Consider the following 68,134-nt stretch of genomic DNA (forward strand, 5'->3'; position numbering starts at 1 on the left):
TGTGAGTGTGGGTCAGTGTATGTGTGTGTGTGTGTGTGTGTAGTGAGTGTGGGTCAGCGAGTGTGGGTCAGTGTATGTGTGTGTGAGTGTGGGTCAGTGTATGTGTATGTGTGTGTGAGTGTGGGTCAGTGTATGTGTGTGTGTGTAGTGAGTGTGGGTCAGTGTGTGTGTGTGTGAGTGTGGGTCAGTGTATGTGTATGTGTGTGTGAGTGTGGGTCAGTGTATGTGTGTGTGTGTAGTGAGTGTGGGTCAGTGTGTGTGTGTGTGAGTGTGGGTCAGTGTATGTGTGTGTGTAGTGAGTGTGGGTCAGTGTGTGTGTGTAGTGAGTGTGGGTCAGTGTATGTGAGTGTGGGTCAGTGTGTGTGTGTGTGTGTGTGTGTGTGTGTAGTGAGTGTGGGTCAGTGTGTGTGTGTGAGTGTGGGTCAGTGTATGTGTGTGTGTGTGTGTGTGTGTGTGTAGTGAGTGTGGGTCACTGTATGTGAGAAATGAAATTCTGAAAAAAACAACAACTGTGGTACGCCTGAGGCAATTATTCTCTCTCTCTCTGTTTCGCTGTCTCTCTCTCTGTCTGTCTCCCTCTCTCTCCCTGTCTAGCTTATAATAATTCTCAGCAGGTGCTGAATAATGATGCATGTACTCCGGATAAGTATTATTTTCAGGAGGACAGCGGGAATGTGCGTAATAACCCCAAAAGGGCGTGTCAGTTTAACCGCACCATGCTTGAGGATTGTTCTGGACTTGTTGACCGAACCTACGGTTACAGCGATGGAAAACCCTGTGTGCTCATCAAATTGAACAGGGTAATGACCAATCACAGCACAGACATCACCAATGGCCAATCACAGCACAGACATCACCAATGGCCAATCACAACACAGACATCAACAATGGCCAATCACAGCACAGACATCACCAATGACCAATCACAGCACAGATACCACTAATGATCAGTCACAGCACAGACATCAACAATGACCAATCACAGCACAGATACCACTAATGACTAATCACAGCACAGACATCACCAATGACCAATCACAGCTCACACGCAGTCTGCTCTGAAAGTATTGGAACACAAGGCCGGTTCTCTTGTTTGTGCTGAACACTGAAGACATTTGGGTTTGAGATCAAAAGATGAATGAGATGATAGATCAGAATTTCAGCCTCATTTCCTGATATTTACATCTAGATTTATTAAACTATTTAGAACATGGCATCTTTTATTTGAACGCACCCATTTTTCAAGTGATCAAAAATATTGGAACCTGTGACTGACAGGTGTTTCTTGTTGCCCAGGTGTATCCTGTTAGCTTAAAATGAATAGTTCTGAATGTCTACTCTTGGTCTGAGCCCTGGGTTTCACCTGAAGGTGAAGAGTGTATTTGTTATTATCAAAAACAAAAAGAATTGTCCTTGCCGTTCCAATACTTTAAGAGGGGAAATGTGTGATTAATTATTGGTCGTTGACCAGTTAATGAGCAATGATATTAATCACAACAGAGACATTACTAATGACCAATCACAGCTCATATATATCCCACAAACTCTCTCTCTCTCTCTCACACACACATACACACACACACACACACACACACACACACACTAATAATGGTTAATTACTTTTTGAGTTATTGTTTTGACCTTTTTTAGGTTATTGGAATGTTGCCAGGGAAAGATGGCCAGTCTCCATATATCACCTGTGGAACAAAGGCAAGACACACACGCACACACACGTGACTCACATAGTTATTATATTCATAAACTCCTGTGTTTGTTAGAGCGAGCGAGAGAGAGTCTGTGTGTGTGGTTAATACAAACACATGTTCTACATTATAAACTACACAACACACATTCATCACAACCTCTGTCTCTATCTCTTTGTAGAAGGAGGTGAACAATGATTTTGTTGATGTCACTTATTTTCCTCCTAATGGGACATTTAATTTGATGTATTATCCGTACTATGGCCTACGCGCCCAGGTGAGTGTGTGTGTGTGTGTGTGTGTATGTATGTGTGCATTTCCAAATTTAATTGTTTAATGTCATTTGTTTGTGAACCTTCTGCCATCATTTACACATTTGAATGGCCATGTAATACGAAGCATGATAAGATGTATTATGGACGTGTGTGTGTGTGTGTGTGTGTGTGTGTCTCCAGGTGAACTACACTCAGCCTCTGGTAGCGGTGAAGTTTGTGAACGTAACTCTGGACACTGATGTGAACATTGAATGTAAAATCAACTCCAACACAATCACAGAATTCAGCGAGCGTGACAAGTTCGCTGGCCGAGTTTCCTTTAAACTGCGCATCAACAGTATCTAGACACACACACACACATACACACACACTCTTTCACACTTCACACACACATACACACACTCACTCACTCACTCTCACACACACGCTCACTCTCACACACACACACACTCTCTCACACACACACAGACACTCAAGTCAAAAAGTTGCTTTATTGGCATGAAAACTATTAACATTTTTATTGCTAAAGCTTAGGTACAGACAAATTAGAAAATCTCTCTCACACACACTCTCTCTCGCTCGCTCACTCTCTCTCTCTCTCTCTCACACACACACACACACACGTGCACACAGAGTTTTCAGTTAGTCAGTGAGTCCCTAACAGATGACATGATGTTTACTTCTTGTTTGAGGATATGATGGATTTGCAGTCTGACTTTGTCAGTAACGGGGAACATTTTTTGTGTATGTGTGTGTGTGTGTGTCTATGGGTTTGTGTGTGTCAGTAATTGTGTATGTTGTTTAAATCATTCCATAATTGAAAGAAAAATATACAGATAATCAGATCAGATTGAGGCTTTAAGGCTGGGCATAAAGAGTTTTGCTTTTGTGGGAGGAGCTACTGCTGTTGAGTGGGTGTGGCCTAAATTGTGTGAACAACATTTATTTATTTGCTGTTATTTATTTTATTTATTTATATAATAAACATATTAACACGCTGATGCTGCACATATCAATCACCAATCACTAATCACCAATCAGTTTAAACCTGAATATCAGCAAATACGCTTCAGAGAAGAGATGTGTGTGTGTGTGCGCGTGTGTATGTGTGTGTAAGTCACATTAATTTTATTGATTTTGTTTTTACTTCAGTTTGTTCTTTAACTTCTTCGCCCCTGCTGATGTTTATTGTGTTAGTGCTAATGCTAATCACGACACATCACAGTAATATTAATACAGTTTACAGCCGATAATAAGAAGCTCTATCACTCTCTCTGTCCTGATTCTCTAATCATAATCACTATTTGTCTGTGTCTGTCTGTCTCTGTCTGTCTGTCTCTCCTGTGCTGTGTTTAAAAATAACGATCACGTATTTGCCATTATTAATTGTTTTTATTTGTTTGTTGATCTTTGCTGTTTTTAGTGTTGATGTTTAGTATTTAATATTAAGTGACACACACACACACACACTCAGCAACAGATCATTCCGACTGAATAGCTAATCAGCTTCATGCTATAGAATTCACCATCTTTCAGTGCACTAGATAGCGTACACATCAGAGAGAAGGGGTCAGATGCACACACTACATGTCCACTAAGCAATAGTGTGTGTGTGTGTGTGTGTGTGTGTGTGTGTGTGTGTGTGTGTGTGAGTGTGTGAATTTGCCAATACTGATTGAAATACATTAATGAAAGAATATTTCTCCTGCTGTTTATCTTGTTAGCGTCTGTTGAAACACTAATTATTTTAATATTAGCATTTTAAATGTAAGTATAGAAAGCTATCAAAATTTTCTTAAGATCACTGATTATCATTCTGTTGTGCAAATTAGCATTTAGATGTTGAAGCACAGAAGCACTTGCTGTTTGGGACAGTTAGCGCACAGAAGGTTAGCATGTAACATTTATTAGCATAAGCTTAGTTACAATAGAACTTACTACATTTGCATTTACAGCATTTAGTATTTTGTCCTTACTGTATGTACTTATTTAGCACTGTTAGCATAGCAATATTAGCAGGTGAAGCTGCAGGTGGTCTGTTTGTGTCACCAAAGTCTGTTTCTCGTCTACTTTTTTTTCTACATTTGACCTTTATATCATGAGTGCTGTATGCTAATTTATTTATTTATTTGTTTGTTTGTTTGTTTTTAAGTTGTTGTTGAGCTAATACACGCAACTCACTGCTCACATTGTCCATCTTTCATGCAATCTCGAAATTTTGTGTGTTTGTGTGTGTGTGTGTGTGTGTGTGTGTGCGCGCGACTGAACTGTTGGTCATTGTAAGAATGTGCTTGTGTAAAGTCACTGCTGTTCCTGCTGGTGATCTGCAAATATCACATTTGTTTGTTTATTTATTTATTTATTTATTTATTTATTTGTTTATTTGTTTGTTTGTTGTCTAAGCTGAAACAGTGTATAAATTAATATTATAATGAAACATGAAATGTATGAAATAAATTTGTGTTTGAAAAAATAGCTTTTTTCAAAAAGTTTTCTATTGCACACACACACACACACACACACACACACACACACACACACACAAGGTTGTTAGAAGGTTATGTGTTGGAGGTTGGAGATGAGCACCACTCATAGGTGTTTCTGACAATTTTGCATTTATTTCCAGTCAGTAATACAGCATGTGAGTGATGATGAAGATGAGGATGATGTTATAAAGCTGCAGACGTGACGTGTTTAGCCTAAACTGAAAGCTCTTTGCTGTCATGTGCAGAGAAGTCCAATAAAGCTCTTACTTGCATTTCATTTAAGACCACAGTCTTAGATCTGAGCTTTGGAGTGTGATAGGAATATAAAACCTACACGTCTGTCTACGTCTCAATCTCAATAACCAATGGCGTGAATATGAAGACCAGAGAAAGTTCCATTTTCATTCAGAGTTAGAGTTAGCCTTTGTGTTTTTTAGGTGAAACTATTGACTTTCTCAGTTTTTCCCCAAAGTTCGCACTGTAGATGAGGACAGTCAAGAGTAAGATGAGCACATGATTAGACGTTCCTAGTTTAAGTCCATATAAGTAAAATGATTTTTAAAAATTGTCCACCTTTATTTAAAATAATTTCCAATATAATAAACATTAGGACTGAGCGATTTTTAGATGAAAGTTATCATGCTAACTATTTGAGAGATTAGGACTAAATGTGTTCTTTGTTAGCTTGGTTAATATTCCTCATGTTCCTTGGTTCATTGGTCCTTTGTTGAAAAGGAAACATCATCCCCAGTGGGATATTGGGGCATCACCTGGAGGAAATATAAAGAAAATCTATCGTGGAAAAGTTAGTTTTTTCTGTAATTTAATTTAAAAACTTTAATATATTCTAGATTCGTTACACATGAAGTGAAATATTTCATGCCTTGTTTTGTTTTAATCTCAATGATTATGGCTTACAGCTCACGGAAATCAAAAATCCAGTATCTCAAAATATAAGAATAAAGAGTTTATAATACAGTAATGTCGACCTTGTGAAAAGTGTGTTAATTTATGCGCTCAATACACGGTCGGGGCTTTAATCCTTTTGCAGGAATTACTGCATCAATGTGGCGTGGCATGGAGGCAATCAGCCTGTGGCACTGCTGAGGTGTTCTGGAAGCCCAGGTTATTTTGATAGCGTCCTTCAGCTTGTCTGTATTGTTTGGTCTGGTGTCTCTCATAGATTCTCTATCGGGTTCAGGTCAGGCAAGTTGGCTGTCCAATCAAACACAGTAATACCATGTTCAGAAACCAGTTACTAGTAGTTTTGGCACTGTGGGCAGGTGCCAAGTCCTGCTAGAAAAGGAAATCAGCATCTCCATTAAGCTTGTCAGCAGATGGAAGCATGAAGTGCTCTAAAATTTCCTGGTAGACGCTGCATTGACTCTCGACTTGTGAAAACACAGTGGACCAACACCAGCAGATGACATGGCACCCCAAATCATCACTGACTGTGGAAACTTCACACTGGACTTCAAGCAGCTTGGATTCTGTGCCTCTCCACTCTTCCTCCAGACTCTGGGACCTTGATTTCCAAATGAAATGCAACATTTACTTTCATCTTCCCCGTGATTGTAGTTGTGTACTGAACCAGACTGAGAGATTTAAGGCTCAGGAAACCTTTGCAGGTGTTTTGAGTTAATTATCTGATTAGAATCTTCTCAGGTCAACATTTCTATATTATAAACTCTATATTCTCATATTTTGAGATACTGTAGTGTTGAGTGTTTGAGATTAAAACAAAAAAAAGGCTTGAAATATTTCACTTTATGGAAGAAAAAAAAAAGACTTTTCCACGATTTTCTTATTTTTTGATATGCACCTGTATAATGGTCACTTAGAAAAAAAATAATTTGATCAACAACTGAATATCAGAAATTAATCAATGTAGCATCATTCACATTTCACACTGATGGCTACCTGCCGTCTTTGGACACATGTTCCTTTAAGGTAAGTCCAGCATGTTTCTTTTCTCCAGCTCATTGTGGGTTCTACGGCGCACCTCGCTGATCGCAGTGACAATGGTGCGAATGATTGGTTCTGCCTCCTCGTGTGTGTTCACACACACCATCCTGAGCAGTACAGTGTGTTCAGGCATGGCCTTAAAGGCGAGTCGTGCCACCCTCTGTAGCAGCCACGGGTGATGTGGTGCTAACGCCTCACTGTATGCTTCTTCACACACCTCACCCAGGCTTCGCCTCACGTGCCCAGGCTCCAGCCACAGCTTCATCAGCAACAGCTGCAACCACAGCAGCGATCGATGGAGGCGAAGCAAAGTACGACTTCCCGATGGCGTTTGTCTGTCGAAGCTGACCACACCCAACTGAAGCTCTGTATCCAACATGGAGCGCACAGAATGGTAGGTGTGGCTGAGGGGATTGTGGGTTAGAAGTGGGGAGTTGGTGGGGAGCAGAGTCAGTAATCTGTGTTTCCCAGAATCCTCCTCAGCCAGCTGGCGAATTAGAGTGATCTTCTCCTGAACTTTGTAGGTGAAAAAACTAACCAGAGGACCGAGAGCCTCCATAAACCTGCAAAAGAAAACCCCAGTGTGTGTGTGTTTCATTAAAGATTTACTCAATTAAACTGGTCATGCTCATTGTGCCCAATGGAATTAGGCAAATAAGGAAGGAATAAATGACACTAAATAGCTCTTACTTAATTAGCTCTTCCCAGCAGAGCAGGTAAGGATCCAAGAGCACATCCGAGGTAGGGCTGAGGGCGGAGTTTAAATACAGCAGGAGTTGAGACACCTGGAAATGCTGCCCAGGACATTCAGATATGATGACAGGTTTAGGGTTAATGCTGTCGCTCCTAATAGTGATGTTATCAGTGTGGGTCCCAACATCACTTTCTGCAACCCCTACTGGATGTACCTGTGAGTGTGTGTGTAAGGTGGGGGGGATGCCACACCTATTATAAAAATAACATACAACAACATACACACACTAGTATTTTTATATTACTATGTGCATGTGTATTCCTACCATGCGGTTTGGATCACTGAGACACGGGAGCCACGATGATTCACAATCCTGTACTGTTCCTTGAGCTGTGCAAGGAAACACACACACACACACACACACACACACACACACACACACACACACACACACACAGATAGAAGTTCGTGTTCAGAAAGGGATGTGTGTGTGTGTGTGTGTGTGTGTGTGTGTGAATAAGTTAGTGTGTGCGAGAGAGTGTGTGAGTGAGTGTGTGAGTGAGTGTGTGAGTGTGTTTGTGAGTGAGTGTGTGTGTGTGTGTGTGTTTGTTAGTGTGTATGTGAGTGTGAGTGTGTGTGTGTGTACTCACGCAGCCACAATGAGGTGAGGAATAGAAGCAGAGTCAACATGGCTGCCACCAGGAAGTACTGATGCAACAGTGATCTCATCTTCACACACACACACACACACACACACACACACACATTCACACTCTCACACACTCTCTCTCTCTCTCTCTCTCTCACACACACACACACACACACACAAACACTCTCTCTCTCTTACACTGTACTGTTCACTCTCCGTTTTCCTGAACTGTTTCTCTCCCTTTACATTCCCATGTTTGAAGACTATCGCACTAATCTCAATGCCCTTTGTACTACAGTGCAATGTATCAATCAATCTCTCTCTCTCTCTCGCTCTCTCTCGCTCTCTCTCTCACACACACACACTCATTCACACACTCACACACACTCACACACACAGTAAATGGACTCCTTTACACTCTATGTAGTTTATGAGATTTTATTTTAACAATAACAGCAGAACATGTATTCATCTATGCACATTAGTGTGACAACATTAGACACAAACACACACGTTATCTTGCTAAGGGAAAACAATGTACATAACACACTTACATAGCTGTTACTTCATTACAGTGAGAACATGATCACACACACTACAGGTGTGTTATTCTGATAGAGGTCTGCAGAAGGTAGTGCTCAGTGATGTCACCAATTATACTCAAGAAGACATGCGGGGCAGAACAATGACAGCCTCTTAATTCTGTGTGCCACTGGACAGACAGTGCCCCTTTGCTATTTGCTGATTGGTGGAAGCAGATGGAGGCAAAGTCTGTGATTGGCTGGCTGGTGCAGCATTCTACAGAGAAAAACACAAGGCAGCAGTTACTGTACACTATGTGTGTGTGTGTGTGTGAGAGAGAGAGAGAGAGAGAGAAACTCACAATTCGTCCACGGCCACAGAACACTTTGGTGAGTCCAGTGTGTGTGTGAACTGGTTTCAGAGTGTGTGGCTGCTTCAACTCCTTCAGTAACTCAGGACTTCCCAAACCCACTGCAGGACAGAAGGGGAGCCATGTGATTAACACACACACACACACACACACACACACACACACACACACACACACACACACATACACACACACACACACTTACTGGCATGGCTGGGAGATTCTGGAGCTTTGGAAGTTGGAGTTGTGGGTGAAGACTGAGGAGGAGCAGACTGAGAGAGAAAATATAAATATCTTTAGTCATCCCCCTAAAGTCAGCCACGCCTTGAACTCAACCATGCTTTAAACTCAGCCACGCCTTAAACTCAACTACACCTCAAGTTTAGCCATGCCTTAGAATTAACCACACCCTAAAGTCAACTACTGATGTACTAAGCATTTATATCGCTTGTTTCCAGACATGCGAGGTCAGATTTTCACTAGACTTTGTCACCAAAAGAAACTTTTATGTTAAGAAAATGATTACAATAATTATAAATGTATACAAATTTAATAAACAAATCTAATAAGTAAGGAATTACACATGACAGACCATGCAGTTATACATGAAATAATCCACACCGAAATGGAGTATAACATCACACTCTGGAGTGAGTTATTCCCTTATTCTATCTTATGCATTTTAATGGTTTATATTTAATTTTTTTTTGAGAGAGAACTAAAACTATGGTTTATAGTTGGATTTAATTTTATGGAATTGTCTGAGAGACAAATTAATTCCTATGATGACTTATTTTATAGCAGTGATAAACAGTCATTCCCTCACCAACCTCTCTCTCTCTCTTTAAAAAAATGCAGCCTGTCTTTTTACAGAGAAACTGGAAAGTGTAAAATCCTCCTGGTGCTGACTTGCCTGCTAGATAGACTTTGGCCACCAGAGGAAGACACAAACAGTCTGTCAGCTAATTACTCTAAATCAGGCTCACCTGAGCCAGGCTATATTTAAGGGAAGCTTGCCAATCATGCAGAGCTCAGTTTTGAGTTTGCTTTGTGAGGGCAAGATTAAGCAGGCATGGGTAATTTTGAAGCCTGGAGCTGTACTCTAGCCTTTTTTTTGTGTGCCAGGTTGGCCTCACCTTGTCAACCTACCACTCTCTTGAGTTTCGAATTCCTTCCCTTGAGAGGAAAAAAAATCTTTCCACTTTTGAGTCCATTCATTTCATTCAGTGGAGAGAAGGTGTTTGTTTTTTTTCCAGGGTGGTTGTGTCTCAGGTGGAAGAGCAGGCTGTCAACTAATAGTTGGGTTGGAGGTTTGATTCCTGGCCCACGTGACTCCACATGCCGAAGTGTCCTTGGGCAAGACACTGAATAATAATAATAATAATAATAATAATAATAATTCCTTAGATTTAGAGGACTTAGATTTAGATTTTCAGGACACTCAAAGTACTTTACATTATGGGGGGGGGTCTCTTCAACCCCCATTAGTGTGTAGCATCCAACTGAATGATGTGACCATAATGAACTTTCCTTTACTTTTACACTATCCGGTGTTACCCAGATGAGGATGGGTTCCCTTCTGAGTCTGGTTTCTCTCAAGGTTTCTTCCTCTTAACATCTTAGGGACTTTTTCCTTGCCACTGGCTTACTCAATTGGGATAAATTCATGCATTTAAAATCTGTATCCAGTGCTTATGTGTTTCTGTAAAGCTGCTTTGAGACAATGTCCACTGTAAAAAGTGCTATACAAATAAAATTGAATTGTGACTGCAGACATATTGCTCCAGAATTCCCACCACACACCAGCTATTAGTGGAGAGGAGAGAGAGTGATGAAGCCAATTTAGAGATGGAGATTATTAAGGGGTGATAGAGAAGGGCCAATGGGGGAATTTCACCTAGACTCCGAGATTATACCCCAACTCTTTACCGGATGTGTCCTGGGATTTTTAATGACCATAGAGAGTCAGGACCTCAGATGTTGTTTTATACATTATAGTGTTCTGGGGCATAAGGCTGGACACAGACCACATGGTTAGCACCCCCTGCTGGCCTCACTAATACCTCTTCCAGCAGCAACCTTAGTTTTCCCCAGGAGTTCTCCCATACAGGTACTGGCCAGGCTCAATCCTGCTTAGTGTCAGTGGGAAACCAAGTGAGAACTGCAGGGAGATATGGCTCTGGCAAATAAACCCTAAGTTGCTCCCCATGGCAGGCTAGCACCTTGCACGGTAGCTGTGCTGCCACTGGGGTGTGTGTGTGTGTGTGTGTGTGTGTGTGTGTGTGTGTGTGTGTGTGTGTGTGTGTGTGTGTGTGTGTGTGAGAGAGAGAGAGAATGGCTGAATGAGAAACAGTGTAAAGCACTTTGTAGAACTTCTAAGGTGCTATATAAGTGTGCTATATTAAAAGGTGCTATATAAGTGTAGACCATTTACCATTCTTTTTTCAGTTTCAGTAAGTGCTCTGTCCACTGTGCCACCTGCACTTGGGCCCATTATCTCATCTCTCCTGCATTCCCATTACATAAATAAACTTTTCCTAACAAAAATGTAATCACATCAATGTTTTTGTTTTACTTTGTTAAACAAGTTTTAAAAATCTGTTTATTATTAGTCTTAGATTATGTGGTGCATATGCTGTAAAAGTCCCTGTGTGCATTAATTAAAACCTATTGCTCATATTGCAGTCTGTGCTGTTGTACAAAAATAATGCACATCTTCTGAGTCATCACGTTCGAGAGTTCAGCCTTACTGTGGTATCAGTTATAAATAATATGATATATAATGATTATATTAGATTATTATTTGCCTTACCTTTATTTCTTCCATCACATTCATACAGTGACTGAGAGAGAGAGAGAGAGAGAGAGACTTTAAGATGCCTTTAATGCATCATTCTGACAAATTTACATTTTTACATATTTACAAACCACATTATTCAATCCTACACCCTAAAATTCTGAGCTCAGTCTGTTCTCATTTACAAGTCCACACTCAGAATTTCCATGCAATTAGAAAGTCCAGAAATCACTGCTGATCCAGTCTCATGTCTCCATTTTGTACAACCCCTGGCAAAAATGATGGAAACACTTAGAGGATGCTCACTCTGCTTTTTACCTCCTAGCAAATAAACAAATGACAGATATGACACAAAACAATTTTTATCTAATAGATAAACATTCTGCGGTTGGCAGATCAGCTTTGCAGGATGGACCCTTGTCATGGACTAATTTTTTAAATTTACACCATAAATTACAATGGGATTGAGACTGTTTGCTGGCCATGTCATCGAGTTGATCTGCCTTTCCTGAAGAAAGCTTTAACACTGTTCTGTGGTGAGATGTATTATCATCGAGAACAATGACTTCATCACTAAACCTATTTTATAACCTATCGATGGAATGAGAAACGTGTCCAAAATGTCAGTGTACACCTGTGCATTGAATGGTGAGGTCTCTCCTGGTCCTTTACCTGACATGAAACCCCAGAGCATACCTGAATGGGGAAATGTGAATGTTTTCTTCAGGCTCTTCATCTTTATATGTTTCATTAGAACTGCACCAGACAGAAGTTCCAGAATCATCTCCTTGGCCAACGCAGATTCCTGATTCATCACTGAACATCACAGTCATCCGATCCTCCACATTCCATGATCTTCTCTTTAGCCCAGTGTAACCCTGTTTTCTTCTGTTCAGGTGTTAGTGCTGGTTTTCCTTTGGCTTTTCTATACATAACTCATTTCATTCACCTGATTTCTTACAGTTCTGTCACTAACACTGACTCCTGTTTCCTCCTATTTGTTTTTCACTGGTTTTGTTGTGTATTTTCTATTTTCAAGGCGTATTGCTTTTGTTTTCTATCCTGACGCTTTGACATCTTCCTTGGTCTTCCTGAATGTTTTTCTTTTATAACCTTCCATTTTGTTTATACTTGCACCAACTTTTAGACACAGCTGACTGAGAACAACCAACATCTTCTACCACACTGTGTGTTGGATTTCCTTCTTGACGGAGTTTTTTAATCCTTTCCATTGTTTCAATTGACATCTCTCTTGTTGGGGCTATGGTTCATTTCAAAAAGTCAGAGGTTAATGTACGTAAGCGCTCTCTTTTAACTGCAGACTCATTTGCATTTTTAGACTTGTGCTGGTATTTGTTTTAGAAATGCAAATTACAAGGTGATTCCATAATTTTTTCCTCTACTTGATCTGGAAATAAATATGCCATTAATTAAAATCATTTCATTTAACTTGTTTGAGGTCTGTTTCACAAAGCCAGAATGAACATGCTCTAAGTGTGGTGATTCCACAATTCTTGCCAGTTGAGTAGAATCACTCCCATGGAGCCTGAGAACTTCTCATAGTGAGCCACCTCTTTCATTATCACCTCGTTTTTAAAAACAGAGGTATGTTCAAGATTTCTTCTCATAAAAGGGAGACTGGTACCATAAGTCCATTCACCCATATTTCACTTTCAATCAGTCTGTTTACTAAGCTTTCCTTTTTCATGTTCTCACACCCAACCTGTTCTCCCACCACTAACAACACCTCCTCCACTACCACTCTACTCTCCCACACACACCTGACACCATACCAGAGAGACAGCTTCTCTCCAGCAGCCTCAGAGGCCATGACATCCTGCGGACTCTCACAGACTTTACAACAGTTTACAACTAGTATGTCTTAACTGTAAAACCCAATAGAAGTAAGAAAGGCTGGGAAAACATTCTCTGCACAGAGCTCACTGAGACCTAGAAAGACACAAAGAGAGAGAGAGAGCGTGAGAGAGAGACATGCACACTGACAGATACAGAGAGAGGAACAGAGACTCATTACTCTATAGACAAGACAGAAGTTCTTGTACTAGGACCACATACAGCTAGAAGTAATCTTTCTGATCACACAGTAACTCTGGATGGACTTTCTGTTTCATTATGTGCAGCAGTAAAAGACCTTGGAGTGATTATTAACTCCAGTCTTTCATCTAAAACTCATGTAGGTAATATTACTACGATAACCTTCTTTCATCTCAGAAATATTTCTAAGATAAGAAATATATTGTCACTACATGATGCAGAAATTTTAGTTCATGCTTTCGTCACCTCTAGACTAGATTACTATAATGCCTTACTGTCTGGATGTTCCAGTAGGAGCATAAACAAACTCCATTGTTCTTCATTGGATAGTTTAAAGATTGCATTTGCTAAAAATAGTTTATGCTGAAGTGTCATTCATTACACAGCGGATAACGTCAGGTGAATATTATAGACTTAAAGCTAAAATTCTAATGAAATAAAAAAAAAATGACCCTGCTGCTCATACTGAAGATCCTTTCCACACACACAGTAGTGTGTGACTCTCTGTAGTATACAGTTGCAGAAGAGAAAGGATTTATAATCCCACTATAAAGTGTCACCCAGAAGAGGATGAGTTCCCTTTTTCCTCACTGTTCCTCATGTCACCTCTGACTTGCTCATTAAGGACCTAAATCTATATCTGGATTTCTGTAAAGCTTCCTTGTGACAATGTACATTGTTAAAAGTGCTATACAAATAAAACTGAATTGAACTGAAACCCCCCCCTGAAATAACCCTCCCCCTCACCCCCCCACCACACACTTGCCCCCCCCAAACACTCTATATTCACCACACACTCTAACCAAACCCTTCACACTCCAAACTCATCCCATACACTGCAAACATACCCTTCACACTCCAAATGAACTCCACACACTCAAACAGCCTGCACATGAACCCACACACTCCAAACAGATCTTCACCCCAAATAACAAATAGTTCAGAGTTATCCAGGATAAAAGTGCTAACATACCTGCTGATTCTTGATCACTGATCAATACCAACTGACCATCCTGCTCAACTCTCAGGAATCACACACACACACACAAAGGGATAATTCTGCTGACTGACACAGCACATTAATTATTCACCTGTTTATGGCTCCAAAGTCCAGAAGTACAGAGCAGAAAGATCTCCAACCATAAACAAATAAAACCTCTAATTGTACACTAGACATGTACATTACACACACTATACTACACACTATACACACTGTATCCACTCACTATACACTCCTCACTCTCACAATACACCTCACACACTGCATTTACATTTATATTTACAGAGTCTGGCAGATGTTAAGCTGGGCATTGGTGTATAAGTAAACATCTTGCTCAGAGCAAAGAACTGTTCATAAAGCTCAGACTGGAGCTCATGAGAATCCGTTTAATTAATGACATGGCGTTAACATCATGTCAGAGGGAACAGTGAGACTAAACACCCACTCACTTCACCAACACGGATGCCTTCAACTGTCGATGCTCTGCTAGAGATTTTTTAAACACACCTGGCTATGACATCATCACAGTGAGACGTTAACTTGGCACATTAACTAAGCTGCTTTCGAGGCAAGGATGTGTGTTTCTCTTTGTTAAAATAAAGACGGAAAACTCACTTTACTCAGCTTTTATTTATCATGTACATAATCAAATAATTTAAAGCAGTTTATACAAAGCTGATAGGAAAATGTTTTACAAAAAAAACTATTCAAAAGTTTAAAAACTTTATTTGGCTTTATATAAAATAAAACAAAAAGGCCACCAGAGGTAAAATTGTTGCATTAAAATAAAAATTTTGAACTCACTATAAGGTTTTATAAAAATTATTGCCACTGAGTTTTCAAGGCAAACACAAACACAGCCTCAATATACCAGAACAGACACTTCTGACTTAATAATAGAGTGTTTAATCACAGTGAACACACACACACACACACACACACACACACACACACACACACAGTGTTAGGGGTCTACAAACGACACCATGATGTATCGAGTGCCCTTGGTTGTAGGCAGACCCTCGTGGTAGTGTGTTAAACGTCCCGGGTGCATTAAAGACCAGCCTTTTCTCGGTGCTTCAATTCTGCAGTCATAACGCAGGAACCTGCAGCCCCCTCCCTGAAACACACACAGACACACACCAAAATAAGTATTATCATAACTGCATACTGTACCTATGGAGTGTGTGTTGGTATGTGTGTGTGTGTGTGTGTGTGTGTGTGTGTGTGTGTACTTCGTAGTCTTTCCCCTTGCTGTTCAGAGCAATGTTGATGGTGAAAGTTGATGAGTCGTGATGTGGGCGGAGTGAAGGTTGTTCATCAGGACGATAACGAACCACAAAGTTCATCACAGCTTTAGCCTGAAACACACACACACACACACACACACAAATTTAGCTTGGTAGTATCATAATACTGGACTAAAGGTTCAGTGTTGCATGCTAATTAGATAAACAGGCTAACAGTGCAGTTATTCATTACACACTGATTATCTATAATACATGCTCTTCACTTACACAGTGCAGACAACACACAACTCACACGACTCATTTATCAACCTGAATACAAATGGACTTATTCATGAATTGTTCATACAAACATTTACACAAGAAATGTGGTTTTCATGAAAAGCCCATAAATTCGTGCTCCTGAGTGTGTGTAAATTTGAACATAAGAAGACTAAATAATGCAGACCTCGACTGGATCGACTTCAGATCATATAATCTTCATGGATTACTGCACTTTTATATCTGGAACATACTATGGAGATTAAACTGTTTATGTTTATTACGTTTACAGTGTTTAGCCGACGCCCTTATAGAAGAGCTTTAGAGTCTCGATCAGAAACTCGTCCTCGTGCTGGTTCACTCGCTCAGGGACTCGGAGCTCCATCCAGAACATTCCGTCAAAACCAGTCAATTCATTTTATTGGCTTTAATTAAAGAATATCAAAAATAAAGAAAACGAGCCAACACACACACACACATTATTAATATTATATATTATTAAATATTTTTATTGGCATAGAAGTGAGTCAAATAGCTTCCACTTCTATTTTTCAGTGTGTGTGTGTGTGTGTGTGTGTGTGTGTGTGTGTGTGTGTGTACCTTTGCATAATATCCTGGGTAAAGTTTCTCAGTTACAGGAGCGATGTAATCCATCAGGAATTTGAGCCACTCTTTCTCAAACTGAATCTGATTCATGTGAATATCGACAGTGGGAACATTTTCATATCCACCTGATAACCGCTCATCCTGAAACACACATAAATACGGTCAGTTAACTCATAGTTTACATTAACTCATAATGAGGACATGCACAACGACACGCACATTATGTTTGCCCCCGGACCACTGGCCGAAGTGCTCCATGGTCTCCACCAGATCGTCACACATTTTGTCTGAAAATGCAGGAAACCAGTAAACATCTGGACACGGCTGTTCCACCACATCCACGCCATCCTCAAAGATCTGAGAGTAATCCTTATGGACATACTTCTCCCTCCAATCCTACACACACACACATACACACACAGAGTGACCCAGAACCCTAATCTGAGCAATGTAAATTCAAATCAATCATATTTTTATGGGAACATTTATTCTTTAATAAAACGTGAATAAATGTCTATGGCCATTTTGTGCTACTGTGTGTGTGTATGTGTGTGTGTGTGTTTACCATGGGGTTGTCAAATATCTGCCACATGTCTGGATGCAGCCTGCTGACGTTGTAGTTGTTGGTTGAGATCAGTCGGCCGAACTCATCCCTATTGGACAGGAACATAAACACACCCTGCACACACACACACACACACACACACACACAATTAATAAATAAACCCTCTGCACCAGATAGTGCATCGTACGAGAAACAGACAGGCTGTTACAGCACACACACACACACACACACACACACACACACACCTGGTCCCGAACTGCTCTGCAGAACACCATATCTGGGTCCAAACCATCCTCCTGGTAGAGAGATACGTGGAAAAGACGAGTACGGAGAACTTCACCACGTATCAAATAAACCTGAGTTATATACGGAACATTCCACACTCCACTGAGAGAGAGACAGGGAGAGAGACAGTGAGAGCGAGACAGGGAGAGAGACAGAGACCGACACTGTCGTTTAGTACAGAAAATATATGTAAAATATAACACCAACACACACACACACACACACAGCAGCAGCGGATGAGCTCACACTCTTTTTCCCTGTACGATATCGATGTAATCTTCAGAGCGAGAATAAAAACCTTCAGGACTCAGAGCTCCCCAAAAATTAGACCAGAGTTTACCGTGACGAGACAGCATCGGGGCAATAACAGGCCTGAGAGCGAGAGACAGAGAGAGAGACAGAGAGAGAGACTGCAGTGATTCTTTCAATCCCATTCAGTCAAAAAAGTGTGTGTGTGTGTGTGCACGTGTGAGTGTGCACGTACATGTGTGTGTGTGTGTGTATTCTGTTTGTCATACTTGTTCTCTTCGATGAGGATGCGCAGAATGTCTGGGTTGATCAAAGCCACATCACTGTCAATGCTGAAGTAGTAATCACAGGCAGGATCGCTCTTGCACACCTCCCTAACACACACACAGGCACAGGATAAACCTGTTATAAATAAATACTGATAAAAAATGAATAAATACAAATCTGTAACTGCAGCCAAAATGACAAACAACAATCCGCCTTAAATCAGAGAGAAAAGTGTGCGTGTGTGTCTTACACTGCCATGGTTCTGGCCTGGTCGTGTTTTAGGTTCTCTTCAGGCCCAACAATACGAGCATTAGGGAACAGAGAACGATGCCGATTCCAGAACCGCTGCACATGCTGCTCATGATACACCACCTACACACACACACACATACACACACCAGCATTTTTGTGTGTGTGCGCACGCATGTCCATTTCAGTGTGTGTGGTGTTGTAGAGCTGCTGTAGACATGTTGTAGACATGCGCACGCATGTCCATTCCAGTGTGTGTGTTGTTGTAGAGGAACAGTTTGTGTGATGTTGTAGAGGAACAGTGTGTGTGATGTTGTAGAGGAACAGTGTGTGTGGTGTTGTAGAGGAACAGTGTGTGTGATGTTGTAGAGGAACAGTGTGTGTGATGTTGTAGAGGAACAGTGTGTGTGATGTTGTAGAGGAGCAGTGTGTGTGGTGTTGTGGAGGAACAGTGTGTGTGGTGTTGTGGAGGAACAGTGTGTGTGGTGTTGTGTGGTGTTGTAGAGGAACAGTGTGCGTGGTGTTGTGTGGTGTTGTAGAGGAACAGTGTGCGTGGTGTTGTGTGGTGTTGTAGAGGAACAGTGTGTGTGGTGTTGTGTGGTGTTGTAGAGGAACAGGTTGTGTGGTGTAGAATAACAGTGTGTGTGGTGTTATAGAGGAACAGTGTGTGTGGTGTTGTAGAGGAACAGTGTGTGTGGTGTTGTAGAGGAACAGTACGTACATTGTTGTGCAGGAACAGTCTCAGGCGTGTGTGTGGGTAGTTTATTGTTGTCAGTCGCTCCAGAAATTCCTCAATAAATGGTGTTGGCTGTTCGATAAACACAGCAATGAGAACCTGTGGCATCTCTTCATCCTGTAAACAAAAACAAATGAACATATTTAAATGATTCCAGCTAATTAATTTAATAAAAGGAAATAAAGTGTTCGGTTGTGCGTCCGTCCTGATGATGGACTGATGGGTGGTGAAAGGAGATAAATCTACTGACTGGACAATAAAATGTTCAACATGAGCATTAATTTTATTTTTATGCACAAACAGAATAAAATTCACATCAGAAGCAAATTCAAGCCTTCAGACAAAAATTATTTTATTATTATTATTGTTTTATTTTAATAAACACAAACATGATGAATAATAATGAACACTGACGGGTACGTCATTGAAGTACAGAAGGTCGTCATCACACACACCACATCCTCGCTCATACGTCCACGCTGTCGGCACGTAATTACCCAGATAGTTCAACTGCAGCTGCAACACACACACACACACACACACAAACTAAAAGTATGAGAACAGTGGTTATAAGACTGCAATTCCAAGAGCAAGTTGGAGACACAAGAATGAATGTATGTGTGTGTGTGTGTGTGTTTACAGATGAAGTGTTTTAATGTTGTAGGGATTGTTTACCTTAGTTGGGCCGTTGCCATGGATAACAACAGGAAGGGTGTCGTAAGCGACATTTCGAGCTCTAACTCGAGATTTCTCAAACTTCAAAACAACTTCCTCTGAAACACACACACACACACACACACACACAAACACACACACACAGCTGAATGTATATAGAAACTGTGTGTGTGTGTATATATGTATGTGTGTGTGTGTGTGTGTGTGTGTGTTTTCTCACCAATGGCACCATTAAGATTCTGGAATATCCGTGATTTATGATCCAACGTTATGTTAAACTTCGTCTGAGAGAAACAGAGGGAAATTACTGAATTGTTTCCATTTCCATCGTACACTTTACACAAATTTAACTTCATCCCCAACATACACACACACCAACTCCAAACATCCACACATGCCTGTATCATCGCTGCAATGACCAACCCCTATATCCCCCACCAACCCCTAACGTGCACACACACACACACACACACACACACACACACCCTCTGCTCCTTGTCCAGGTAGATGCGTGTGTAGTAGAGCTGGTCATCATCGTTATCTTTGTGTTTCCACTGCTGAACTATAGCGTACATCTCTGGAGCATATCCAATAAAACCTTCACACACACACACACACACACACATACACACGATATTCAACACTTTGCAATATCATAATGAACACCTGAAATCCATCAGGTAGAAAAAAACTCCCACCCCAATTAGTAAGCAGCGTAACACCTTTTAATTATTGTTATTATCTACAGCTTGTTATCATTAACACTACAGAGTTTGTAAAATACAAAATAAAGTAAGGTATTAGCACTAAGACACACACACACACACACCTCCGGAGTTCAGGTAGCGTTTGCCGGTGTGTACTGCAGGATATTTGGAAGCAAGGCGCTGATCGGGCCAGCAGAATCCCTCAGCAGAGAAAACAACACGATGGTTAAAGCGAGAAAACTTCATCAGCAGCTCGTCAGGACCAGTCGCCAGGATGACATCATAACTGTGGAAGGAGACAAACTTCATCAGCTTCAGCTACTCAGAGCGCCATCTACAGGTCAATACGCCAATTTACTGAGGAATTTACTGGTGACCTTAATGTCTTATTTTGCGAGCATCTCATACAACTCTGTATTTCGATTTATTCAACCAGAGGAAGCGCTTTATCCTGCTGAAGGTCGCAGTGAATCCAAAGCCAACACGAGGAACACTGGGCTCAAAGCACGACACATCCACACACACTTTCACACCTGGGGGCAATTTAGGGTAGTCAGTCCTCATAATGACATGTTATTGGACTGTGGGAGGCAGCCAGAACTCAACTCAAGTAAAAACGTGATTTAAAAACTAAACAAGAGAGTTACAACAATAAAACAACAAGAACAACAAACTGAGCTTGGCCAGCAGGCAGACATTAGTGCCAATGTGAATGATTCAGTAACTATAGTGAGGAGTGCGTAGCGACAAGGGTGAAGGCATAGCGACAAGAACAAGGGCATAGCGACAAGGGCAGGGTGTAGCAACAAGGCGTAGCGATGAGGGCATAACGACGATTGCAGACTTGAGTCACGTTTGATTGTAAAACTGATAAAAAAAAATCATATCTTAGTAATTTATTCAGGACCTGCTTTAAAATAAACATTCACTTCATAAACACACACACACTGTTCCCACCTGTCCACGAAGAGGATGACCATGTCCTGTTTATCTTTATATTTCTGCATTTCCTTCTTCAGCCAGCGAACCTTCTGTCCTCCTCCAACAGTTTTAGCAACATCACCTCCTCTCCATTCTTCACCCAGACCCAGCACCTACACACACACACACACACAGTGATAGAGGAGTGATGATGGAGTGCTAGAGGAGTGATGATGGAGTGGTAGAGGAGTGATGATGGTGTGATAGAGGAGTGATGATGGAGTGATGATGGAGTGGTAGAGGACTGATGATGGAGTGATAGAGGACTGATGATGGAGTGGTAGAGGACTGATGATGTAGTGGTAGAGGAGTGATGATGGAGTGATAGAGGACTGATGATGGAGTGGTAGAGGAGTGATGATGGTGTGATAGAGGAGTGATGATGGAGTGATGATGGAGTGGTAGAGGACTGACGATGGAGTGATAGAGGACTGATGATGGAGTGGTAGAGGACAGACGATGGAGTGATAGAGGACTGATGATGGAGTGGTAGAGGAGTGATGATGGACTAATAGAGGAGTGATGATTGAGTGATAGAGGAGTGATGATGAAGTGGTAGAGGAGTGATGTTGGAGTGATAGAGGAGTGATGATGGAGTGATAAAGGAGTGATGATGGAGTGATAGTGTGGTAGAGTGATGATGGAGTGATAAAGGAGTGATGATGGAGTGATGATGGAGTGGTAGAGGAGTGATGATACAGTGATAGAGGAGTGATGATGGAGTGATAGAGAAGTGATGATACAATGATAGAGGAGTGATGATACAGTGATAGAGGAGTGATGATGGAGTGGTAGAGGAGTGATGATACAGTGATAGAGGAGTGATGATGGAGTGATAAAGGAGTGATGATGGAGTGGTAGAGGAGTGATGATACAGTGATAGAGGAGTGATGATGGAGTGGTAGAGGAGTGATGATGAGTGATAGGAGTGATGATGGCGTGATAAAGGAGTGATGATGGAGTGGTCGCGGAGTGATGATGGAGTGGTAGCGGAGTGATGATACAATGATAGAGGAGTGATGATACAGTGATAGAGGAGTGACGATGGAGTGGTAGAGGAGTGATGATGGAGTGATAGAGGAGTGATGATAGAGTGGTAGAGGAGTGATGATACAGTGATAGTGGAGTGATGATGGAGTGATAAAGGAGTGATGATGGAGTGGTAGAGGAGTGATGATGGAGTGATAGAGGAGTGATGATACAGTGATAGAGGAGTGATGATGGAGTGGTAGAGGAGTGATGATGAGTGATAGAGGAGTGATGATGAGTGATAGAGGAGTGATGATCAATAATCAATCTGCGATTGATTAGCGACCGACGTTTAGTAGTTCCCACTCAGCGTGGCGCAAGGTCCCTTTCCAGAACCTTCACACTAACTGTTCCTCAGTGGTGGAATGAACTTCCAACCTCAATTCAGACCGCAGAATCTCTCACATCTTCAAAAAACAGCTAAAGACCCACCTCTTCCGTGAACACCTAACGAACTCATTAAAAAAAAAATCACTTACACCTCTACTCTGTGCACTTTGCTTCTTCTGGAACTCAATTAAGGGATCTTGTATGGTAGCACTACTTGTATTGTTCTCTGCTTGATATATCGCTTTGTTTGTATGTTTCTCATTTGTAAGTCGCTTTGGATAAAAGCGTCTGCTAAATGAATAAATGTAAATGTATAAATGATTATGGAGTGATAGAGGAGTGATGATGAGTGATAGAGGAGTGATGATGAGTGATAGAGGAGTGATGATCAATAATCAATCTGCGATTGATTAGCGACCGACGTTTAGTAGTTCCCACTCAGCGGGGCGCAAGGTCCCTTTCCAGAACCTTCACACTAACTGTTCCTCAGTGGTGGAATGAACTTCCAACCTCAATTCAGACCGCAGAATCTCTCACCATCTTCAAAAAACAGCTAAAGACCCACCTCTTCCGTGAACACCTAACCAACTCATTAAAATAAATAAATAAATAAATTCACTTACACCTCTACTCTGTGCACTTTGCTTCTTCTGGAACTCAATTAAGGGATCTTGTATGGTAGCACTACTTGTATTGTTCTCTGCTTGATATATCGCTTTGTTTGTATTTTTCTCATTTGTAAGTCGCTTTGGATAAAAGCGTCTGCTAAATGAATAAATGTAAATGCATAAATGATGATGGAGTGATAGAGGAGTGATGATGGAGTGGTAGAGGAGTGTTGATGGAGTGATAGAGGAGTGATGATGGAGTGATAGAGGAGTGATGATGAGTGAGAGAGGAGTGATGATGGAGTGATAGAGGCGTGATGATGGAGTGATAGAGGAGTGATGATGGAGTGATAGGGGACTGATGATGGAGTGATAGAGGAGTGATGATGGAGTGATAGAGGAGTGATGATGGAGTGATAGAGGAGTGATGATAGAGTGATAGAGAAGTGATGATGGAGTGATAGAGGACGAACCTTCACAGTGTAGTTGAATTCTCGTGCCGTTCTCATGAATCTCCTAAAGCCATCTGTTTCATCAGTGGCAGCGGTGATCACCAACAGATCATCTGCGCGTGCACACACACACACACACATACACAGGTTATCCTGAAGTTCTAGACCAATTCTGGAGTTTATGATGATGATGATGATGATGATGAGGTGTTGGACTCATCATCATAATCTCTGATTGGCCAATATCAATGTGTGTGTGTGTGTGTGTGTGTGTGAATGAGTGTGCGTGTGTCTCTCTCCTCCTCACACAGTCTGACCTTCATGACTAGTGCTCCATTCGACTAGAGTTTATAACTCATCATTCCTGGTCTCCGACAGGGGAAAATTAAATTCCTACTCGGGTAATTGGGGCGGTTTCCACAACCCCAAGTTCAGCAAGTGACTCAAATCAACGTAAGCTGCTCACAGCATCAGCAGTAACCCATCAACCTATAGACATATTCGCTTATTAAGCCTATAACAGTGACACAGTTCACTGATTTGGGGAGTAAAATACAGACTGAATGATATAAAGCATTGAATGTGTGTGTATACAGGGTTACAGTAAGAAGCGGCTGTGTTTACTGCTGATGCTGTGAATGGATGTGTCGATTTGACGTCACTCTCTGAACTCGGGTTTGAGGAGACGTTATGATTAGCAATTCCGAGTTAAGGAGTGTGTTCTTGTTTTTGCCTAGAAAATTGAAAAGTACGAGTGCGAGCTTTAGTTGAATACAACATAATATTACATATTATTAAATGGTAATAACGTATATTATATACCATATAACCTGGTATATAATGGCCTGGTATATGATGTAGCTCAGTGGCAAATGCTATGCTGGACACAGATAATTTAAGTGTAAAAGGTTCTCAGTGTAAAGGGTTCTCAGTGTAAAGAGTTCTCATAGTATGTAGTGCACAGTCAGAATCATTTTTATCAGAATGAAACGCTATTACTGTGTTGCCCAACAAGACGCTCCTGGTGGGACTCCTGACTGGAGTAAAACAAGTTAAATATTCAGTGAAACAATGTGACTCTTTATTCACTTTACCGTTTTATTAAAAACACTTTCAACTAATTCCTCTCTCTCTCTCTCTCCCTCTCTCTCTCTCTCTCACACACACACACACACTATTGTGACGTTTCCTTTTACAGATAATAAATACATTATTGTAATGGGGATATTCTCAGAGTTGAATGTCTGCAGTTAAAATGTTACCTGTTTTAGCTCGAGCTCCTTCCGTTACCGACTGCAGCAGCACAAAAATGAACACCGGGAGGAACCGGACCTCCATCTTCACAAACACTAAGGCTTCACAGTCGGACTCGCGCGGTCCAGTTCGGTTCCGTTCTGTTCCGGCAGTGACCCGTTCTCTCTGTTCCGTAAAGGGAAAGATAAAACTCCGACTGCAGTATTGGAGTAAAGTACAGAGAGAAAGAGCGCAAAAGGACACGCCCTACTTCCGGGTTTAAAACCAATCACAGCACAGAGACGTGAGATTGTCGAAAGCTCAGCCAATCAGAGTCGGACAGATGGGGTTGACTTTATCCTCCCAAAAATTCCATGTCCTCGAGCTACAGAAAGTTCGAGAGAGCCGACAGAGCCCCGGTGTGCCACGTGTTACCGCCGGCAGAGCGCGAGCGTGTGTGGGGCCACGTCCGGAATCTCACGAGCTCTCTCACACCCCTGATATTTTTAACCGGGAAGGTGGTGTGTGTGTGTGTGTGTGTGTGTGTAATAGGTGTTAGAGGAAAAAGACTTTTAGCGGATTTTACCAAAGAAAAAAGATACAAATTCTTAATAATACCAGTGATGTAATTATTTAGCTCCGCCCACATCAATATTAAACATTCTACAATAACAATGATGATGTAATAATGATTCAGTAGCTCCGCCCAGTATAATTTTAAATGTTATATTTCCCCCTTGTTTTCTGCGGCTTTATAACATGAACTTTAGGAGGTGAGATGCAAGTGTGTGTGTAGGGGGGTGGGGTTGTGAGTGCGTGTGTTTGTATGTGTGGGTTTGTGCGTGTGTTTGTATGTGTGTGTGGGTTTGTGTGTGTGTGTGTGAGTGAAGGTGGGGTAAAGTGTGTGATGTGTAACTGTGTGGGGTGAGAGAGACGGACAGATCACTAATAATGTCACCATTACACACTTAGACACAGGACAAATTAAAGGAAAATGCTAATCCTAACCCATGAGGAAGGGAGAAAATCCTGATCATCATTTTACATCAACATGACAAGAGGAAATGATGTAAATGACTGAAAGAGATTTCATGTGATGCAGGAGGTTTAGATATAAATCTACTCAGCCAGCTGTGTTTCAGTAAGAACACTAACTGCATTAGAGTAACTGTGGGAAAGACAGTAAATATGGTGGATATTGTGGTGTGAAGCACACATTCAGTCAGTGTATGCTCATGTGTTAGTGTGATATGTGCATACACACAGAAAAGCAGATGTTCTTCAGCTGAGAAGGTCAGGATGAGATCAGAGCATGAGAAAGAACACACTCCACAGAGAGGGATGTTACAGGAGTGCAGTGTGTAAACCCTTCAAAGACAAAGTAATGTAATGTAAACATCACACACACACAGATCTACATTTCTCTACACGTTGACAATAAATCACTTTTCACAGCAAATAATAACAAACACTGTGTTCTCTGTAAGATCTGGCTGAGACATGGAGAGACACTGAGATGCTGAGACACAGTGAGGCACTGAGATGCTGAGACACATGCTGAGTTTGTTGTACCGCTCCGTGGGACATTGTGGGCAGTGATTTGATTGGTTGGCATTGTGTGTTGAGCAGAAGCATGTGATAGCCTTTGCCCTCCCGGGTTGGTTGTTGTATGAAGGGGAGAGCTTGCAGTGGATGAGAACAGGCCAAGACTAAATTAGGGGTATATGTAAATAAATAAAACAATTCTGAAAATTCAAAGAGTCCAAAATTCGTATTGAGCAGTTCAGAGAAAACATCTGGAATATGAAATCAAATGAGCCAAGTCAAAATGTAAAATTTAAAAGATTTGAAATTAATTGGGTGAGCTAGATTAGGGCATCTATCAGGCCAGTCCCAGCCCGCGGGCCTGTATGTGTGAAACAGAGCTCTAGTTAGGGATCAGACAGGCAGCAGTTGTTCCGGGAAGCCTCTGATGGATACCATAAACCTCCATATACAGTATACACTGACAAAAAAATAAATCTGCTAGAAATCAATCATCATACCTTTTGCAGTCTCCTTTCTACAAAATCAAATTAATTATTACTGTTAACAATATAATTATAGCCATCATTACGAAAGATTTTTCAGGTGAATCCAGCAGTGTTTTTGCCTGTGACCTCTGCAGAAACCTGTCTACACATACACACGAGGATTTATGGTAACCACCAGAACATGAACCTCCAACAGCTTGAATTGTCATGTATCAGAGAAGGAACTCTGATCTACAGTTCCCAGCAGCCACTGCATCATAGTCACATGACCACCTGCACCTGAATCACGTTTCTGTTAACGAGCACTCATGTATATAGCCACTGTTTGCACTGCATTCCTTGTCTTACGTTTGTCTTTCTTTGCCTTTGTCTCTGTACCGTGTTTTGTTCTTTGGTTTATGTTTAGTCTTTGCCACAGTGTTTTGCCCCAAAGTCATAGTGTATTTTTTTGTATTTTGTTTAGTTCTATATTAAACGTTTATATTCTGCACTTGCATCCATCTCAACCTCCATTACGTGACATGAATATTATAACATTGATTTTTATTACCTGAATTTTTCTTACACACAATTTTTTTTAAAAACATCATATCAACAGGGTTTCTTTTTAAAACATTCAGGCTCAGGTTCTGGTGATTCTGATTTAATTCCACAGATCTTTAACTGTTTGACTGTTTTAACAAAATAAATATGCTGTGTGCAAACACACAAACGCACACACACACAAAAAGCTCAAAGTACAGAGACAAGTAAAGATACACACACACTGCTGCAGATGATCTGATTCTCCTTTAGAGGTAAGAGAAGGTGTTCAATGTTGCAGTGTATAAGTGGGAATTTTTAGGGATTCATGTTTTAGAGATTCTTGTGTTTAATTTATGTTTCATTTATTATTATTATTATTATTATTATTATTATTAGTAGTAGTAGTAGTAGTAGTAGACACACATTACTGTAAAGTCTCACACTCAGCTGCTGCTATTTAACAAAATTTTAAATTAGGAGATTGTGTTTATTTATAGAATTAAAATGTTTAGCTGGACTTTTGCATGTGTGTGTATTTTTGTGTGTCTAGCTGTTATAATGAGAGATACTTCAGCAACACATGATGATGAGCATGATGACTTTGATGACTTTGACACTAGAGACAACACTGCTTTCTGGAGGAAAGGTGTGTGTGTTTGTGTGTGTGTGAATGTCAAGTCAAATGTATTTATAAATTTAAAGACAACTGCAGTTGATCCACAGTGCTGTACAAAACATTAAAGTTCATCACATTAAATAACATTATAACACAAAGAATAAAAATAAGTTTTAAGAGAAGATTTAAAAGTAGCTAAAGACGGAGCGGACCTCACGTGAAAAGGAAGACTGTAACAAAAGTTTGGGACCAACCACAGAAAAGGATCGATCACTCTTTGTCTTAGTACGACAACGGGGATAGATAAAAGAAGTTGATCACATGATCTCAGTGCTCTAGTAGGAGAGTGAAGGTGAAGAAGGTCAGTGATGTTCTGTGGAGCAGAGCTTTGTATACATATATTACAATTTTAAAATCAATTCTAAACTTGACAGGAAGCCAGTGAAGAGATGCCAGAATAGGGGAAATATGACCCCTCTTTTTGGTCACTGTTAATACAGTATCTGGCATTACAATGTGTGTGTGTGTGTGTGTGTGTGTGTGTGTGTGTGTGTGTGTTCGTCAGCGGGCTCCCTCAGTGTAACTGCAGCTTCCCTTGGTCGCTCTCGATGGTGTGTGTGTGTGTTCACTGTTTTGGCAGTTCTGTTGCTGGCAATCATCATCTCCATTTCTCTAACCAGTAAGTGACACACACACACACACACACACACACACACACACAGGCAGGGTTTGGAGGGTTACTTAAAAAATGTATTTCTTTACAGTTACAATTTACTTCATAAAAAATGTCATCAGTAACATAATCCAAGTCTCACAATATGAAAATAATGTAATCTGATTATTTTTGGATTTCTGTGGATCTGTAAATAAAGTCAAGAGAAAAGCATGTTCAATGTTTGGATTTTGTTTTAATAAAATAAATAAATTTGTTGCTCATGTGAGTCACGACTGGCGAGAGAGAACCAGAACTATAATCAAGCAGCTGTTTATATTGTGTTCTGTCAAAAGATTCATTTCTTTGGTTTTAAATGAAAAAAAGTTTTTACTATAATCCTGATAGTATTCACATTTTTACTAAATGTACCTGTAATTTGATTATTTTGTTTTTTGTATCCTGATTACGTACTGCCGTTACCTGTATTCCATTACTCCACAAGCCTACCTACAGGCCACCATCTGCTCACACTGTGTACGTGTGTGTGTGTGCGTGTGTATGTGTGTGTGTAGGGATGCAAGTGGATAGGAGGTTCTCAGCTGTAGAAAGTGACATGAAGAATTTGAGTCAGTCTTTAGTGTCACTCATGAACAAAATACAGCATCTGGAGAACCACGGTAAGACACATACACACACATATATGTAGTCATGTTACATAGGTCAGCAGTATAGTGTGTGTGTGTGTGTGTGTGTGTGTGTGTGTGTGTGTGTGTGTGTGTGTGTGTGTGTTTTAGGTGCCGAGGTTGTTCGGGGTGTTAATGGACTGAGACTCAGTTTGAACAGTCTGCAAACCCAGGCTCAAGACTGTAAGCAATTTACAACCAGTCTATTAATACAATAATAAGATAATTTCTCATTATTGTGTGTGTGTGTGTGTGTGTGTGTGTGTGCATGTGTTAGTCTTCACTGAGGTAGACAACATACAGGAAGCTGTGACTCAGCTGAAATGTCGTTTCAACGCTCTCCAAAATAACAGTGAGTGAAAACGCAGATCATTAAATCTGAACATTGAAATCTTAAGCACTTACACAAAGCCTTTATTTACCCTATATACCATACACTATAGATTGTACTATACCCTAAAGACTCTACCCAATACCCTATACACTCCAAAATATACCATACACTTCAAACCCTATACTTTACATACTATGCACTATAATTTATGCACTATACACTATACCCTATAATCTATGCACTATACCCTATACCTCATACGCTATACCCTATACCCCATACACCAGAGGTCCCCCCCCCAATATTGGAGGAGACCAGTTATAATGCTTATCTATTCTATATAAAATCTATCTATATATTAGAGATGCACCAATGTATCAGCCAGTAATCGGTATTGGTTGAAAAAGGCTGTTTTTCCTTCTATCGGCCGATAGTATAAAAACATCCGATGATCAGGGCCAATTAAATCATGTCAATCAAAAGAGGGCAGGAATACACATCAATTTCGTGCTGTGTGTAAAGATGTGCTTGTGTGGAATGGCGACAAAACTGCAGTTGGTAAACTCTGTAAACTTGATAAACACTGATAAAATTTCACACTGAACGCTGCAGCGGTGAAGCGGCATCGAGTCAAGGTTTGTCCAAAAAGCCAAAACCCTCCTAAACCCTAAAAACCTCCAAAACTCTAAAACACTCCGAAACCACTCATCACACTCAACACTACACACGTACTAGTTTCATTATAGTTACTGAATCATTCAGTGATTGCTGAGTAATCTGCCTTAAGATGAAGAACTGTCCATTTGTGTGTGTTTTTATAGACACCCAGCATCAGTGTTGTCCATCAGATTGGCAGCTTTTCTTTTCACACTGTTATTATTTTTCTGATAATGGAAAGTCATGGAATGAAGCTCGAGATACGTGTGTGAACATGAAAGCAGAACTACTGATCCTGAAGAACAAAGAGGAGAAGGTCAGTGTTTGTCAAAATGTTATGCTAATATGCCAATATTACATTATAACATTTAGCTAAAATAATTGTCAATCTGATACTATGAGATCTCCTTCAGTGTGAGTTACAGTGACGTAACAACAGCAACCATAATAAGTAAAACATAATGGTGAAAAATAATGAAGGAAAACTCTTCACAATGTAACTGTGAGCTGTTATTACTCTCTCTCTCTCTCTCTCTCTCTCTCTGTGTGTGTGTGTGTGTGTGTGTGTGTGTGTGTGTGTGTGTGTGTAGGAGTTTGTAATAAAGAACACCAGGCCTTTTTATTACTGGTTTGGTCTGAGTGATGAGAGAACGGGACAGTGGGAGTGGCTGGATGGAACACTGTACGAGATGGACGAAAGGTGAGTGTGTGTTTGTGTGTTAGTTATGGGAATAAAAGCATTAGTCAGTATGAGTGTGTTGTTGATCAGAATTCTGAAATTCTTACGCAGAAGGTAAATTCTTACTCGGTTAACTGGGTCAATGTGTGTTAGTGTTCGGAATTCCAGCTCAGTTCATTTGGCTCAGCAGTCTGTAAGATGAGTCAGTTACACTTGGCACCCAAATGTCCTTTTTTTGGAAACAAAATTCTGAGTGTTAATTTTCTTCTTTTGGCTGATTTTTTTTTCATGAAATCTTACTTTAATCTAATAACATTACTTAGATTTTTATATTATAAACTTTTATTATTTAAATAACTATTATAAACTATTATTTAAATAATTGTAATTAATTGCCTCCCCTAATGCACTGACTACACACACTTCCTCAAAAACAGACCCTGCCTCATATACACATTGCCTCACATACACACTAACCAACAGCTCAGATGTTTAAAAGATGTTTCCAGTGCAATAACATTTATACATCTGTGAAAAATATATAAACTATATTATTATAGTAAAAATATGCTTCATATGCAAAATGGCTCTTAAAGTTCATCTAAGAAAGCCAAATCGTTCATGAATAACACATCAGATGTGTGTGTGTGTGTGTGTGTGTGTGTGTGTGTACAGTGAATGGATGCCAGGTCAGCCTGATAATTGGCAATTACATGGTCTGGGTGGAGGAGAAGACTGTGCTCACTTCCACAGTGATGGACGATATAACGATGATCACTGCTCCCGAAATTACCGTTTTGTCTGTAAATCACATGCATACACAGTGTGAATAATAAACGCAACACACTCATTCACTGTGAATGTGAATTAGTGAGAACTAAGAGCTAATAAACCACTCATTTAGTGACCACAAAGAAGCACAAGTTCACTCATATTTTCAATATAATATATGCATATATGATAATATATTAATTGATTATTTAATTATTATTGATTTATTGAAATATTGACTACTGAATCAGTTGTAGTTTGTATTTCATTGGCATTTGTGTTAATGTTTTTAAGATTAACATTGTCTTAAAATGTAATTATTTATCTTATCATCATTCTGTTTAATTTGAACAAATTGTGTAAATGATTTATCTTAAGTTTGGATTAAATCACAAAAGGCATTAGATCAGGTTATCTGAGACATTCCTTAATCTTCAGCTTGGTGTCTGTAAGACTCCTGAATGAGCTCCACTCTGGAGAGAGTCACGTCTCACTGTCTTCAGCAACATGAACCACACAATAATTTCACATGCTCAGTGAGACAGGATGTTAAAACCCTACTAAAGTCCTCATGAATCTTGCTGGATGAATACTGACGAAGGAATTGTGTTTGAGTGTGAATGAATATCTGTTAAATGCTTCAGCTTAATAAACAAACCTGTTGAATATGTCCAAAATTGCTCAATATTTATTAATCTTGCTGAACGAAACAATTCAAAACTCTCACTGTACTCATTACCACACACACACACACACACACACACTGTCTTCAATTTTTAGTTCCAGAAAAAAACATGTTGAATTTATTTAGTTCACTTAGCTAAATTTTGATTTTGTTTAATTCAAATTAATCAACTTTTAATCTTGTCTACCTCCAGGCCGGACGTACAGGTTTGACCTTAAAGTCTTTTATATGACCACGAGGAAGTGGCAGATCAGTACTTCCTTTTCTACTGGGCATGCTCAGTTGGCTCGGCCTGTGGGGTACTCTGTGATTTGGTGAAGACGCTTTTGGAGTATTTGACACATCCTTCTTGCTGAGAGGGGTGTTACCGGTGGTGACAGCACTGCGAGTGCTGGAAGCCACAGTGCTGCAAACAAAGTGGGGTGTGGTTTTGTGGGAATTGGTGTGACTTTCCTGAGGAGGCATGGCAAGTGTGCGCAATGTAGATCTACATATTTTCTCTTTGGGTGCAGATTTCTGACGAATCACCTGCTTCCTCACCAAAGACTTCTGAGCAGATGAGACCTTGGGGGTGGGGCTCATGTTCACTGATGTAGCTGTGCATGAAGAGGAATATGTAGTTGGGGGCAGGACTTTAATATTCTGAGTGTGTGTGATGGGGTGGGGCTTAGTGCTGCTAACAGAAATAACCTTCCTCATGCTTTGTTTCTCAGTGTGAGTAAGTGTTCGTACAGGATGAAGTGAACGGAATTTCAGTGATGATGAAGAGTGGGAGGGCTCAGGAGAAACTAGAGATTTTTTCAGTGGCATTTTTCTGAAAGAGTTTGCACTTTTACTTGCAGTGTTATTTGATATGGTGTTTTCTGAATTTACTGACTGAATACTCTTTTTCTCTCCTTTGGATGCTAAAAAATTATGGGTATATTTGCAGTCTAATTCCTGATTGGTGGACTCAGTTGAATTCCTGGTGGTTTTCAATTGTGATGGGTTGCTAAGGGAAGCAGTAGGTGAGGTTTCAGCAACAGGAGAGATGATGAGGTTGTGTTTAAGACTCATGTTTCTGTTTCCATCCTCATTTTGTATTTCATAGTGTATGTTCATCAGATCTAGAGTTCTACCCGCTGACTCCACCCGCATATCTGACTCTGCCCCCAGTCCCACTTCGGAGTTTGCTCCCAATGCCGCCTCAACCCCCAATCCTACATCTGGCTCCACCCTTAAAACCAACTCTGTGTCAACCTCTACCCTTGACTGTGCAGGGTCTGCAGTCATTCCCATGTATCTGTTCTTGTCTAGTTGTTTGATGTCAGAGTCTTGGTGTGGAAACTCTTCATCGATTGTTACATTGCTGCTGGATATCACAGTAGGGCCATCACCATTGTGACCATGAAATAAAGTTTTAAAGGGACTGTTTTGCAGTTCAGGAATCAGCTTGTGGGTTTCCACATGAACAGCCATGCATGCTGAGTGAGAGTGTGTGTCTGATGGTGAGTGTGTGTCTGTTATATTTATGTTGTTGCCACTGAGCCGTTGCCGTGGGCGATGGAGGCCAAATCCCCCCAGAGAATTGTGGGAGCTGGGGGGTTGGGCATTAAGGAGTTCTATAAGCCCCTCCCACTTCACTGCTGCCCGAACATCAATTTCACTGCTGCACCTGGACCTCAAGACTCCGCCCACCCAATGTTGTCCCACCCAGGAAGGCCGTTTCAGCTGAGACTCTGCCCTCATTGCGCGTTCCACATTCTCCTACACAGAGAAAAATAAATAATGTTTGTACCTATGTGCATGAGTGTTTGTATGAATTAATTAGTGTGTGTATGTTTCAGTGTGAGTGTCTGTGTGTGTGTGTGAGTAAATGTGTGTAAGAGAGTGTGTACCTGTACTGCGTTAGAGAATTTGGAGCAGAAATGATAGAAAATGTAGAAACACTCGTCCAATTTGAAAGTCTCTCTGTCTTCACAAAAGAAATCAATCATTTCATCTCCTTCAGTCTTCAACAGAGAACGACAGACACTGACTTCCTTCAGAGAAACAGCTGCACACTGTAACACGCGCACACACACACACACACACACACACATTCTTTAACACAGGATGACAATTACTGACTTCCTTCGGACAAAAAGATACACTCTGCAAAACACACACACACACCTGTAGGAAGTTATGTAGTTGCTGCAGTAGTTGTGTATCACACTGGATGTTCTGCTGTAAGTTTTTTATTCTCCTGTTCAGATTCTCCAAATCAACATCCAAACTGTCCACACTCACCCTAGATGCAGAGGGGCAGAAAGGCACTGGTGAGGATGTGTGCTGGAACCTTTGGCACTAGAGAAGTGTAACTGTTTTTTTCCAAATCAGTTTCTGTTCTCCTACCATCAATTACAGCTGAGTGTTTTTGAGTACATGCTCAAGGGCATCAGCACAGTTCATTACTGATTGGTAATGTGCTTCACACAACATACAGACCATCAGAGACTCACTAAAAGGTGACTTTTGACCATCTCTCTGAGTTAGTAATTACAGTTTTTTGGATTAGTAATAATTGGGGTTTAAGGACTAATAGTAATTAGCATTTAAATTTTATTAGTAAGGGTTTATATTTATAAAGTTTAGTAATTAGGGTTTAAGGTTTTGTAGTAATTAGGATTCAGTGATCAGGCTACGAGGTTAGGTTTGCAGTGTTGGGGAGAAGCTAACTAAAAGTAGTAATGTTCCTAACTTATCTTTAATTTTCATTAGGGTGACAGTAGCTCTGCTACTTTAAAAATAGTGTCCCTTTTCCAGTAATGAGTTACTTTTTCAAATGAGTAGTGATGTAGTGCGACCAATCGCTACAGATTTTGTCCAGTTATAACGGTCCTCTTCATTGCATATATGCTGTGCCCGCTTGCTTCACAGGAATTAAGAGCCTCATTGTAGCTCACATGGACAGGAAGTGACCGTCTGATGGACACATGAAGCAACCAACCACAGTTTGTTATGTGATGTAAATGATAATACCATAATAAATTAACACTGGAGTTTATTCCCTGATACAGTGAATATTCCTGTTGCTTTGTTGTTAACACAACACAATGTTTACATTTACCTACAAATAAAATATAATAAAATAATGCAATAAGTTTATCAGTGCATGCAGAGGGATTTATTTTATGTTCTGAATACAACAGTCTGATTGTATGCTTTAACTTTTTTATTTCCATAATTAATTAATCAGTGGTAAAAAATAAAGAAACAGTAGTAGTAGTAGTAGTAGTAGTAGTAATGATAATAATAATAATAATAATAATCATTTATCGTTGCATATATTATTATTATTATTGGCCTCTTAGAAGTATGAATTATTCAGGTTTGACACACTCATCCTTATTATCCATGATGGAGTAGGAGATGGCAACTGATTTGGATAATGAGAAAACCAATTACCCGTGCCCTTATTTGTCCATGTTCCTGTGCCTTAAGGAATCTTAATCTTTAATCTTTGCAAAGATTAAAATCCCAAAGATTAAAATACTTTGTTATATTGTTACTGGGTTAAAATGCTTTCAGCTCTGTGATTGGTCCTGCTATAAAATTACAGCGGGCCAATCAATACTAATTCAATGAGAGACTAATTTCAAATGACAGGAAAATTGAGCAGTCAAATCCTCCCTCTAGATGGGCGGGGTTCGTTATCACTAACTTCATGAAAAGTTCTGCCAGCTGTGGGGAACACGAGTCACAAACGGCCTCAGACAATTCTGTGTGAAACTACAGCGGAAAACGCAGATAAAAGCTAGCCTGTTCAACACTATGGAAGCTGCAAGTAATACCGCTAGGGAGGAGAACATCGTTACTAATTTATTATCCACACCGTTTTAGATTAACTTTAATGAGAAATTGGAGTTAATCTCCAACAGCAGACCTACACCAGAGCTTAATATGTTGCAGAAAACAAATGGTTTTCAGAAGATTTTCAACCCCAGCAATTACAAACAATACCCCTGGATGACAGCTAGATTACAGCTAGGGGGTTATCCATATTTTCCTAAGATTTAAAAAATAATGATAATAATTCATGTTTGCTGCAGTGATGTCCTCACCGTGCTGCGCTCTCGACATACTGAAGCTTCTCAGGGAATTTGAGCAGCTGGTCATCTTTCTTCTGGGCCTCCTGCAGATAGAAGTACACAGTGACATGGTACAGATAAAGACACACACACACACACACATACACACACACACAGGTTTTGACCCACCAGAGCAACAAAGTGCAGCAGGTTCATTCCTGGTTTATTGGATTTGGTTTCAGCCAGAGAGAGAAGAGAGGAGAGTTTAAAACCCACAGCATTTCCACCATAACCACCCTGAGAGCAACACAGAAAAAAGGCAACAACTCTGTATTAACAAATAGAAAAGGGGTTTTTAAAAAATAGATACATTAAATTACAGTGATAACTTTAGGGATCTTACAGTGTTTATGATATTTCCTGCATCCAGAACCAGGTGAAGGACTGAGTGAAGCTCCACACAACTCAACAATTCTATAAAATGAAATAATAGAAATCAAAACACAACATAAATCAATACACAGTATCAAACACAACTTAGAATTAGGGCTATGACAGTTTTCTTTGTTTTTTTATTATTTTATTATTTTATTTTTTTATTTTTTACACCACCGCTGTGGTTAATGACCAAAGGTCAATGTTACTGATGATGGAAGTTAAATTTATATCACTATATAATAATAATAATAATAATAATAATAATAATAATAATATAGGCTTAAATTAAATAAAAACCTAAATATAAAAAAAATTTGAGGCTATATTTTAGCACTTCCGTCAGTGAAACAACTCAAATACAGCCTTGTTGTGTGGTGGTGTTGCAGAGAGAAACCGCCTGAGGGCGCTGTGGGATACGGTATTGTGATTGCACTCAAGAGGAGAAGTGGATAATGAAGAGATTGAGTTAAACACGATCGTGCAGTTCTCTGATGAATACTTTATTTCTTTAACAAGTGTAGTATACCACAAGCCTATAAAACTTTGATAGAAATACCAGTAGGACGGTATCCTAAATAATATGTTAAAAATCTAAATATTAAAGAAATGTATAAAAGCGGTTGGGTGACATGGCTTTTCCCCCCTACAAAGCCGACATATGGCTTCATCCAAATTTATTGGTTCACCTCTCTCGTTAGGCACGAATCCGAACTGTTCCCAGATCGCCGATGTAACATTTGGTTTCCCAACAAGAGCCATCGCAGCGGCAGAACCCGAAGTGAAATAGCAGAATTCGCCTGACTGGATTTTACCAAACAAACCCGCGCCAAACTAACAACAGACAACACCATATAAGGCGTTTGATTATGATTACGCAATTTATGCATTAATATAAAATCTCCCTCTATATGGTAGACTATAAATACAAATTAATATAGCAGCTATTATTATTATTATTATTATTATTATTATTATTATTATTATTACACTTGTATACAAAACATTGTACTTTGTACTTGTCATAGTGCCCACTCAAGCAGAAACGTGTGATGTGACACCACTGCAGGGAGCACTCCACTGTTCTGGCAAACTACCACCACGGTGGTGCGGTTGTCAGATGGGACTTTAATAACTAGTATTTCTTTCTTTCTTTCTTTCTTTCTTTCTGTTAATAGATAGTGAATTTATATTACTTGAATATTAGAAAAATAAATGGGGTATTTGATAAATCAGAGAATTAAATGGAGCGAAAAAATAAAACCATGACTGAGAAGCACCTCTGATGGCAGTGCGAATAATGAACACATCTTGTTTCAGTGATGAGCATAAAGCAGAAAACTCCTCTTTGAACAGCATGGCTTCTACACGGAGATCAAACCTATACACACACACACACACACGCGCAATAAGATGAGATGGCGCTTTGAACAATGGCAGTTCAAAGTGTTAAGCACAATGTTATTAATAAATATGTAAAACCTGTTGCTAAATTGTATTCGTAAAATTTGTACAGTAATGTGAAAAAAATAAGTACACCTCATGAAACTGTTTTATTTATTTATTTATTTATTTTTACATATTTGGATGAGCAATCATTTGATCCACTTTGAAACAGTGCCTATTAATTATGGCTGTGCAAAAATATCGATACAGCTAACTATCGCAATATTTTCTTTCATTATGATGTATCGATACATTTTTTAAAATCATGTTTTAAACGGATTTAAAATGACATTAAAATTTCATCAAATCCCTCTGTGTGTGTCAAATGACCTCCTCCTCTGCTCCTGTAGATGTTGCAAAGCTAACAGTTGCCCGTCATATACATATGGCCAATGTCTCAGAATAAGTGGGAGTGAGCATAGCGGAAAATATAAGAGTGCCAACAGCTTTCAGAGCCAACATGTGGGTGCACTTTAGTTTTAAAGATAAGTCCGGGAGTAATGAATTAGATAAAACAAATGCCATTTGTAAGCTTTTCCAGGATACAGTAAAATATTCAAGAAAAACAACGAACTTGCGTTATCAATTAACAAGACACCATGCAGATGCAACGATGGCACTGTGACCTCAGCCGACACCTGTTGACTCAAGGCAAACTACACTGGATAATACCACCAACAAGCTTCCGTCTACCTCAGCTCATTCAAAGGAGATAACATGGTGCATTTCATTTGTAAAGATTTGTGACCGTATAGTGTGGGTGAAAACTCCAGCTTCAGGCATATGGTGAACACTATGGAGCCACGTTATGTGATCCTGACTCACAGACACATAAAAGACGTAGCCGTGACCAGATTTTGTCTGTTCCTGAACAAAAATCTAAAGACAAAGTAGGCCTGCTATTGTATCTTTGTTGTGGAGAGTTTGTTCAGTGTTCACTTCAGAAGGGCCTAAAGTTACTCAGGACCAGTAAAGTTACTCACATTGGATACTTAAAATGTAATCATTTATGAGTTATCAAAATATAGTAGACACTTGAAAACAACTTTTGAGTTGACTACAGTATGTCATTGTTTAAAGCATAGTAGAGCATACTGATTATTTCTGTTTTATGAACATTTACTTAATGCACTAAATTTCTTATTTACAACATGCTGACTATTTCAGTTTTATAAATTTTGTTTAGTTAATGCACTTTATTTTTATATGCTTTTTTGTGGCATCTACATTTTTGGTTAAAAGTGTTCACTTACACAATATGCACTTCATACATTTCAGTGTGTTCACTGTTCAGTGACACTGTGCAATGCAAACAAAAATATCACAATATATCGTGATATATCGTATTGTGACCCATGTATAGTGATATGTATCGTATCGTGAGGCCCTTGGCAATACACAGCCCTACTATTAATAAAGGTGATGCACTCTATCAAACGATCCATAAAATTGACATTTTGTAGTATTTTTCACAATGTAAATGTACAAAAAACAGATCAGTCACATGGAAAAGGTAAGTACATCTCTACAACTATCACACCTTCAAATCTATAAAATTAGAATCAGTTGTTCAAGATGCCAGTGATTCAAATCTGCTAAGGAAGTGCAGGTGGAACCGGTCTTATTTATACCCCTCTCATATCTAGTGTCTGGTGTTCCCTTTGTTATTGAGGTGTTTGGTGTCATTATGCCAAGATCTAAAGAGTTCTGTAAGGCCTTCAGAAAAAAGGTTGTGGATGCCTATGAGTCTGGCAAGGGATTTAAAAAGCTTTCCAAATTATTTGAAATCCATCATTACACTGTAAGGAAAATCATCTACAAATGGCGTGGATTTCAAATGACTGCCAGTTAGTCCAGGACTTGCTGTCCCAGCAAATTCAGCCTAAGAGCAGACTGTCTGATGAAAAAAGAAGTCTCCAAGAATCCCAAAATTTCATCACAGGACCTTCTAGTAAGACTTGCAGCTGTTGGTGTCAAAGTGCATGCTTCTATAATCAGAAAGAGATTGCACAGATTTGACCTGCATGGGAGGCATGTCAGGAAAAAGCCTTTGCAAGACTACAGTTTGCCAATGAGCATATAGGCAAAGACCAGGCCTTTTGGAATAATGTGCTCTGGACAGATTTATCAAAGATAGAGTTGTTTGGCCACAGTAACAGCAGACATGTTTGGCGCAGACCAAAGACAGCTTTTCAGGAGAAGCACCTCATACCAACTGTGAAGCACGGTGGTGGAAATGTTATGGGTTGGGGTTGCTTCACTGCCTCAGGGACTGGACAGCTTGCATTCATTGAATTATGAATTCTGCATAATATCAAAGAGAGCTTGAAGATAATGTGGCCATCTGTCTGAAAGTTGAAGTTGAACTGAAAGTGGACCTTTCTACAGGATAATGATCCTAAGCACACGAGCAACTCCACCAAGGAATGGCTCAAAAAGAGGAAATGGAGGGTTATGGAATGGCTGAGTCAAAGCCCGGATTTTGAATCCTGTTAAAATGTTGTGGGGGATTTGAAATGGACAGAACATGCAAGAAAACCCTCAAACATCTTGCAGCTGAAAGAATATTGCATGGAAGAGTGGTCAAATATTCCAGCAAACCTGGTGGACAATTATGCAAAACACGTACAAGAAGTTATTTCTGCTAAAGGGGGCAATACTAGCTTCTGAGGCCAAGGGTGTACTTACTTTTTCCATAAAAGAATATCACATCTATTGATATTTCAGTTGAATAAATTATTGAAAACCCAAATTTTTCTTGTGGTTTTGTTCAAGTATATCAACTTCAATAACGGCACTGTTTCAAAGATGATCAAATGTTTGGTCAAATCCAAATATGTCAAAGGAACAAGTCACACTTCACTTCTGCTAACAGTCATACTCAGGCTACATATTAAATTTCCTGATTTAATGATTTTTACACTACACTATTAACGATGAAGGTAAATAAATCAGTGAATTAAATGTGCAAAATAATAAAATAGTATATCACGTTACTCTATGGACATACCAGTTGTTAAACTGCACTTGTGTAGTTGTAGTGGTGTGTGGATGAGTTGGCGACTCAGCAGAAATTGCGGATTAAATGAAAGAAGCATGGTGTGTAAACTCCTTATAGTTTAATGATACAGTAGCTGGATGATTCAGTGGCTGTGTGTGTTTCTGTGTGTCTGTGTGTGTGTGTACCTGGGTAAGAGTGCAAGTTGATACATAAAGGAGTCCACATTGTTTAGGTGTGTTTTATCTCCTTTATATGAATGCAGCTTCTCCACCTGTAATACAGATTTACACACACACACACACACACACACACACACACACACACACACACTCTTTACAATTCAGCTATGTTATTCATACTGCTCTAAACTCACTACTTCTTTAGTGTTCAGTACATCCGGAAAGTATTCACAGCACTTCACTTTTTCCACATTTTGTTATGTTGCAGCCTTATTCCAAAATGGATTAAATTCATTATTTTCCTCAAAATTTTACAAACAATAACCCATAATGACAACGTGAAAGAAGTTTGTTTGAAATCTTGCCAAATTTATTAAAAATAAAAAAACAAAAAAAGCACATGTACATAAGTATTCACAGCTTTTGCCATGACACTCAAAATTGAGCTCAGGTGCATCCTTTTTCCACTGATCATCCTTGAGATGTTTCTACAACTTGATTGGAGTCCAGCTGTGGTAAATTCAGTTGATTGGACATGATTTGGAAAGGCACACATCTGTCTATATAAGGTCCCACAGTTAACAATGCAGGTCAGAGCACAAACCAAGCCATGAAGTCCAAGGAATTATCTGTAGACCTCCGAGACAGGATTGTATCGAGGCACAGATCTGGGGAAGGATACAGAAACATTTCTGCAGCATTGAAGGTCCCAATGAGCATAGTGGCCTCCATCATCCGTAAATGGAAGATGTTTGGAACCAGCAGGACTCTTCCTAGAGCTGGCCGCCCTGCCAAACTGATCGATCGGGGGAGAAGGGCCTTACTCAGGGAGGTGACCAAAAACCCAATGGTCACTCTGACAGAGCTCCAGCGTGTCTCTGTGGAGAGAGGAGAACCTTCCAGAAGAACAACCATCTCTGCAGCACTCCACCAATCAGGCCTGTATGGTAGAGTGGCCAGATGGAAGCCACTCCTCAGTAAAAGGCACATGGTGCTCTGGACCTCAGACTGGGGGAAAGGTTTATCTTCCAACAGGACAACGACCCTAAGCACATAGCCAAGATAACAAAGGAGTGGCTACAGGACAACTCTGTGAATGTCCTTGAGTGACCCAGCCAGAGTCCAGACTTGAACCCGATTGAACATCTCTGTTGTTGTGAAAGATGTGAAAATGGCTATGCACCGACGCTCCCCATCCAACCTGATGGAGCTTAAGAGGTCCTGCAAAGAAGAATGGGAGAAACTGCCCAAAAATAGGTGTGCCAAGCTTGTAGCATCATACTCAAAAAGACTTGAGGCTGTAATTGGTGTCAAATTTGCTTCAACAAAGTATTGCGCAAAGGCTGTGAATACTTATGTACATGTGCTTTTTTTGTTTTTTTTTTAAATAAATTTGGCAAGATTTCAAACAAACTTCTTTCACGTTGTCATTATGGGGTATTGTTTGTAAAATTTTGAGGAAAATAATGAATTTAATCCATTTTGGAATAAGGCTGTAACATAACAAAATGTGGAAAAAGTGAAGCGCTGTGAATACTTTCCAGATGCACTGTATGTGTGTGCCTGTGTGTGTTTCACCTCGTGTGTGTCTGGCAGTAGTTTGTTCAGTTCTCTCAGTCGTTCTGCTCCAAACTCCTCACTGTTTCCATGGACAATGTCATCAATGACAGAGTGAATGGATCTGAGAAAAGTGACACAAACACAAGAATAAAGTAGGTCTATCTGTTTGTCTGTCTGTCTGTCTACCCTAAAATACTCACTTTTTTAAGCATTTGAGGAAAATCGCTACATTCATACTCCTTTTATGGTCAAGGATGTTAATCTGAACACACATAAAAACACAAAGTAAATTAATAATGATGACAACCATTTATTATAGGACTCAGTCAAGATGTCAACACACACACACACACACACACACACACACACACATTAAAGCAGTACATGACTCAGTAATTACTAATAAAATTAGTAGAAGTTATCTTTTGTCATGTGATCAGTGACCAGTCAGAAATCTCCACCTCCTCCTTCTGCTCAGGCAAATTGCTGCACACTCGGCGGGTCTTGTTGCTTGCTGTGGTGACTGTTTTTCTGTCATTGTGACCAAACAGGTCCTCGATAGTCCTGATGTCGATGTGAAATTTGTGTTTATCAGAATGCTTTCCCAATGTCCACAGGTTGGGCGCCCCCCGCTGGTGAATGCATTCCTCTGGAATTGGCTTCCAGTAAAAACTCCTAATTCTTCGCCTCCTTTGAATGTTTACCACTGGCAGGGGTGGGGGAGGGGCAGGAGGAGGTGGGGTGACAATGGTATCATGGTCAAAAACCGATGGGGATATTATGACTCTGTCCCCCTCTTTATAGTCCTGCTCCATATTGGCTGCTGAGATGTGGCTCATCGCATAAACTGTTTGAATTATGGGATGAAGATGGTCAGAAAATGAACGTTAGAATTATGCTGATTCAGACTTGATTCATATTTTAACACATGCAATACCATGTCTTTGCTCTTCTAAATCTCTCTCTCTCTCTCTCTCTCTCTCTCTATCTATCTATCTATACATATATTTTTTACAATCACACTACGATTGGGCCCTGCAATTGGTTGGCACCCCATCCAGGGTGCACGGATGGATAATTGTACTATGCTGTGTCACCCAGTAGAGTGATGAGTTCATGAGTGATGAGTGATCACCCTTTTGAGTCATTGAGTTCCTCTCAAGGTTTCTTCCTCAAGGAGTTTTTCCTCACCAGTGTTGCTTTTGGTTTGCTCATTAGGAATCAAAATTTTAATTTAAGTAAAGCTGCTTTGGGACACATTAAAAGCATGGTTTTGATGTCTCACATTAAAGGCATTATACAATTTTTAAAAATTGTTTTCACTTGCAAGTATGTTCATAATTCTTTTATTCAATTTAAGACCTCAAATTAATTAAACATTTATTTATATAGATGAGTCAAGTTCCAATCCTAAATCCTGAGCTGGTGCAGCTGTGATATGGTAAATAAAGTGTTAGGTCCAGACGCGACTTGCAATTCACCCCACACTTCCACATCATAAGTGCTGCACAGTGTGTCTTACACAATTGCTCCTATATAAACAATTAAAGCATTGATGTGCTGATTCAAATTTGAGCCTCCGATTCACATTTACATGAAACTTTACCTGCATTACCTGTATTTCAATTAAAGGTTCTTGCATGCACTATTGATTAATATTTGATTTTAATTTTTATTAATTATACTACTCTACTTAATGTACTTGCTATACAGATTGATGATATTGATGTTAATTTTGATGATTTGACTGCAAACTTCTTTTTATTTTGTTACACTCACATTTACACACACTCTAAGCAGATCTTTATTGAGACAGAAAAGGTAAAGATGTAACATGTTCGCTAGTTCCATCAGATTGTCTGTACATAACTCTGATAAATAAGAGACAGAATTTGTGCATTTTAACTTACCTTCAGAGGCAATACAGCAGATATTTCTCTAACTTAGTGTGAGGATGGTGTCAGACACGCAGAGGTGTGCAGTGAAGAAAGCTGCTCACGTGTGTGAGAATAATTCACTCAAAAGTCTGCACTCAATTTCTGTGTCTTGCAGATGATGATTATTTCCTTACATGTATTAAATTAAAAAAAGAAAAACTTTACCAGCCTTTTGACAGTTTTTACTTCACAGTTGTGTGAGTGTGTAAAAGACTGTAAGAGTTTGTGTGTGTGCGTGTGTGCTTTACACTGATAACATGTTTGTATGTCACACCCTGCTTCTGTGTTTGTTTTTGTCATAACTGTGTCTGAAAATGATCTGTTCTCAGTTTCTAAAGTTCAGTTTAGAAGTCTTAATGATGCCAGGATGATGTCATGGTAAAGCTGCTGTTAAAACTGAAAACAACAACAAAACAACAACCCAAAAACAATTAAACAACAAAAAATGAACAAGTCTGCCACAAGTGTGTGTGTGTGTGTGTGTGTGTGTGGTTCAGTGTATGCTAAAGGTGTATAACAGAAAATCAGATAACAATGTAGCTGTTTTTATCAGCATGTCAGGGAAGATAAAATGTATTTCACAGATATATTACAAAAGTAATGTTGCAGTTAAACAAACCAAACAAAAGAAAAATACTAAGGAAAACTGAGTAAATGTCACATACTGACATTTTACAACATTAGTCCATTAAACCCCCATAGCAATTGTTTTACTCACTTTATCCCATTCTGTGTGGTCCTTCAACCTTTTACAAATACACAAATAAACCAAAAATCAAATAAATCTGTTTCATGGTTTGTTTCCTTATTAAACCTCATGCATTACAAGTTTACATTAAAATTACAGTTTTTATTCATGATATATTTCATAATTTTTAGTTAATGTTGTGATATTTGAAAGGTAATTCATGCTTTTCCTGATTTTGGATAGATCTGGATGTTGTGGGAAACATGACATCGAGTGGGATGGGTTAGGGGTTAGTGAGGACACACACATACACATGGGGACCAGAGTTGTTTGTAATGTGTTACTGTAATCTAATTACTTTCTGATTACGCCATTTTAAATGGATGTTATTTCAGTTACTGATGTGATTAAAATTGTTACTTGCGTTACAAATTTGTAACAATACAATATTAAGTAAAATAAATTCATTTTTAAAATAAATCACGTTTTGCCCCAAAGATTTTTTTCTTTATCCCCGAATAATTCTCCACTTGGAGTGGTTTGTCACTGAACATTAGTAAAAGAAGACGCCTGTAATTTAATCTTCATTGAATGGAGGTGAGACCAATCAGACAGGGTTTACAGGAAAATACGTGGAAATACTTGTGTCTTATTGGCTGGCAGTCTGTCAATTCTGCTAATCTGGAGACAGTGGTGGAAAAGAGAATAAGAAACAAAATCAGGTCCATTTTGGGAAACCCCTCTTATCCACTGTATGCTGAGCTGCGGCAGATGGAGAGCACCTTCAGCCACAGGTTCATCCCCCCCAGGTGCAAGATGGAATGCTTCAGATGTTCCTTTGTGCTGACAGCCATCAGACTGTACAACACCTAGCCACTCCCCTTCCTTGACCTTACTTTTGACTACACTACAAATACGCCACTACACTGTTTTCATATAGGTACCATACTGTACTTTTTGCACTGCTCACACATCACATCACTTCTTCAAAGCTTTTGTTATATGTCTACACTGATTATACTGTGCAGCTGCAATATGTATATACTATTGTACATAAGCGATATGTACATGGGCTACTTGTATAGTGGGACTGTACATTGTTGCTTGCTGTATATACTGCTCATATGTATGTGTGTATATAGATATATATAGATATATTTTATGTATATAGAGTTTGTGCTTATGTCTATACATATTTATACATCCTGTATATACTCTATATATAAATCCCTGTATTGTTCTCCTTATTATCTCTTTTATCTCTTCTTTCTTTTTTTTTTTTTTTGCTTGCTGCTGTGACACCCTAATTTCTCTATCTGGGGATTAATAAAACATTATCTTATCTTATCTTAAATGCTAGCTCACAGTCAGTGTGAGGAAAAATGGATATGTGTCTTTTTTTTTAAACCAGTAAATGGCTTGAAACTGAAACAGTAACATCCTCTGATGCTTAGCAGGAAAACAAGGTGTGTAAATGTCTATATGAGTTCCAGTTTACGTGAACATGATATGAGCAGAGCATAAGGAAAGATAATGTACTTTGCAACCCATGCAATGATAGCTTAGCTGTGCCTCCCCTTGGCTAGCGACACCAAACTAGCCTAGTTAGAAAACATTTATATTTTATGGGTCTGGTCGTCCTACACACAGTGACAACACCCGAGTTTTTAAGAGAGAGATAAATCTAACTTTTTCTGATAACTGACGGGCTAAAATTACTGAAAGAACTATGAGTTTCACTGTGTAGTGTATTTTTGTAGATTTGATAAGTTTTGAAAGTAACGTGAAAGTAAAGTAGTTAGTAATCTGATTAATTGTTGTATGCAGTAATGTAATCAGATTACAGTTTTAAAGTAGTAATTAGTAGTGAATCTTTAGTGGATTACCTTTTTTTGAGTAACTTACCCAACACTGCTGGGGACACAGTGAGGACACACACCCGAGGACACATCGAGGATACAGACACAGACACACACACACACACACACACACCTTGGGACACATCGAGGATACACACACACAGGGATTCGGGAAACACCCCTCCCAAGGAGAAAACATTATGCAGTGGTCTGCCCCACCCATTTGTCTTGGGTTAAACACTGCTACAGCTCAGATAGTTAGGGTTAGGGTCAGGGTTAGGCGTTAAGATTTTGATTAATTTTTTAACTCAGATAGTTTTTTTTTTGTGTGTGAGATGTCTGTATAGGGTTTTGGAGGGTTTTAGGGTTGGAAGATCTTGGAGGGAATTAGGGTTGGATGGTTTTGGGGGGACTTAGGATAGGAGGGTTTTAGGGCTGGAGGGTTTTGGAGGGAATTAGGGTTGGAGGGTTTTGGAGAGTTTCAGAGGATGTTAGGGTTCTTGAGTTTAAAATTTTTTATTCAAAGAATTTTTTAGGGTTTCGGAGGGTTTCTGAGAGTTTTTGGAGTGTTTCGGAGATTTTCTGAGAGTTTCGAAGGGTTTTTGATTTTTTTTTTTTTTTTAGAATTTTTTAGGGTTTTGGAAGGGCCCCTCACACGTGCCCTGGGGCCCAAACACACACACACTCTCACCAGGGGCTCCCTAGGGGCCCCAACACACACACACGTCCCCCCCAGGAGCCCCAATGCACACAGACTTGTCCCAGGGCCAACCTGTGCCATAAAAGAGTTGTAGGTTGGCTTTTAAAAGAATTTATTTACACTGCTAATTTGCATTGTTTTTCTTTCGGTAGGGCAAATCTTTTCTTTAACATGATTGTCTTGCTTTTCACAGGGTGTGATGGTTGGTATGGAACAGAAGGACAGCTACGTTGGTGACGAGGCTCAGAGCAAAAGAGGTATCCTGACCCTGAAGTACCCCATTGAGCACAGTATTGTCACCAACTGGGATGACATGGAGAAGATCTGGCATGGAGAAGATCTGGCATCATACCTTCTACAACAAGCTTCGTGTTGCCCCTGAGGAACACTGCGTCCTGCTTACTGAGGCTCCCCTGAAACCCAAAGCCAACCGAGAAAAGATGACCCAGGTTGGTTTAACGTTTGAAACGATGTGAATCTGCCTTTCAGTTGACCATTTTAAACCTATTACTCTTCTCCTTAAGTTCATCCAATTCATTCACTTTCTCCCAGCTCCATCTCCTCTGAACTCCTGAGTTTCTCATCTGTTGGAACCAGCAGATTATTTCTTTCCCTGCCTGGTCTTTCTGCACTTTGTTTTGTGTGCAATCTTTGTTTACACATGCTTCTCACTCTCCAATTCTGACTTGTCTTTATTCTAACTAACTGCATGGCTTGTAGCGACAACCTAATAGAACAAAACAGCGATTAAACCTTCCTTTTCTCATTTCAGATCACGTTTGAGATCTTCAACACTACAGCCATGTACGTTGCCATCCAACCTGTGCTGTGGCTGTACGCCTCCGGTCGTACCACTGGTATTGTGATGGACTCTGGTGATGGTGTGACCCACACCGTGTCCATCTATGAAGATTATGCCCTGCCCCATGCCATCCTCAGTCTGGAACTGGCTTGCCGTGACCTGACTGACTACCTCATGAAGATCCTGACCAAGAGAGGCTACGGCTTCAATACTACAGCTGAGAGAGAAATTGTCTGTGACAGCAAGGAGAAGCTCTGCTACGTTGCCCTTGACTTCGAGCAGGAGATGGGCACTGCTGCCTCTTCCTCCTCTCTGGAGAAGAGCTACGAGCTGCCTGACGGACAGGTCGTCACCATTGGCAACGAGAGGTTCGGGTGCCCCGAGGCTCTCTGCCAGCCATCTTTCCCGGCTAAGAAGTGAACAAGTGCTGTAGTTAGTGCCCTTGTACTGTTCAGTGTGTTGTGGAAATTAGACAACACTTGCAGACTCTCAGGTGAAAAGGTTTATTATAGAAGGATGAATACAGGATAGAAGAAAGCAGGATAAAATAATGAAAGCGCTCTGAGGTGCTTGTGCTGAACATCTACTATAAAATTTATATATTACATATAAATAATGATGCACAGGGCACGATACACTTCTATGTACCCATAAGGAGCAGTTTGAGGCTGTTCAAACAGGCTTTGTTTCAGGGTTGAACCCTTAACAGAAAAGCGTGTTTGTCTCTGTAAGCAGATAAATGTTCTGTACTAATCTAAATGACATGACCTTTGATGTTATCCCCTGATGAACAGAACAAGAACAATAAAACTATTACAAAGTAAAAACGAATAATTTCCCTCACAAGTGCTTCTGGAGACCTTGTCTAATACTGTCTTGATCTTCAGTTATGGAGTCCTGTGGAATCAGTGAGACCACCTTCAACTTCATGAAGTACGACGTGAATATCCGTAAGGATCTGTATGCCAACACTGTACTGTCCAGTGGTACCACCATGTACCCTGGCATTGCAGACAGGATGCAGAAGGAAATCACAGCCCCGGCCCCTTGCACAATGAAAATTAAGGTGAGCTTGGTTTATCCACCACCGGTGGCTAATGAATGAAAAGGCAGGTGAATGCTTTAATGTGAGACTAAAGCTGGTCTTGTTTTTGCAGATCATTGACCCACCTGAGCACAAATACTCTGTCTGGATCAGAGGCTCCATCCTGGCCTCCCTGTCCACCTTTCAGCAGATGTGGATCAGCAAGCAGGAGTATGATGAGTCTGGACCCTCCATCATCCACGCGTATGACCAGCGAACCAGAAAATACAAGGAAAAAATTAGAAAATAGCGCTTACTGCGTATGCGCGAGAAACAGCGCTACTGCGCATGCACGATAAAATAGCGCAATAAAATCTTCTACTTCCTCTTCCTCTTCTATCTCCTACTTCCTCTTTTGCTTCCTACTTCCTCTTCCACTTCCTACTTCCTGCTTCCTCTTCCACTTCCTATTTCCTACTTCCTCATTTACTTCCTCTTCCTCTTCTACTTCCTCTTCCTACTTCCTATTTCCACTTCCTCTTCTAATTTCTACTTCCTCTTTTAGGGTTAGGGTTAGGCCCCCTTGGTAGAGTGTGTGAACGTTGGGGCCCCCATGGGCCCCTGAGTGGCCCCTGTGTGCGTAAGGGCCCCTGGGGGCCCAGTGTGTGTGGGGGCCCCTGGGTGCCCTTGGAGAGAGTGTATGCGTGTTGGGGCCCCTGGGGAGAGTGTGTGTGCATTGGGGCCTATAGTGGGCCCCAGCACAGCACAGAGGTGCCTCCTACTTCCTCTTTTGCTTCCTATTCCACTTTCTACTTTCAACTTCCTATTTCCACTTTTACTTCCTGCTTCCTCTTCCAATTCCTGCTTCCTCTTCTACTTCCTACTTCCTCTTCTTATTTACTCTTCCACTTCCTATTTCCTACTTCCGCTTCCTCTTCCTACTTCCTGCTTCCTACTTCCTCTTCCTAGTTTCTACTTCCTCTTCCACTTCCTCTTCTACTTCCTCTTCCTCTTCCACTTCCTACTTTCTCTTCCTACTTCCTGCTTCCTCTTCTACTTACTACTTCCTCTTTTACTTCATTTTCCACTTCCTACTTCCTCTTCCTACTTCCTCTTCCACTTCATACTTCCTGCTTCCTCTTCTTCTTCCTAGTTCCTCTTACTATTTCCTCTTCCATTTCCTATTTCCTAATTTGGCGTGGAAGGTCACATCGTCGACCTCATACAGGAACTTGGCATGGGAGGTCGCCTCGTCGACCTCGGACAGGAACTTGGCATGGGAGACCGCCTCTTCGACCTCGGACGGGAACTTAGTGTAAGAGGCCCTCTTTTCGACCTCGGACAGGAACTTGGCTTGAGAGGCCATCTCTTCGACCCTGGACAGGAACTTGGCTAGAAAGGTCGTCTCTTTGACCTCAGACAGGAACTTGGCTTGAGAGGTTGTCTCTTCGACCTCTGATAGGACCTTGGCTTGAGAGGTCATCTCTTCAACCTCAGACAGGAACTTGGCTTGAGAGGCCGTCTCTTCGACCTCGGACTAAAACTTGGCAATCAGAAGTACAAGGATTAGGCAGAAAACAAAGTCCGAGGCAGTCAAATGATCAGGCAAACAGGCTAAACGAAGCAGAGCAGAGAATTGAGGTCAACAGGGTAAACAAAGTCTATAACCAGGAAAGCAAACACGAGATAAGGCTTGGAAATACGACAGAGACTAAGCAACTGAACGTAATACTTCGCAAAGTCATAGTGTTCAAAAAGTCTCTTATATAGCGTGGTTAAAACAATAGCAGAACAGATCAAAGAAATCAACTAAGACACAGAAAATTTGTTCCAGCAATGGTTAGCATTCACAGCTAAAGAAACCATATAAACAGATTGCATAATATGTGCCAGAAAAAGACAGATGGTTAGAGTCCTTCTGATTCCTAGCCACATGTGAGATACAGAGATGTAAGCCTCTCTCACCATGCTAAATCAAAGCATGTGTTGCACTATACCTGAACTGCAACCCAAACCTAGAAGGGACACAATACCAGCATACTGTAGAAAGATACAATCCAAAGTACATCTACAGAAATAGCTGCCAGAATGTGGCTAAGTCACTGATGTGACCGGTAGTCCAGAAGCCACCAGGTAACGTGAAAATAGTACCCGATTTATGCTTCCCATACTGCTATGAAGGATACAGAAACCAAAAGTTAGAGAAGGTGACGAACTGTGAGGAAATATGGAATGCTGAACAGAATGTGCATGTAGCAGTTATAGATGAATATGGAAAAAGATCTAAGGTCAGCTGTAGAATCTCGAATCTGGTAGAAATGGGAACATTACCAGTAGCTGATATATTCTGCTACTGTGGACAGGGAATGGTTATACGACAGACCCTTCCACCATACTGGGGAAGAGAGTGTGCCCCAGTAATCTTGATAGGCTCCCTCAGGATTCTCCCACTAGGCATGGATAAAGAACTAGTAGTGCCGAGGAAGAAAAGACGCTTTAGCCTCGAAGGGAAAGAGGTATAAATAAATTGGGCAGGAGTCCCAGTAGGTATCCCCAAAGTGTACAGGGCTGTGGGAGAAGTGTCCACAGACAACTTGATCGCATTCCTTCCATGGATGCAGATGAAAAGAAATTCAGAATGGATTAATTATATATGGTACAACCAACAGCAATTCATAAATTACACCCTGCAAGGAATTGAAAAACAACTATATGCAGTGCCCCTAATGGCACTGCAGAACCAACTAGCTATAGATTCGATGAGAGCACCAGATTGCTTAATTGGTGAGGAATGCTGTATAGTAATCAGCATGCATACTGGGGAGGGAAGTAATCTCATTTTTGCCATTAAAGCACTGGAGAATCTGCGCAATGAACATGTGTGGAATTCACATAAACCAGACCCTGAGTAAGAAGAATCAGACTGGTTTAACTGGCTATTCTCTGGGAGCTGGAAGGTCATCCTGATCAGAATGGGAACAGTACTGGTAATCTTCTTATTAATACTAACGTTGCTGACCTGTTGTGCAATACCCTTTATCCGCAAAATGATTGGTAAAGCCACTCAATCCTTATTTGGGCAAAACCTGCAAATTGTTGACTAACCAGAGTATAGTGAAATGAAAGGATGTGGTCCAGAAGAGTACGATGTCCCCTGGAAAGGGTCAATCCACCTGGAAGTATCCCCATAATGCATTTCAAAAAACACACTCCAGGAAAATGTATATAATGTAAAAAGGAGAACACTAATAAAAAGCATTAGTTAAGTAGTGAAGATAGAAAAATAATAATAATAAAAATAATAATAATAAAATATAAGCAAAAAGAAGGAAAAAGAAAAAAATGGACCTAATAGAACTGTATCCAGTAGGTAATATGTGTATTATGTCTTTGTTTTTGCGTGTCTTTCTTTCAATAATTAAATAGAAAGATTGTGCTGTACAGCAGAATGGACACTAGATACGAAGTGATAGACATCCTGACTGATGAACTGAGAGAATGGAAACCAACTCACTGGGAGCAACTGTCAAGCAGACAACATCACCATGGACTGAAAATGGGTAGACGCAAAGGAGGAACGGACACATGGACCCATAAACAATGAAGGGATCACAGTTGGGTTAACCATGTGAGATATCATCTGATGTCTGAGGTATCATATGGACTTCTGGTAGGAGGACTAGAATGGTTTTCCCCAAACACTCCCATGTGGAAAGACATAGAGGTCATTACAGTCAGGGCAGGAGAAGATAGACTATGGACTAATGTGCCTACAAAGACAATGAAGATTTTAAGCACCCTGCCGAATTCAAGAATGGGGAACAGATAAGGGTTCAGGGTGATGTGCTAGTAACCTCTTCCCTGACCCCCACCCAGCCCTTCTATATGGTGTAAAATCACAAAGGGCAGAAGGAGGCATTCACCAGGGAGTGGCAGACAACAACAAGGTTGTCTGCTGCTTGTGTCGATTTACACTTGAAGGACTGAAATACTATGATTGTGTAGCTGTATGTTAATGAATGTTAGTGTATAAGGATGTTGATATGTCGAGTCCAGGTGAAGAATACACTGTCAAACACAAAAGCTGGCAAGGTGAAAATTTTTCCCTCATTAATTGGCAAAGAATGGGAGGGTTTTTTTTCGCTCACCTCTGGACATAGTTACCTGTCATTAATAATATGCTTGCTTGCTATTGTAAGAAAGGTTAAATAAGAAAAGGCATGTTTCCTCAGCATGGTTCCTCAGCGTTAGCAGGTTTATGAGAAGAGTGTGACTTTAAAGTCACAAATGGGATATTATGTAGAAATTTATAGTGATAGAGTATAAACAATTAAAATATCACCTGAAATCTGAAAACAGCTGAATGTAAAGGGAGACTATAAGGTGTAATATTTGTGCAGTGTGTGTGTGTGTGTAGGAGAGCGAGAATGGAGGGGCCCCACAACCAATGCACAGATAAGAGAACACACACACACATGCACAGATAAAAGAACACACACAAAGATGAGGTTTAAGATGAGCTTGTATGTTGACAAAGTATAATGACAAAGTTACTTTTTTACTTTTTTACAGGTTCTACTGAACATCATACAGGGTGTAGTGGAAATTAGACGAACACCAGTAGGCTCGTCCTCTCAGGTTTAGAAGTTTATTGCAGACCATACAGGAAGAGAAGAATGAGAGGGCTCTGGCATGCTACTCTGCATCCATGATATATATACTGAAGGTACCGGTGTATGTCTACACATCTGGTACTTTCAATAAGGAAGCCAAAACCATTAGTCAGACGGTCCTAACTTACCTTGTGGTTACAAGGTCATAGTGGGTGTGCAGATATCTCTAAAGATAATAACATGTTTGTGTCAGCACAAGTTCAGCATAAGTTCAGCAGTAGTTCAGAACATTCTGTACTTATATAGGCTAAATAACATGACCTTACATGGCCTGACATACAGGGACAGGAACAGAGATGAATCTTTCAGACATGAAAAAATACAAGAACTTAATACATTTCTCTTACATTTCCCCCTTTTATCATTACCAAACATGATAACAAAATAAGACAGAGAAATTATTCTGCTGTAAACAACATCAGACCTTCAGAATTATTTCACGGTTCAATTGAACATGTAATAACACAGCTACAGTAAAAAAGCTAATGCTGTTTTTGTGGATATAAAGTATCCTGTGGTCAAGCAAGCTCATTTAGGGTGAAATGAGAGACATCATGGTCAAAGGAATATTTACAATAGGCGTGAAATGGATGTCAATGGGTTGTCACTGTCAGTGTTGCTGGGAGGATCTAGTACCCAGTCAGGTTTAAGATACAGCTCAGGTTTGTCTTCATAAGGGTCATAGTTTCTCCACCTGTGTGGCAGAGGAAGTCCTGTCAGCTGTCCGCTTATGTCAGTGATGGAGCACGCTACTACATACCACTTAAGACAGTTTGTCGTGAAGTTGCGTGGGATTGGTGTGATGATATGTGTCTGTGTGCAGTGCGTGTGTGTGTCTGTGCAGTCTGTTATGTGCATATAAGTGCTCGTATTTGTTGCTTATGAACGTTGGTCCTCCTAGAGGCTTCTTGATAGAGAATCACTTTCAAGTTCTCCTGTTGAAGTCCCGTCTTCTCCCACTCAGTGCTCTACTCTGGCACTCTCCTACAGTGGCTAGCGTGCACCAATGTGGCTCTCTGGCTGACCTTTACCACAAAGTGAGTGACGAAAAGGATCTAGAATGGCCCCGACCACCGTGGCTTGTTCCACCTGGTCCTGCGGAAGTCCTTGATCACGATCCACTCTCCAGGCTTCAAATCATGCAGTGGGCCCGTGGCTGGAGCTGGAAATGCCGCTTTTACCTGCTTGTGGATAGAGTGCAGAGCAGAGGAGAAGGTTGCACAATAATTTAACATTGCATCATCACATGCTGCATCGGGAACAGGAGCTGTCACAGGTCCAATTTCTGTGTGTGGAGGTCTCCCAAACAGTATCCCAAAGGGGCTAAGCCCACACTTGGATCTTTCTCGCATATGCATCTGCATTAGAGCTATGGGTAGGACATTTGTCCACCCTAGACCTGTTTCAGAGCAGCACTTACTCAATTTGTTCTTTAGAGTTCCATTCTCCCTTTCCACCGCCCCACCAATAGCTGGAGGATATGCACAGTGCTGCTTTAAGTCAATACCCAAATATTTTCCCACCTGTTTAAGGGCATGACTCACAAAAGGTGTGCCATTATGGAAGTTCCCCTTCTAGAAATTACTTCTCTAAGCAACACTTTTGCTTCTCTACCTTGCGCAAACAGAGTAAACAATTTAAAAAATTTTTTTTTTAGAGTAATTAGAGAAACCAATGCTTTGTTATCACAGCTATCATTCCCCCTTTTGACACATGGCCCCTGCCATGTGTAAACTTTGAAGACAAGGACAGCTCTGGGGACAATGCCAAACTCCGTCAAACAACAGTGCAGCCTGCTTTGTGCCACACAGCCTTTTCCTCCACCGTAGCTCATGCTTGAAGATCTGAGAGCTGTAAGGAAGGAGTAGTTATTGTGTCAGAAGATAGCACACAGAGCTCTGAGGTCACTGGTGGTGCAGCTGCTGCTTGTTTTGCTGCTGCATCTGCTCGGGCATTACCTAAAGAGATGGGACCGAGTTTGTTAGTGTGTGCATCACATTTGCATACTGCGACAGCTTTAGGAAGCAAGCTAGCATCTAGCAATCCCGAGACCAGCTTGTGGTGAGCTATGTGTGTCCCATAGCTGGTCAGGATGTTCTATGTTTCCAAATTGTTCCCATATCATGAACTACTCCAAATGCGTACCTACTATATGTGTAGATAGTTACTGATTGTTCTTTAGCATACTTACAGGCCTCTATGAGAGCATACAGTTCAGCTGCTTGTGCTGAGAGGTTTGAGGGAAGACTCCCTGACATGACTGTTTCATATGCGGCCACTACTGCATAGCCCACCTGATTCTTACCTGTCTCTGGATTGCATGACGCCGAGCCATCCACAAAAAGGATTAGATCTGGATTCTCCAAGGGGACATCTTTCAAGTCCATTCTGGGGGAGCAAAGTTTGTAAGTTAACGCAACACAATCATGCGGTGCTCCATCTGCTTCTATAGGGAGAAGAGTGGCAGGGTTAAAGACTGTGCATCGCTTTATAGTGATGTTTGGCATATCTAAGAAGACCGTGTTATATCACAGCCAACGCTGGGTCGACAAGTGTGAAGTTTTTTGTTCAAGCAGAAGCATCGACACTTCGTGTGGTACCAAAAGGGTTAACTCAGAATAACCTACCAGGTCTCTGGATGCCACCACAGCTTTCTCAGCTGCTGCTACTGCACATACACACTGGGGAAACCCTGCAGCGACTGGACCCAACTTACCTGAGAATGAGCTGTCGAACCTGTTGAATCTCTCTGAGCGGTGTTTCTAGAATGGAATAGTTTAGAACGAAAGTTCTGCAATATGAACACATACCAAGGAAAGAGAGAGCTTGTTTGTTCATCAGAGGCTTGGGAATCTTCTGAATGGCAGATACTCTGTCTGCTGAGAGTTTCTTTTCACTGGCAGATGTCGTGTACTAGAAATCTCACTTCTTGTTGTACATACTGTAATTCTGAGAGACTGGCTTTGTGGCCTTTTTTGGCAAGATGCTGCAACAATTTGATGGTGTCAGTTTAACACTGTGCCCTGGAGAAAGTGTTAGAGGTGCTATGCTGTCCTTTAGCATTTGGTTGTATATCGTTAGTGATTCACAATACCCATGACACAAGCGAAAGTGTAAGGACGTCTGTCAAATACGAATGCAAACCAAAACTGTCTTTATCAAGAGATATACTAAAAAAAAAAAAACGCATTAGCTAAATCTACGACTGAAAAGCATTCGCTATTTGCTGGAATCTGGCTTAATATAGTGTAAGAATTAGGCATGTCTGGATCTCTCAGTTTTACTGCTGCATTAACCACTTGCAAATCTTATACAAATCACCATTCATCAAGATGGGGGGGGGGGGGGGGGGCGTTCTTGCTTTTCTTACTGGAAATATCGGAGCATGCACTGGCAAATCTGGGCAGGGAACAATGATCCCTGCTTTTAGCAGTGAATTAAATACTAGCCTAATTCCCTCAATAGCTTCTGATTTAAGATGGTATTGAGATTATCTAGATCTGAAATCAGTTCTGGGCATGATCACGACTGGTGGTGCACTTCTAATTAGGCCTACGTCATGTTTCCCTTGGGCCCACAGCCCGAGGGACACCTCCTTCAGATTTGGGTGTGTCTCTAGGGGTGTGGGGCTTGTCCCAAGGTTCAGAAACATCCCCTTATCATGACACATTACCTCCTGGTTAACCTTGCATATTTCCTGAAAGAATTTTTTATAAACTCCCAGTGTTGGGTTGTACCATATGTTGGAGGTGGGTTTCTGTTCCAATCTGTAATTTTCCCACTCTAACATAATCCGACCAATGGCCCCATGTCTTTCCATGGTTTGTTCTTTATTTTGGCTAATGAGACGTGAGGCGCTGATTCTGGGACAGAGAATACACGCAACTGCGTGCTGCTTAATTTGACTGAACATGCACAAAATGTGTAACGCCAATATAATGCCTTTAAGTACAGCTCTTCGCTTTCTGGGATATCCATAAACCATTCTTTCTCAAAATTAAAGTCTCTTCCTTCATGCACTTATGCTATGCAATGGATGACAGAGGACAACATAAAATCAACACATTTGTCCTTTATCTTATCATGTGCCAACGTCAACGAACAAGCACAGGTGCTAGCTTTAGCATACATTGACCATTGGTAAACACAAAATGTTTTATTTTCAAAAAACTGAATTCCCACTGATAAGTCATCAGTCACTGTCAAGCCCTGTAGTGAGGAAATCAAAATGCACATTAAGTCTCTGCCCAGCAAATTAACTGGGCAAGCGGACTTGATTAGGAATTGATGGGTTACACTTTTACCATTTTCACATTCACAGACTAAGTATTCAGAAAAACGTTCTATTACTGAATGTCCCGTTACACCCATGGAGCGCAGTGACTGTGAACTCATTTTTGGGGGTTCTTCTAATTCACTGTGAATTATCACTGAATATGTTGCCCCTGAATCTACCAAAAATATGAGAGTTTGTCCATTAACTACAAGAGGTATGCTTGGTAACTGTGTGAAAGGAGAGGTGTTATATTTAAAAAAATTAAGGGCAATGAATGGTTCAGGCACTTGTGTGAATGAATGTGTGTGTATGTGCCTGCTCTGTGTGAACTAAGTGATATTTTGGGTGTCGTGTGTTATCTCCTCTGCTTTCAGGCACCTCCCCTTTCCCTTCCTCCACCCATCAGTTGGCTTCTGCATCTGCATCGTAGCTGTGTCCCAGCTTCCCGCAGCGGTAACAGTTGAAATCAGTCCCTTAACTCTGATTGGCAGGTCTTCCTTGCCCCTGGCCTTTTGGCTTTTCTCTCCACGCTGTTCCCTGTCTTCTACCTCTCAGTTGCTGTGTCTGTTGAGGCTGTGCGCTGACTGCTTGCATCATGGTGAGGGTGGCCGTGTGGAGATCCTGTCCTCTTTTCTCCGTTTTTCTAATCTCTTGCTTCTCTCAGGAGCTTTTGTGCATGGATTGCATAGGTCTCCACTTGGGTAAGGCTTCCAGTGTCCCATGTGATGCACTGGCGTATGACTATGGCTTCTAGGTCTGGTTTCATACCATTTACGAAGCTGTTTATGAGATGTGCTTCCCATGCTGTTATCGTGCATTTGTCAGTGCCTGTGGTCTTTCTAGGCCTGAATTTGCATCATGGACTTCAGTGAGACGAGGGGACAGGGACACAGTCTCTGAATCTTGCTGCTTGCACATTGCATTTTTGTCATGTCCATTCGCACAGGAAGGGCTTCAATTAGTCGTTGGAGAGCTGCATTTGCTCCTGTGTAGGCTGCATTGCCATCCTGGGTCCAGTCTGCTATTGCCCAGTGCCAGTGGATGAACATTGCCTCATCAGGCCCTGCCACCTCCACCATAGGGGCTTTTATTACCTCATGTACAGATCCCTGCGTGTTTGACTTGACTGGGGAGTTGTGGGAATGTGCTTTAGACAGTTGTTTTGTCCTCCTGAACTTGAGTCCTGATCTTGTGCCCAGTGGTGAGAGGTCCTGCGTTGCATTTTCTGAGGAATCAGGTAGTTTCCAGTGCAGTGAGGTCTGGATAGAAATGGGGAACTGATGATGGTGCTGAGGGACCCGCTTCTGCTGCTGGTTGTGTTCACCGTGGAGGGGCGGAGTCCAGGTCAGGATTGGTTTTCTGTAACTTAGCACACTGAGAAACAGATGAGGGCCCAGCCTGACATTTTTCTCTCTTTTATGTTCCTCATTCTGACGTTTACCAAATGCCTTACAGTCTGCAAAAAATTGTGCTTCTTTTTTTTTTTTTACTTTTAGGAATATCTCTCACCTTTGCTTCCAAATTGAGTTTTAACTGTTCTAACTGCCAAAACCACATTATTTTACCCATACATCATATTGATTCAAGCATCCTTCTCCATAATTCACTTGCATAAATGTGATATTTGGACCAACATATGAACACCCTGTCCATACCATAGCATGCGTAATGGGACGTTCTTTGCTATTTGTTACACCCATGTTTCCATTTTTTTTTCAATTGGATGTGCTGTAAAAGGTAAATGAATATGTGCGTTCCTAAACGCGCTTCCTTCTGTATTCAAAAATACTCAGTTGCCCAGGATGAGTAGCCCATCAAAATACAATTTTAAACGACAGATATTTATCTTCCCTCCCACCTGAATCTCTTGTCTTAAAATTCTAATCGTGAAGGGATGAAATTCAGGTACTTGAGGATTCTCAGTATCATACACAAACCTTATATTGTAAAACCCATACTGTACAAGATTATGTTGATTCCAAAAATGAAATACAGAAAAATATAAAATATGTGGTGAACCTCTAGACATTTGATTAATTATACAACTTTGAGAAATAAAGAATGAAGGTTTGAAAATGCAGAAAAAGTTTACCTGTGAGGGCGAGTCCACATCCAGTAATTTGGTAGGATTATTATTATTTTTTCTTTCTTTATTTATGTATTTCTTTATTTATTCTTTCTCTTATGATTTTCAATGACTAAAACTGCAGTGTTGGAATGAGGAAACAAGTCAATGGGGTATGCCACTTCCGATAATAACCCGTCACAAAATATTGCGCCTCGTGTGCTATCGCGCATCATGCGCTCTGTAACAAAGACTCTCTTTGTTCACTGCTCATAATGAAAAGATTCGCCTCTACCGTTCTTTCAACGATCCCTGTTCACCCTTTTCACCAGCAACTATTTTGCCGTTATTATCCATCCATCCATCCATCTTCTATACCGCTTAATCCTTTTCAGGGTCATGGGGAAACCTGGAGCCTATCCCAGGGAGCATCAGGCACAAGGCGGGGTACACCCTGGATAGGGTGCCAATCCATTGCAGGGCACACAAACACATACACACATTCACACAGACATCTCTAAAGATAATAACATGTTTGTGTCAGCACAAGTTCAGCATGAGTTCAGCGTAAGTTCAGAACATTCTGTACTTATCTAGGCTAAATAGCATGACCTTACATGGCCTGACATACAGGGACAGGAACAGAGATGAGTCTTTCAGACATGAAAAAATACAAGAACTTAATACATTTCTCTCACAAGGGCATATAGTCCTTTTATTAATGCGCCACAGGAATTGCGCTGCCTGGGTACACTTGGATACAGATGGGAGCAGTCGTGTCTGGGTACCTCGAGATAACTGAGTATATGTTTGCATAGCGGTGTCAACCATCTTTAGTGGCCTGGGGTTGGTGGTATTTGACCATATGTCTGACCATAAAAACACATGAATCATGGGATAGTTAAAAGCATGAATCTGACCATAAAACACAGAGTAAACATAGAGGCCCATAGGCACACAGTATAGAGCAGATAATGTTAAAATGTGCACTCACCCGGGACAAAAGTTGCTTATCCTTGTTGGAAGAAGTCTCAGAAGTAAATAAACAGGAATGGGGAAATAGAGACATGATATAGACTCCTCAGTGTAATGACACAAATAATGATATGAAAAGCAAACCAAGGTAAAGATGGTGGAAAATTCTAAGTAGTAATAAATGGTTGTGCAAAAAGGGGAATATGTGTGATTGGTTAAAGTTGGATAAGAGGAATATGCATGAAATGTATATAAGGAAGATTGTGACCAGTAGGACCTTGGTGCAAGCTTCATTTTCATGACTCTTGTTTCACTGGTACCAGCTGGTTGGTTTGCTGTCTTGCTTGACTGCTAATAAACCTACCTCATCTGAATCCAGTCTTTGTTAGTTTGGTTTATTTATCTTAGGTGCATGTCAGATCGTTAATTGATTTTATAGTTTGAATTTGTGAGCTAGCAGGGTCACTGTAGGTTGAAGGAGCAAAATATCTTGCACCAACCTCATCAGGCATTATAGGAGAAGATTCAGGCAAAGGGAGATATCCTGGCATAGGGAGGTAGCACAATAACAAGCAATGACTAAAAGGGTGCCAATAATTGTTGCACAGCTATATTTAACAAAATTATTTTTTTATAAACCTGTTATATTTGCAATTGTTTGATATCCATGAGAGCAGAGTATTTTTGTGAATTTTTTAAACAAAAATCAAAAGGTTAAACAATAAAGACAATTTTTCCTATGTGCAATTTTTCCTATATGCTTAGGGACACACACACACACACACACACAAGAGGAAACATAAGGATAAACTCAGGAAACACGAGGAAGGTTGGGAAAATAGGAAAACACAAGGGAAGAGAGAAACCACAGGAGCCTAAGCCTGGGCCATGACTGGAGATATTTTGGCAAAACAATATAAAAGAATTCTAGGTAGTCTAGATTTAGGGAGAGGAGAATATGAGTGTGTGCTAACAAAGTGCTTGGTTTGTGTCATGGTCTCCCCTTTAGGCAGCGTGCTTGAAGAGCTGGAGGGTGCGCTCGTGTATGAGCAAGGTGCGCGAGTGCTCAGCGAGCGCCCGCTCTCCGAATATTGACAACTGTGACATTGTTTAATGTGAACATGTGTGTTTGTTTGTTTGTTTCTCTTCTGTCACCTCCCTGTTCTGTCATTGGTTGTTGTTCGAGGGTGTGTCTTCAGCGTTTTCAGCTGTCAGTACTTAGCGCTGATTATGTTTGATATATATACTGTGCGCCTCCCAGTACATGGCGCGGAGTATCAGATATAGTTCTATAGATAGGTTAACGTTAGATTAGTTCACTTTGTCCACGCTGGTGTTTTCCGCTCCCAGTTCACAGTCTTAGTCTCATGTTTCATGTTCCACGTGTATAACCTTGTTTCTCGTTTCCACATTGTGATTTCCACTTAGCCCAGTTTATGCCTGTTTGCCGATCGCCTGACCCTTTGCCTTTCTTGACTACGTTTTTCTGGATTATGTTTTGGATTTGTCTGCCTGCCCTTAAATAAAAGCTCTTAACTGCAATTCCTTCCATATCCTACTCCCTTACGTCTCGGGACGTGACAAAATACTGCGCCTAAACATGGAAGCAGCAGGAGAACGAGGAGAGCATCATGGCAGTAAATATACGGATTACTGGCCACGTTTCTTATCAGTCCAGTTTCCCCAGAGGACTGCTGCTGAACTCCTTTTGGAGACTTATGGGTTGGAGAGCTACCCGATACTGTTCCTTTTCCACAGCCAGGTGTACTTCTCTAGCCTGGCGCATCCCAAGCCTGACAAGAAGCAGTGGCTTGGGTTCCTAGTGTCCCAGTTTTATGGCCCGGCCCATGACTGGGTGGAGCAGCTGGCCGTACAGGGTCCAGTGCCCTCAATAATGTCACTCAGTTTGCAGAACATTTTCTGGAGGATTTCATGCAGCCCGGTCAGCTACACGATCTGGATTTGCTGGGGGGGGGGGGGGGGGGGGGGGGGAGGGGAGAGGGGAGTCAATGGGACGAACCAGGCTGACCCGCCATTTCACCTCTATTACAAGTGGATGGACATGGTAGAATCCACAGCTTTGCTTGAGGTTCTGGCCAACATGGTGGAGGTGACACCGATCTGCATGACTGAGGGCTACTGGAAAGAGGCTCAGCTGCGGTGTCCTACATGCAAGAAACTAGATATCCTAGGATAAGAAACTAGATCATTTTTCTGCGCTCAGCGATGCTTCAAGAGCAGCTGGCATAAACACAGATGGATACACAAGAAAGCACCTGCAGAGCTCCAGCTCAAGGTCAACGTGGCGACCTCAGACCTCCAGCTTGAGACCCACGAGGCGGTCTCGCATGCTGAGCTCCAGCCAGAGGTCAACATGGCAACCTCAGAGCTCCAGCTTCAGACCCTCCACGAGGTCTCGCATCCTGAGCTCCAGCCAGAGGTCAACGTGGGGACCTCAGAGCTCCAGCCGGAGGTCAATGTGGCGACCTCAGAGCTCCAGCCAGAGGTCAACATGGCGGCCTCAGAGCTCCAGCTTGAGAGCCACGAGGAGGTCTTACAGGCAGAGCTCCTGCTAGAGGTCAATGTGGCAACCTCACAACCAGAGCTCGAACCTGAGACCTGAGATGTGTATGACCTTATTTCTCGTTTCCTCGTTGTGATTTCTGCTTAGCCCAGTTTATGCTTGTTTGCCGATCGCCTGACCCTTTGCCTGTCTTGACTACGTTTTTGGATTAAGATTTGGATTTGTCTGCCTGCCCTTAAATAAAAGCTCTTAACTGGAATTGCTTCCGTATCCTACTCCCTCTCGGAATGTGACAGTTTGAGAACAAAGGGAATTCCCCAATCCCTACTCACCCACACACAAAGGAGGAATGAACCGACATTGTGAAATTTAAAAAGAAGGATTCCATGTAATGCAGGAACCAGAAATGGACTGAGATGGATTTATAGAGCTCTAGCTACAGTTAATTGGTCCCAGTTTTCAAATGAGTAGATTAAAAAAAGTGCAATAAGTGTTACTTGATGACATGAGTGCCCTATTGTCCACCAAATATTCACAGATTCAAAATAGAATTGTTCACAGGCTAATGTTATTAGCTCTGAATGTCATAAATAAGATTTGATGTGGGGATCTAACAGCAAGATGACAGTGTTAGTACAAGATCACATACAAAAAGGGGTTCACCAAGAGGAGCAGGGCTTTGTGATATACCATGAGAAATAACATTCAATCTGTTCAAATTCAAGTTAAAAATAATAAGCCACTTTATTTCAAATTAAAACAAACCTGTAGTTTGTTTCTGTAGTTAATTAAGCCCAGCTGACCTTTGAACATGTGTGTTGTGGGGAGTCCGGTCCATTTGCCAACTCACGTGGTCTGAGGCATGCTTTGTTAAAAGAAGTGCAGGAAGTTCTAATGTGATTCACAGTTCGTCTTTGCAAGTTCCTTGTAGATCCATTTGCCCCGTCAGGAATTAAACAAGTACAAATCTTGTTTTGAGGTGCATAGAATGGTCTGGCCACTTCCTGCTTTAATCTCAAACGTTTTGGTGATGGTTGGCTTAAACTTGCATGTTAAAAGAAAGTAATTACAAAATGATGGTTGAACTCATTTCATTTTAGTGGAATTTAGTCCTGTTGCATAGGGCCCTTGTACATACAAAGACTACTGGCTTTTCCACCAAGTTACAGTCTATTAGCAGATAGGGTTAAACTGGGCTAGAGTCAAAAGAAAGACAAATGTAGCAAAGGCAAAACAGTATTGTAATTTTACTCATTCGAATGCTGATCTTGTTTCACTAAAGGTGACCCCAAATGTAATATAAGACAACCACTCACAACTGAAATGGCCATGTATTTTTTTATTTGTTTTTTTGATGCTCCACAAATGTGCTTAAAAAGGCAGGGTATACCTTGGAATTTATTTCAAATGACAAATATTTAAAATAAAGTACAGATACAACATGCGACAATGGTGACCAAACGTGTAGAAAAATGGTTATCATTTAAAATTACTAACCCTTTAAATACAATACTTCAATACCACAAAACAAACAATTGTTAGAAGAACACTGGTAATACTGTAATACTTTTATATTATTTTTAATTTAAGTGAAAATTATACCATCTTATTTATAACCTTATTTAGATTTGAGTATTCTGTAAAATGAGAAAACTGATGGTTTATTGGATTAGGCACATTGTAAATTTTCTTCTATGATCAGTTATAACAAGAAAATTAATAAAGAAATCAAAACAAATGGCAAAAACATATGACATCAGCACATGATATATGCTACACTTTTCCCCATCTTAGTTTTACACTACACTATCATAACTACTGTATTTCACTGTTATAAACAAGTGTTTCATGAGGTGGAAAGATGTTAATTGAGATTATTATGCCATTGAAATAGTATCTATAATAGGGAGAGCTAGAATGGTTGGCAGCTTGCACAACATTATCAGAGAGTGTGGCTGTTAAACAAGAGCTCACAGTGCTGTGAATTGCACCCACAAAAAGGTGGCATGGGAGCTTGGAAACCTCCCTCTTACCCCTGCACCAAAAACTTGATAATCAACTTGAATTGCAAGCAAAGTGTAGACTTTGGTGAATGAGGGGACATTACGTGTGCATATCTATGTTCACCGGTTGCCAAACTGAGGTGAACTCTCTGCATGCTCGCTCCACACTCATGAATAGGCTACCTTTTTGTGGCCGCAAAACTGCTCCTTGCCTCTCCTCTTTTTACAACCACACTCCCTCATATGGTCATGTTGGCCATCCTTGTGCTGCCTATTAAATGCCATAAATTATATTGCTTACATACCTAGCACCATTGGAGATATCCATTCCTAATAAAAAATATTGTTTGGCCACAACTTACAGTATTAAAGCATGTGAATTGGGTCCTAATGCATTGCCACAAGTTAGTAAGGAGTGGGAACGAGATCATTAAGTTCTTTTAACTAGACCATTAAGTCAAGGCCATTTTTTATTAAGGTGTGGAAAAGGTGATTATTAAGTTGTGGCCACAGCTTAATAAGGTGCAATGATTGTGTTGTACCCACAAGGAGAATGCAAGGGCTACACTCAGTTCTGTTTATAGAATTGTTGGTTGATATATTTCTCACTACTGTTAACAGTGTTTTCATTTACTCGGCATTTGTAGTCTTTTTGGTTTAGTGACATTTAACTACTGGGTAAAGTAAATCTACTTGATTTACTTCAATTACTTTTATATAATTTTTAGAGGTACAGAGCACCTTGAGGTGTTTCAGTTGTGAAAAAAATAATATAAAATATTATTGTTGTTATTATTGTTAGTAGTAATAATAATAATAATAATAATAATAATAATAACAACAATAATAATTTACATGACATAATTGTCGTACAGTGCCTTGGTAGATATGAACAAAGAAGGCTGTGAAAAATTGTCTTTATTGTTTAACTGTTTGCTCTGCTCTCATGGATATAAAACAATTGCGAACAAAATTCAGGTTTATCCAAAAACAAAAACCTTTGTTAAATATAGGTGTGCAACAATTATTGGTACCCTTTAAGTCAATACTTTCTGTTACCTCCCTTTGCCACAATAACAGTTCTGAGTCTTCTCATATAATGCCTGATGAGGTTAGAGAATACATGGCAAGGAATCTGAGATCATTCCTCCATACAGAATCTCTCCAGATTCTTATGGATCCTCCTCTTCAGTTCACCCCATAGGTTTGCTATGGGTTTCAAGTCATTGGACTAGGATGGCCATGGCAGGACCTTGATTTTGTAGTCAGTAAACCATTTTTGTGTTGATTTTGATGTTTCT

At 40.6% G+C, this 68,134-nt stretch overlaps 5 protein-coding genes and 1 pseudogene across 9 annotated transcripts in view; 3 read left to right on the forward strand and 3 right to left on the reverse strand.

The window, feature by feature from the left end:
- The window catches only part of atp1b2a (ATPase Na+/K+ transporting subunit beta 2a), a 6,948-nt gene extending 3,691 nt beyond the window's left edge, over nt 1–3,257 (forward strand). For both annotated transcript variants that reach the window (XM_053643232.1, XM_053643233.1), the window contains exons 4-7: nt 595–800; nt 1,651–1,710; nt 1,885–1,980; nt 2,159–3,257. In XM_053643232.1, the coding sequence (XP_053499207.1) occupies nt 595–800; nt 1,651–1,710; nt 1,885–1,980; nt 2,159–2,323 (527 nt within the window). In that variant the 3' untranslated portion in view covers nt 2,324–3,257. The remainder of the gene's footprint in view (nt 1–594; nt 801–1,650; nt 1,711–1,884; nt 1,981–2,158) is intronic.
- A 1,889-nt stretch (nt 3,258–5,146) lies between these two features.
- Nucleotides 5,147–15,088, reverse strand: gltpd2a (glycolipid transfer protein domain containing 2a). Of its 2 annotated transcripts, XM_053643228.1 has the most exons (9): nt 14,490–15,088; nt 13,243–13,411; nt 11,477–11,507; nt 8,870–8,936; nt 8,656–8,765; nt 7,774–8,570; nt 7,449–7,513; nt 7,120–7,337; nt 5,147–6,992 (listed from the first exon to the last, which is right to left on the reverse strand). In XM_053643228.1, exons 6-9 carry the CDS (start codon nt 7,850–7,852, stop codon nt 6,410–6,412), a joined length of 945 nt encoding a protein of 314 aa, XP_053499203.1. In that variant the 5' UTR covers nt 7,853–8,570; nt 8,656–8,765; nt 8,870–8,936; nt 11,477–11,507; nt 13,243–13,411; nt 14,490–15,088; the 3' UTR covers nt 5,147–6,409. The 2 variants fall into 2 exon arrangements, with proteins under 2 accessions (XP_053499203.1, XP_053499204.1); XM_053643229.1 differs by lacking the exons at nt 5,147–6,992; nt 7,120–7,337; nt 7,449–7,513 and having other exon boundaries at nt 7,852–8,570; nt 13,255–13,411.
- A 39-nt stretch (nt 15,089–15,127) lies between these two features.
- plod3 (procollagen-lysine, 2-oxoglutarate 5-dioxygenase 3) lies at nt 15,128–25,250 on the reverse strand. The gene is made up of 18 exons (XM_053643227.1): nt 25,026–25,250; nt 23,785–23,876; nt 21,321–21,457; nt 20,486–20,649; nt 20,142–20,254; nt 19,877–19,940; nt 19,657–19,754; nt 19,396–19,497; nt 18,967–19,098; nt 18,247–18,368; nt 17,999–18,103; nt 17,727–17,852; nt 17,441–17,582; nt 17,196–17,309; nt 16,850–17,026; nt 16,625–16,771; nt 15,752–15,877; nt 15,128–15,636 (listed from the first exon to the last, which is right to left on the reverse strand). The coding sequence occupies exons 1-18, from the start codon at nt 25,099–25,101 to the stop codon at nt 15,481–15,483; spliced, it is 2,193 nt and encodes a 730-aa protein (XP_053499202.1). The 5' UTR covers nt 25,102–25,250; the 3' UTR covers nt 15,128–15,480.
- A 2,529-nt stretch (nt 25,251–27,779) lies between these two features.
- asgr1a (asialoglycoprotein receptor 1a) lies at nt 27,780–32,626 on the forward strand. Of its 2 annotated transcripts, XM_053643230.1 has the most exons (9): nt 27,780–27,826; nt 28,105–28,200; nt 28,736–28,849; nt 29,398–29,502; nt 29,620–29,691; nt 29,786–29,860; nt 30,664–30,815; nt 31,090–31,199; nt 31,854–32,626. In XM_053643230.1, exons 2-9 carry the CDS (start codon nt 28,113–28,115, stop codon nt 32,005–32,007), a joined length of 870 nt encoding a protein of 289 aa, XP_053499205.1. In that variant the 5' UTR covers nt 27,780–27,826; nt 28,105–28,112; the 3' UTR covers nt 32,008–32,626. The 2 variants fall into 2 exon arrangements, with proteins under 2 accessions (XP_053499205.1, XP_053499206.1); XM_053643231.1 differs by lacking the exon at nt 29,620–29,691.
- On the reverse strand, nt 32,620–45,653 carry LOC128619221 (FH2 domain-containing protein 1). Of its 2 annotated transcripts, XM_053643225.1 has the most exons (12): nt 45,218–45,653; nt 43,769–44,154; nt 43,508–43,569; nt 43,326–43,428; nt 41,754–41,839; nt 38,402–38,502; nt 37,090–37,160; nt 36,876–36,983; nt 36,720–36,790; nt 34,789–34,906; nt 34,512–34,676; nt 32,620–34,380 (listed from the first exon to the last, which is right to left on the reverse strand). In XM_053643225.1, exons 2-12 carry the CDS (start codon nt 44,144–44,146, stop codon nt 32,818–32,820), a joined length of 2,826 nt encoding a protein of 941 aa, XP_053499200.1. In that variant the 5' UTR covers nt 44,147–44,154; nt 45,218–45,653; the 3' UTR covers nt 32,620–32,817. The 2 variants fall into 2 exon arrangements, with proteins under 2 accessions (XP_053499200.1, XP_053499201.1); XM_053643226.1 differs by lacking the exon at nt 43,769–44,154.
- A 3,016-nt stretch (nt 45,654–48,669) lies between these two features.
- LOC128619229 (uncharacterized) lies at nt 48,670–50,057 on the forward strand (annotated as a pseudogene).
- Nucleotides 50,058–68,134: the final 18,077 nt, after the last annotated feature.

The sequence above is a fragment of the Ictalurus furcatus genome, chromosome 15, assembly GCF_023375685.1.
Source record: "Ictalurus furcatus strain D&B chromosome 15, Billie_1.0, whole genome shotgun sequence".
NCBI classification, from domain to species: domain Eukaryota; kingdom Metazoa; phylum Chordata; class Actinopteri; order Siluriformes; family Ictaluridae; genus Ictalurus; species Ictalurus furcatus.

Bases quoted from the DNA above. Each gene is read 5' to 3' on its own strand.
- LOC128619221 (XM_053643225.1), bottom strand. From the start codon at position 44,146: ATGAGCCACATCTCAGCAGCCAATATGGAGCAGGACTATAAAGAGGGG. The intron at 41,840-43,325 runs GTGAAACACACA...TCTGTATTACAG, and splicing joins TACTGCCAGACACACACGAG to GTGGAGAAGCTGCATTCATA. The intron at 34,677-34,788 runs GTGTGTGTGTGT...CGCGTGTTACAG, and splicing joins AACTACATAACTTCCTACAG to TGTGCAGCTGTTTCTCTGAA.
- gltpd2a (XM_053643228.1), bottom strand. From the start codon at position 7,852: ATGAGATCACTGTTGCATCAGTACTTCCTGGTGGCAGCCATGTTGACT. The intron at 7,514-7,773 runs GTGAGTACACAC...TTCCTTGCACAG, and splicing joins CCTCACCTCATTGTGGCTGC to CTCAAGGAACAGTACAGGAT. The intron at 7,338-7,448 runs GTAGGAATACAC...ACACACTCACAG, and splicing joins TCAGTGATCCAAACCGCATG to GTACATCCAGTAGGGGTTGC.
- plod3 (XM_053643227.1), bottom strand. From the start codon at position 25,101: ATGGAGGTCCGGTTCCTCCCGGTGTTCATTTTTGTGCTGCTGCAGTCG. The intron at 19,498-19,656 runs GTAAACAATCCC...TGTGTGTTGCAG, and splicing joins ATGGCAACGGCCCAACTAAG to CTGCAGTTGAACTATCTGGG. The intron at 16,772-16,849 runs GTGCGTGTCGTT...TGTGTGTTTCAG, and splicing joins GGTCCGGGGGCAAACATAAT to GATGAGCGGTTATCAGGTGG.
- asgr1a (XM_053643230.1), top strand. From the start codon at position 28,113: ATGAGAGATACTTCAGCAACACATGATGATGAGCATGATGACTTTGAT. The intron at 28,850-29,397 runs GTAAGTGACACA...GTGTGTGTGTAG, and splicing joins CATCTCCATTTCTCTAACCA to GGATGCAAGTGGATAGGAGG. The intron at 30,816-31,089 runs GTCAGTGTTTGT...GTGTGTGTGTAG, and splicing joins TGAAGAACAAAGAGGAGAAG to GAGTTTGTAATAAAGAACAC.